Source organism: Gallinula chloropus, assembly GCF_964237585.1.
Source record: "Gallinula chloropus genome assembly, chromosome: 10".
Lineage (NCBI taxonomy): Eukaryota > Metazoa > Chordata > Aves > Gruiformes > Rallidae > Gallinula > Gallinula chloropus.
Genome location: NC_140095.1, coordinates 9,239,293 through 9,309,560, shown reverse-complemented (window position 1 = coordinate 9,309,560; position 70,268 = coordinate 9,239,293). Strand labels below are relative to the sequence as shown.

General features: G+C 51.3%; 1 protein-coding gene across 1 annotated transcript; it reads left to right on the top strand.

Annotated features, from left to right (window-relative positions):
* Positions 1–20,056: 20,056 nt before the first annotated feature.
* Positions 20,057–63,273, top strand: PDLIM4 (PDZ and LIM domain 4). The gene is made up of 7 exons (XM_084268868.1): positions 20,057–20,196; positions 33,985–34,136; positions 41,554–41,638; positions 56,577–56,755; positions 59,051–59,208; positions 61,919–62,039; positions 62,923–63,273. The coding sequence occupies exons 1-7, from the start codon at positions 20,104–20,106 to the stop codon at positions 63,125–63,127; spliced, it is 993 nt and encodes a 330-aa protein (XP_084124994.1). The 5' UTR covers positions 20,057–20,103; the 3' UTR covers positions 63,128–63,273.
* The last annotated feature ends 6,995 nt before the right edge of the window (positions 63,274–70,268 follow it).

Here is a 70,268-nt window from a genome sequence, read left to right as displayed (position 1 = left end):
GCTCCCTCCTGCGCAGCCCCGGACGATAAGGCTGACTCAGCCGGCTGAGGTCTTGCTCAGCGCCGCCGTCACGGGCCTCCGGCTCAAAGCTGAGGGAGTCGTGGCGTGATCACCCCACCCTGCCTTGGGAAAATCGCTCCTCCGTGCTAGCTCAAGCTCTTTATTCCTCCTCCTCTATTGATACGACGTTTGGCTGCGCGTTTCGGTGACACATCGCAGATGTGTCAGCCAGCAGAAGACTGGATTCCCACCAGCTTTGAAGAAACAGTGATTTTTGAGCGTCCTCCATGGGGGCTGTTGGGAACCCACTTCTCACCTGGAGTTGTCTGTGCTGGGGCAGTGGCTGAACTGGAGCATCTGCTGCCTTGGGTTTGTGCAGGTGGAAATGCCCCAAGGAAGAGTGGATGGGAGCCGGCTCCTCGCCACAGCCTCACTGCCAAGCTGCAGAACTCCATAGTTTGGTTCTAATCCAATTGGACCAGCGATAATATTAGCACAGGGTGGATGGATCCCAGTGGATGCTGGTGGGAAGGGGCTTTGGGGCTGGAGACGGGTGTGATGCTGAGCTCCATTCGGGGAACAAGCCCTGCATTTTTTAAGCACCTCCATCAGCAGCAGGGAGCTCGGCAGAGTCCTGCTGCCTGCGGGACACGCGTGGGGCGGATTGACCTGCCTCTCCTCCTTGGCCTGGCGTTTTTACAGCTGCAGATGTGCTCGCTAACCACAGCAGTGCTCAGCTCCTCTGTGAACCCCCGCTCATTCCTAAATAAAGGCAACCTAGTGATAAGACTGAAAGATGAGAAGCTGTTACATCGAACATCTGGGCACAGACTGCAGAAGGTCTCCTGCGTTCCAGTGTAAGATGTTTATGTGGGCTGAAGGCGAAAGGAGCCTTTCATTTCCTGGTGAAGTATTTTATTCGCTGAAAGTCACAGAGAGAGAGAGAAAGGGCAATACACAGTCCCATTTATTAATGCAAGTCCATGAAAAATCACGTACAATACGAGATTATATTATGAGACAGTCGTAAGAGGGAACGATTTACAGTTAAAGGTCAAAAGAAATAAAAGACTAACCCAGAGAGCAGCTCTTGGCCTTTCACGTCTCATTCTTCTGCGATGTCACTGTTTAAAGGCAGAACTCTGGGCATCCTCCACCACAGGCAGCTTTCCCCCATCCCATGTGCCGTGTTTCTGGTCTGAGCTCCTGTTCCCATGGCAACGAAACTCAACAACATTATTGGTATTTTCCATACGATCATGCGATTTCCCCTCCGCCCTCAGCTCGGGGTGAAGGAGCGCTGAAATCCGTGGAGAAGGGCTGTAAACCAGGCATGTGTGGTGGTGCTCAGCTCTGGTGTCACAGCTCCGTTGGAAGTCAGTCCTTTAACAGCATCAGGTTCTCCAGGTATTCTCCAGACACCCGCCTTGGGATAGTTACGTGGTTCAAGCTACTCCCACCACCGTGGGGATCTTTGCAGGTGGGTTGATATTTGTCACACCCTCAGCACAGGACTGGGACCCGCAGGATGAAGCCCAGAGAGGTGATAGTAAAGCTCTGATTTACACACAGACATCTGTCAATGCCTCTTTTGCTCCTTAAATAAAGGCAGATTTATTTTAAACAAAAAACACAAGGGGGGAAAGTCTAATTTCAAACCTCAGTTACAACCCACCAACACTGTGAGATCATGCCAACACTGTGAGATCACACCAACACTGTGAGATCACACCAAGTGGAACTGTCAAAGGAAAGTAATTTCTTCCAGGCTCTGCCCTGGAAAAGGATCAGAGTGCACAACTCTAGGCACACTGGCTGGTTCCTTCACTTGTCTCCTCTAAAGCTCTCAGAATATGCTCCAGCATGGTGCTGTGCATCCACCACCCAGGGCTGGTGATTCTGTGTGCTCTCTCTACATGTCCCTGCTGAGCCAGGACGAATTTGCTCAGACGAATTTGCAGCCTCTTTCAGCTTCGGGTCTTTTCCAGCTCTGATAAACAGGCTGCCTGCCCTTGGCAGAAGCCAAGGCAGCGCCTATTGCATTGCCTTTTGATAAGGGCATTCAAGGCTGGAGGATTTTTCTTTCACAAGAGACAGATTGTTCCATGTGGGACCTACCTGTGGACGAATGTCAGCAGCCTACAGCCAGACAAACCCCCTCCTGAGCTCCTGTGCTTCTGAGGACTCAGTCCAGACATCTACCCCAAAGGATCCGTGGATGACCCTTATATCAGTCCAGAGAAAAGTCAGCGAGTGGCCAAAATTCAGCCTCTGGTCTGACAACTCTCTCCATCCAAGAGGATTATTTTCTACTTTTCCTTGGGGGTTTCATAGGGGATGAGTCACTTTTCCTTTAATCTCCCTCCTTGGAGTGCGTGGATGTACATCTGCCATCCCAGCCACAGTGGGGGTAACACAGAGGTCAGAGGGACAAACAGCGGTGAGGTTTTACGAGCACCCTCCCTCCCAAAAACAATCCCCTCTTTGTAGCCAGGAAATAAAAATCATGCAAAATCCATCAAATTGCTTGCGTAATTAAGACATTATCATAAAAAAAAAATACCCTATGTTGACTTTCCTTCCCCCTTCCTTTCTAAAAGCCTGTGGAGCAGGATTCCTGGTTTTCCATGGCCTCCTGACCTGGTGCCAGGCAGCAGAGAGCAGCTGAGGCCATACTTTGTGAAATAACCCCAAACCCCACAGACTTGGCAGTAAATACACAAGGTGTTATGGTCATTTCCATACAATGAGTGGATGTCACTCTGGGCCAGTCTGGTTTCATTGGGCTTAAAGTGTTCGTGGCAAGGCTCTGCTAGGGTAATTAGTCCCGTTCACAATCACGTTAGCCATTCAGCCCTTGCTAACACCATTATTACACTAAATTATCAGAGGAGCTGGCAGTCCCTGCTCACATCTGCTGTCTGCCTTGGAGACCAGAAACGCAGCCCCAGCGCTTCTGATTTTGTGTTGAGTGTGTTTTTGTGCATCGTCCTGACTTCACTAAGGAGAAATTTGGAAAACAAGGTAGGGGGCAGCCCCAGGGAGAGCCACTGGGAATCACCAGGGTGTGGAGCCGAGACAGGGGAGCCGTCACCCTGCTCCTGCTGAGGATAAAGGTGAAGATGAGGACATGGATGAGGACAAGGATAAAGATGAGGATGAGGACAGGGGTGAGGATGAGGATGAGGATGAGGACAAAGATTAAGACAAGGATGAGAATGAGGATGAGGATGAGGAGGAAGCCCTGAGTCCTGCAGGGAGAGGGAGGAGGAGGAGGCAGGCCAAAGGGCTGTGCTCTGTCCCAGCTCCTGCACCACCACCCTGCACTCAGCACAACCAGGAGCAGCCCGGCTACACGGAGCTGTTAGTACAAGGGATGATGTCTGCAGAGGAGCCAGTACCCAAACACCATCGGGAGGAGGGATGCTGGACAAGGGCACATCTCCCTGCTTCCCACAGCAAGCAGCTGTGTCTCTGCTGTCCCCAGCCTGCCCCATCTCCATCCAAGCACCCAGCGGGCTCCTTTTAGGAACCTGCTTGTTTTCCACACAGGCATCCTCATGGATGGTGGTGCTTGGCCAGGCCTGTCCTCTCTGCCACGTCAGAGTTTCTGGGTTAAATGGCTTCATGTGAGAACCCAGACGCCGTGCTGCCTTTGCCAGTAAAAACCCACATTTAAGAACCGCCGCTGATTTCCCCAAATAAATAGTTAGTGATGAGTCAATCAACGCATGGGGCCAGGAGCTTAGCTGAGACAAATTGGCAGAGCTTCGTTAGCGGAGGAGCTCTCCAGACTTTAAAGCAAACAGAGTCTGAGCGAGATGCTCACCATGGCTGCACGAGGGGCTGATTCAAACTGCACTTCCCAGACGTTCGCTGCTCCCCAAGGGCTGGGGCACCACTGGCTCCAGCTTCTTGGACTTGTTGTCCCAAGCCAGGAGTCACAGCTGCAACCACCGTGAAGGTGGTGATGGGAATTTGGGGTCTCTGGCTGAAACACCCCCATGTGTTTTGTACCGGGGCACGGCGACGTGAACAGCTGGAAGGGAGGGAGAGGGCAGCAGCTGAAAATAAACCCTGTTTAGCCAGGATGAGCACAGCCCAATAACAATGAAGTGATGTAAACCCAAGGCATATCTTCAGCATTTAATTAACGTGATTCCATATAAACAACCCCAGTGGTATCCCTGGCTTGCCTTCTGCTGTAACAGCAGGCACTGCCTCACAAAACTCCACAGCCAGGATTTGTATGGGACGTTGCAGCTGCTGTCCTGTAGAAAAGGGGCAAAAAATTGTAGGATGTGTTCAAGGAATAAATAAAAACAAATCCTATGGAGCTCAGAGCCTGTTTGAAAACTGAAATACAGCTAATGTTACCGCTTCTCTTTGTCGAGTTCCTAAATGAGGTAAGAACCCAGAACACCGTGGTTTATTCTGGGGGCAGAGTCCAAATCAAAGAGCCTGTTTCAGAGGGGTTTTATGCCCTGAGCAGCAGCAGCTATCACAATAGCAGCGATCTAAGATGCTGCTCCATCTCTGCAGATCTCTGGGTGTTTTCCAGTGAAGCCAGAGATGGTCTCGGGTCCCAATACCCAGGACTGTGCTGGTTGCCAACCCTGGCTGCGTGGATGCTCAGCACCTGACTCAGGGCTGTCCCCCTCTGTCGCTTTAATAACTCCAGGAGCGTGGATTACTTCTATTGTCTGAGATGGGGGGTCTGAGGGGAGGTTGGTTTTCTTTAGGTGTGGAATTGGCTGATGCTCAGCACAGGAGAAGCTGTCTCATGTGTCCCTCATGCAAATATTTGATCAACAATTAGCTGATTTATAAGTTAGCAGGTTTATAAACTGATCGCAGAGAGAATATATCCTTCAAAGTCTCAATTAATAATGTCTCACAAGACATTATCTGTGGCACTAACTGGAAATGTGCGTTGGATTTCAGCTGCTGCACATTCTTCCTGACAGTCGCTGTGGTAAGGACGAGCTGATACACCCAAGCAGAAAGTCCATTGGCTTTAATGAAACATTTATTGGAATTAATTAGAAACCCAGATTCTGTAGAGCATTGCTGCTGCCCTGAATTCAATTACAGCTGTACAGTCAGTAGTCAAATTAATTAAGATCAGATGAGTTCAAGTCAAGATACACAAGATACACCAAGAGCTGTGGGAAGCTGTTTTCTTAACCAGATCAAATTGCTTTTCTTCCGCCTTGTTGTTAACACCAGCATCACACCAACTGTGTAGACCAGCACATGTGCACTCCTGAGCACCCAGTCCCAGAGCTGAAAAGCAAAAAACCCAAAGCTAAGAAAAATACTCCTTACAGGTTTATCCTTGGCAATCGCAGGGAGTGGAACACACAATTTCTTCACGTTCAGAAACCAACAGGTTTCCTTGGGGTTATCCCAAAGCGAACTCCAGTTAGGGCCTCAACTCAGCCAGGCAAGCTAAAGATGGCTTGCCACTAACTTTGGTGGGAACCAGAGATTTGTGGAGAAAGCATTGGCACATCTGTAACAGCTCAGGAATTCTGTACTGCCACCTTTAGGGTGTAATCCCTTCGTTAAATGCTGAATATAGGACTGTGTGTTAGTTATCATCTGTGAAGAGAAGCAGGGGCTCCTAATGTGACTTCCAGACTCTGAAGGAAAGGAAGACCCAGTGCAGCCCGTAAGCTCTGGCAAGCAGACTTTACATGGAAAATCTCCATCGCAGCATCCTCCATTCTCCACGTGCTTTGGAAATACCCAACTGGGAGAGCAGAGAGTGCCAGGGGAGAGGAGCTGGGGACATCTCTGGTGTGACACCCCCAAGGTGCACCTACAGCCAGTGGACTGGGGATGGGAGAGGCTCAAAGGGACACCAGGGGCTCTGGGCAGCCACCAGCCAGGAGCCACCAAACTGCCCTGTGCCTCAAACGCTCCCCATAGCTTGGCCGTTGGATGCAGGTGGGCAATGCTACTGAAACAGGAACTATTGCCCCCAAACCTTCTCTTGGCACTAGGAGGCCAAGCCCACGGTACCCTACTTGCATCCACAACATGATGCTTTTTCGCTGGGACCATGTTTTATGGCAAAGGTGTGTTGTGTTTCTGGAGGAGATGAAGCACGACACAGCAAAGCAAATGCATCTGCAGTGACTCCAAAAGCTTGCATGCATTTACACGTCCAGCTGGGCTGCAGGGTGGAGTATGGGGCAGCTCTAGATGAAAATGACCCATGGAAATTAGGACTAAACATGTGCTGTGGCATAACAGTGACACGTTTGGGGATAGCGATGGGTCTTGGTGCCTGTACGAGGTGCACTGTGCTGGGAAGTGTGAGTTACATTTGCAGGGGGTAGATGCTGCATGAACCCAGCATCACCCAGAGGTTAATGCTCTGTGGTGAGGTGGGATGGGGCTGGGGGTCCAGCTGAGCCCAGGAGACGGTACTGGGGGGAGCAGGGCTGGCCTCCTTGATGGTATCTGCTCCGTGGTGGTCTTGTGGGGGAATCCACTTACAGGTAATGGGAAACAAATGGGGTGGTTTTGTATGTCACATAATGCTGGGCTATGAAAAGCTAAACAAAGGCAAGAACTTCATTATGTTCTGAAACATCCCTCTCTCATTAGAAACCAAATACATTTTGTCTTCTGTGACTCTACAGCGAATGCCTGGGAAATATCACCAGCAATCCATCCCTTCTGCTGGCCCACTCCGAAACGCCGCACTGACGGCAAGGCTCATGTGGGCTGGATCAGAGCCAACACACAAAATGTTTGGGGGCCCCTTCGTGCACTCAGCACAACTAAATCCCATTTAGGCTCCAGCCTCACGCAGAAACTTCCCTCTCAGGCACCTCCAATGAGCCAGAAAGGTCCTTCCTACAGCTCAAAATTATTGGGGGGGCATCTGGGCATGACATATCACCTGGAACTCGTGTCTGTTTGCATCCACCCTCCTAAAGTGTCCTGTTGCTCTCAGTGTGTGGGTCAGCCAAGGAGGGACCACGTATCCAACAAGGAAAACCTGGGTTTTAACACTATGTGTGTGCCCATGCACAACAAAACACAGCAACCATTTGTTACATCCCCGAGGCTACGCTGACTCACAGCAGGTGAGGACCTGACCCTAGATATTGTATAGATCTATAGGGAAATGGTTTCTTTTCTCAAGAGTGTTTAGCATCTATAACTGGGAGCTGCAAACCTTCCATGCTGGGAGGATCTAGGAAATTGTTGGGCTGAGTATTCAAGGCATACAGCTTTGCACTTTTGTTCTCCCACCGCGATGGGTGCCAGCAGCCAAAGCTTCAGGCACCTGCATTTCCTACTGACACACTGCCAGGAATGCAGAGGAAGTGCCTGGGAAGGGCGATGGAAGAGAACCAGAATTCCCCACCAGCTAACAAGCCTCAAATGAACCTTCAAAGGAAATTACTTTAGTTTTTCACATAGAAAACTTTAGGTGAATGTGATTTGCCTGCCTATGAGAGGAAAAAACAGGAGACAGGAAAAATCCCTTTGAGAATACTTGATAGCAGAGTTACACAAGCCTGGGGGTGCGAGCTGGGAGAAGCAGAGACCTCCAGCTGCAGAGAAGCTATGGCCAAAGCAGCAAGATGCTGGGATGTGAGAGGAGGGACATGCAAAGGGCTGAAGCCTGAAAGGTCCTGGCCACTGAAAGCCATGCCCCCCAGCTCCAACTGGTAACGCCTCCTTGCCCCCTCGCACACCAACACCTCTCCTAAATAAAGATATTTATCACTTACAGCAGCCACTCTGGCTTTAAACCCTTTAATTGTGAAAATATCAGCACCACAACAAGAGTTAAGAGTTTTCTCAGTATAAGGATGGGAAAATAGACGAGGCAGACTGTGAGCTGGTGTGAAGCAGTAGAGATGAATCCACTTGGACACAGCCACGCAGACCGACCCCAGCCAGAGATCCAGCCGTGCCGATCAGCCGCCCACGAGGAGGATTATATAAAGAGAAAGCCTTTTAAAAACAGGAACAATAAATCTGCCACCTGGGTATCATTTGTGGATTTTGGTGATTTCTTTAGGTCATGACATATTCTGCCTCAAATGAAGCAGCCGTAAAGTAGCATAATATTCTGCCTGACCTGAAATAACTCCATAAATGGAGATAAATTAACGAGCGCTCAGTTCAGACCAGAATCAAGCTTTGTGGTTTGTTTGGGCTTCTGCACCCTGCCTGCTCCATCGCTTGGGTGCGATTTCACTGTGGAAAGGCTGTCCCCACTGTCTGGCCTCAAGCTGATGTTCAGACCTAATGGGCTGTGAGGTTTTGTCCCTTTTTAGCATTTTACAGTGGGAAATCTGATGAGCTCACAGGAACCTGACATCATTGCAGAGGAGAAGGCTCCGTCCAGGACTAAAAATATCATGTTTGGTTGTCCAAAAGGCAAGAAAAAGAGTGCTTCCCTAAGCATCTTGTAACTCTTCAGCTGGACACGGCTGTAACGCCTCTTACTCATTAATTCTGTCTTTGTAGTCACAGAATTAAAGACATAATAGTCTGCCTCACTTGTTCAGTGAAGAATATTTTCCTGACAGCACTGTCCAAACTTCTTTTGCCAAGTTCAGCAGAGGTTTCCACTGTTTCCTTTGTGAAATCCCTTACAGGATCAGAAACTCTTAGGGAGTTTTTTCCCTGGTATCTGTTGTCATCAGCTGGATCTCATCCTTTCCCAACAGCACGGAAACAGCGTGCAGAGCGCAGGGGTCTGCAGGAACAGTGGGATGGAGGCTGCGTGCTGGATGGGGACACACTGCCAACACATCATTTCCAAATGAGTCATCAGCAGTTGATGCTCAGTGACTGAGAGATGATGTGAAGAAATCCAGGAACCCAGCTCTGTGCCTGCTCCATCCCAGCTGCAGTTTAGGAATGGTCAAGACGCTCGAGGTTTCTGTGGCATTTCAGGAGGACTGCACATCTCTCCTTCTTCAGCTTGTTAGACCCTGGCTGACTTGGAAAGGGGATCTAACTGCAGAGCTGGCCCTGCTCTGCAAAATAACTGTCTGACAGCAAAATCTTCCTCTAAACAAGCCTTTGCGATGAGCATCCATTGGGGATGAGTGGAGCAGGGCCAGGACCAGCCAGTCCTGGGCAGGGTTCACCATCTATCACCCATCCTGCAGCACTCCCTGTTTCACCACAAAACACATCCCAAAGTGATGGGCAAATCTGCTGCCAAAACCCAGCCCACACGCACGTTTCTGACTACAAGAGAAATGGGGGGAGGAAAATGTGTTGCCCAAAGTAGCCTCTTTCTTTGGCTGTAAATTCAACCCATTGCACTAATGCTACACAAGAAATCCCAGGAGATTATACCTCTGGGGAAGAGGATTTGGGAAATACTCACCTGACAGCCACCTGAGGGGTGTGAAGAAGTTGGCTGTGATGTCCTGGAGGGATACTCTCTGTGGCTGTGGTGTGGCTGGGATGTGTCTCCCATGGGAGCCAGCTGGAGGGACCATGCGTGGGAGCGCCCAGGAGACTGGGTAAGGGACTAGAGCTGTGCTGGGCAGCCCGAGGACTAACTCAGCAATTTCACTTCCTTTGCAAAGTACAGTATAAAGAAATCTTCTTCCGTCCAGAATTACTTTTCCCAGCCTCTTTTAGGTACACCTATTACAGAAATTCTCCAAAAGCAAAACTTGGAAAAACACCTGGGGATCCATAAACTAAAAAACCCCCTTGAACACATGCTTAAACTATTCATGCTTCTCCTGAGACACTCTGACCAGGCACAACCTACTCCACATCCATGAAAACAGAGAAGTAAATATCAGCCTGTGCCAAGTATTGTGTCTCTCCCAGCAGTGACCCTGATTGCTGGAAAAGCAGTGCTGGAGTTAGGAGAGTGAAAGAAGCAGCGAATGGCTCTTGGGGTGAGCTAAAGAAGAACAATGCAACTTGGGCCTGATGAGTTTTTCAGGCAAACAGGCAATGCCCCGGTGCTGAGCAGCTGTGCAGCAGGGCTGCCACCCCGAGAGCAGCCACCGGCCACGCTCAGCAGAACCATCCATAGGTCAGTGTCTGCTGCTGACACAAAATAACCAGCTTTAGAGCACCATTAAGGTTTAAAAACAACCAAAAACCTGTATTAAATCTTCAAAGAGGCGCAGAGGAATTAAAAAGGCTGAACAGCTCATCCTTCCTGTACGTTTTATGAGCCCCCGGAATTGCTACGATGTGTTTGATCTTGTGATGCCTCACCTTGGGTTCCTAAACACCCATGAACACACTGTATTCCTTGGCAACAGAGTGTTTGTATGATTTTGTATGATATCATCAAAAGTTGCAATCGTTTCATTTTGGTGGGATACTGTTAACTTCTCCTTCTAGCTCTTGGTGTATCCAGATGGACCAAGGGGGCAAGGGTGGGACAGAAGAGGACCCTCAGTCCCTTTCCTAAGCAAGCCAGAAAGCAGCTGAGGAACATAAGTTGCTGCATGCATTAAAAAAACCAGCATGACCTGACTCTCTAGTAGGTGGAATTGCAGATTATCCTACTGCCCACTAAACGCTTGGGATAACGGCCCTTGAGCGGCATTCCCACCATCCCTGGTGGGAGCTTTCCTGCTGATGTGGTTGAATATTGGATCAAAGTTCTCAGTGCTTGTAGAGAGCTTTTTGTACAGTATCACCTAACAGCGTTGCAGGTTCTTAAATAAAGTTTATTTTCTATAAACCCACAGGGAAAATTCTCCTCCAAATCATGCTACACTGTTCTCTTCCCCCAGATGAGTTGCCCAGATGCAGCTGAAGGCAGAACGTTGGCCCAGCCAATGCAGTTCCCGAGTTTCTCTCCATTTCCTTGCACAGCAGTAAACATCAGACCTGTTTCTCTGAGTAATGACAAACCCTTCAAAATACTTTCAAAGCTTGTTCCAGGCTCAGCTTTTCCACCTCCCAGTAAAGCTTGGAATGAGGGGAAAAAGAAATCAAATTGCCATTTGTGCAGAGCGGGTTGGGTCAAGGAATGGGAAGGTGACTCACACGATGCTCTGAAGGGATCAAAGGAGCATCTTCAGTGGTAGCAGCTTATTAGCCACATAATTATGTGGCAAGAACCTAATGATAGCAGAGGAAAGGGATGGACAAAGGTGTGCTTGACCTTCTCTGAAGAAGACTGATGTCGATGTGCTCGCCCTCTGACTGCAACCATCACGTCTCAACCTAGACCATGTCCACCTTAACTGTCACTTCAGACCCCGGTAAAAACGCCCTGTGATGAAACCTGTTAGAACTAATCTTGTTTGACCGAAACCTATTCATGCAACCAGCCAAGCAGGTACGGGAAGGGTACTGAGGAACCGGAGGGGATAACTTCATCGCCCACGCAGCTCCAGCTGAAAAGGATGGGCACCTACACCCCAAAACGACAAACACAGGGGAAATCCACACAGCTCAGACCTGAGGGGGCAGGTAGGGAGCTATAGGCGGGTGGCTGTTACGGCCTGACAGATGAAAGGAGCCGTGATGGATGGTGTTGTAGCAACAGTCACTGCAAAAGCAGAAAAGGAAACAAAAGAAACAGGATGCGGCAGTCTGAGGAGGTTGATGTGTTACATTCCTGAAAGACTTTATGAATTCCTACTTCTGTGCTAGGATAGAAATATTGGGAATTACCCCTGGGGTTTGCCCACTCAGTAAAGGTCCTGCCTGGATTCAGGTTTGCTGAAGTTGTGCTGTTACATCGGTGCCATCTGGCTCCTGGGAACAGAGGGTATACTAAGAGAGAAATAAGACAATAAATGAGGTAAATCAAAATGCCAATCTTGAGCTGTTATGGCAATCTTGAAAATCATGTTTGCAAGTTATTTGGCTGCTTTTGGTCTCTCTTGGTGCCCAGGAGATTCACTGCCAGAAACAGCAGGATTCAGACACTGCAGCATCTTAATTCTGGTAGTAAGAGGAAGGCTTAGTGCCCAAAAACCATCAGGGCTGAGCTAGAGTCCTTGACATCAGTAGGGGATTTTCATTTGGTGTTACAGTTGCTGAGTTTCTTCATTTAATGCTCCTGGATGATGAATGCTTATTCTTCTCTCTAGCCTGAGCACCTCATAGTGTTTCACCTCAAAGTTCAAGCAAAATATTTTTCAAAAGATTTTTGGAAAAATCCTCCTCCAGCAACCTGATGAACTCAGGAAATTGGGAGAGTTTGAATTGTTAAACACACCTCTCACATCCAGGATAAACACATAAAGAAATCGCTTTGCCTTTTCCATTTAACTCCAGGGGATGTTCCCTTCAGCCAGCCCCACAGCAATAAGAAGTGATGTTGTGGTTCACTGTGATGCTTGTGCCTCTATAGATAACTCCTGCAGAAGTCCTGTAGATGATGAAGATGAGCCTGAGTGGATGGAGCAAGCATCTATGCTAGGAACAGAGCTGAACTGCGTGCCGTACGCCCTGTTCTCTTCATGCCGGCATCCGTGGCACTCAGCCTCAGAAACAGTTAGTCTGCTGTACTTATCTCTGACAATAAAAGGCAAACTTTCCCTGACCTGCCTAAATTGGGAACGTTCAGCTCAATTTTCTCCAGTTGCCTGCATTCAGGAGCAGTACAACACCCAAAGAAGGAAGGATCACTGCACCAGGGGCAAGACATAGGGTGGTAAATGCTGAAACCCCAAAGGAAGGTCGGGGACCCTCTCTGATGACTAGGTACAACTGCTTGTTTTCTGCTGTAGAAAATAACAACATACCAAATTTTGCTTGCAGAATATCCCACCAGCTGACATCTGTCACGATTTCCCAAGAAGAAAACACAAAAGCTCAGTGTTTAGCTGCTCGCTGAAGTGACTCACATTGTAACAGAGGTTTTGACTTTGTTCTTCCAGGCACTGTTTCTGATGGGAAAATCAATCAGTTTAATCCCATAATGGGAACAATTAGCCTTCCTGAAAAAGCAGATCTCTTGTAATCTCATCTTCTGCTTAGGTTTATTACGCCAATATGCCTTATTTTCTCAGCTGCTGCTCATCGGTCACACTGCCGTGTTGCAGAGAGCTTACAGCTCATGTGGAGGAAGAGCCAGGCTGAATCCTGCCCTTGCTGTCAGTGCCAGGGCAGCAGCTGAGGCCATCTCGCACCCCTAGGCAAACAGACCAGCTCCTTGCCTCTGGGTAATACCCTCATGGTCTCACAGCTGAGATGAAGAGGAACGGAGCATCTCCTCCAGTGCGGCAGCTGGAGGTGGCAGGGCAGGGGGACAGCAGCAGGGTCCCTGTCTTACTGCTTCACGCTGTTCAGGTTCATCATTGGGTTAGGCTAAATCTAGGGATTAAAGGCTGGGAGTAAGATTAGACCTGAGCTAACAGGCACTTGTTCAGCTGTTTTTCTGCTGATTGAGATGGAGAATGGGACCAAGAATGAGGTGAACGTGGGCTCAATTCATTTTTCAGAAGAACTGCTAGGGAATACTAAAAAAAAAATAAGTGTTTTGTTTGCAAACTGAGTGACAAAACAGTGTGAGCTCTCCATGAGCCCAGACCTTGTCCTTCCCTACAGCCTTCCTTGAGGTTGCCTGTTTTGATAACAAGAGTGGGCTGCTGCTGCGCTCTAAGATGAGCTGACCACGCTGTGTCATTGCTGCCTGGTAAATGGGGAAATCCATCCTCTGGCTCTTATCTCCTGTTTAGTCTGCAGTGGCTGTGAGGTGGGGTTATCCCTGCTGTCCAGCGGGTTGCAAAACCCTGGCTGGATGAAGTGCTGGTAGTCTGATGAGTGAGGCTTAGAACAGCACGTAACGATTGTCTCATTCATGTTTGCCAGAACACAGGAATAAACTGGGCTTTGGGTCAGGCCCCGCTGCTTTTTACCCTCTGAATGTATTTGACAAAGCCAAAGGATTGTGCCCCTGTACTGGTGAGGCTGCACCTCGAGTGCTGGGTCCAGTTCTGGGCTCCTCACCATAAGAGGGACATTGAGGTCCTGAGCCTGTCCAGAGAAGGGCAACCAGGCTGGGGAAGGGGCTGAAGGGCAAATCCTCTGAGGAGTGGCTGAGGGAGCTGGGAGTGTTCAGCCTGGGGAAGAGGAAGCTGAGGGGAGACCTCTCCCCACCTCCACTGACCTGCCAGGAGGGTGCAGAGAGGTGGGCGATGGTCTCTTCAGCCAGGGGACAGGAGATGGGACAAGGGGCAATGGGCTCAAACTGCCCCAGGGCAGGGTCAATCAGCTGGGAGGGAAAAGTTCTTCCCTGGCAGAGCTGTGGGGCTGTGGCACAGGCTGCCCAGGGAGGGGGCTGAGTCCCCACCCCTGGGTGTGTTTAACAGATGGGGAGATGAGGTGCTCAGGGATCTGGGTCAGCACAGGACAGGAACAGTTGGACTCGATGATCTTAAAGGTATTTCCCAACCTTGTGATTCTGTGTGATTTACCTTGGTCCTTACTGTGAGTCTGGTTCTGCTGCAGGGTGTTTAAGAGAGTCAAAGGCAGAACCGACCATGCACAGCACAGCTTGTTGCAGGGAGTTTTCTCTCCATAGCAATCCCAGTCAGAAAGTCAGAAAGCCTCAGGAGGCAGCAGCCTGCTCCCCCGAAGGTGATTACAGAAGAAATTCTACCGTAGCAATGAGATTTCTTTCATTATCCCAGTCCTTTCTATCCCAGCTGGGTTTTTCTCCATGGGACGCTTAGATCCAGGAGATAAAACTTTGCAGAAACGATTTAGACAAGCAAATGAATTCAGTCGAACTCCCAATGACAGCTCCCAACACTTGGGCATCCGCCAAGGAACTTTCAAAAGCCAAAATAATAGCTCAGATCTGAGAGATCCTGCAAAGCCTATAAATTAAGTAATCCTTTGGAAACCTGCAGTTAAATCTGCCATTGGGTTGAGATTTGCCTGGACATCATCCAAATAATGAGTTTCCAAATGAACTGTTTCCACAGGATGTTGGGAGCTTTGGGATATTTTGGATTTTTTTAAAAAACTATTAAGTAAAGAAATAAACTGAAACCATTGAGAATGTGTCCTACCTGAATCCCATCAGGGTGGGAAGGCACCAGAAAGGATTTATTTAGGCAGCGGAAATGGAAATGAAGATGGAACTGTCGGGGACTACTGATTAATGGAGAAGAGGTTATACTCTGAAAGAAAAGAGGTTACACTCTGAGAAACGCTGACTACTGGGAGGGAGAATTGCACAGATGCCACGAAACATTGCTTGGAGTCTTTACTCCCACAAGAATTTTGAATTCATGTGAACAGGATCACTTCCAGGAACCATCTCCAGTCACAAATTCTAGGCAGGACAGCCAGCCTTGGAACCTACAGCTGAGCATTCACAGGGTTCAGACACAAACCATGAACTGCTGAATCTGAAGCTCATCCCACAAGCTAAGAGCTAGTTTGGTAGTTGTAGCTACTTCTAAAGGTCAAATGTCTGCATTGGCCAGTTCAGGAATGGTCTAAAGGTCTATTGGTTGTTCCACTGCAGCCAAGGAGTTATCTTGGGTTCCCACCTTCATTTAAAAATGAAACGTGGATGCTTTAATAGAGTAAAAAGTGGAAAAAAACCCAAACCCACATATATGTACAGAGGGGCAATAAAAATGTTCTCTTACCTTAACGACAGAAGAATTTAAATTCTCAGGTGATAAAATCAACCAGAGTTTGGAATTTCACATTTGCTACATTAGGCACCAGCCCAATAAAAGCTCTTTCTGAGTTCTTTCTTTGTTTTCTGGGACCTCTGGGTGAATAAGCTGCCCAGGAGTATTTCTGAGCTCCATGACTGGTACTTCAAAAAGGACTTTTCATCACACAGGAGCTGGGTGCTTTGGGGAGCAACCTGGGGAGATGCACTTTGTGGTGAATGAAGGAAGGATGTCTTTGGGCTGGTGACTCAAGAGTCCCCTCTGATGCTTGGCTGCCTTGCTCCAGGTCCCCTCTGGCTTGTCACGCCATGCCCAACTCCAGCTCTTGGTGGTGCCTTGACAAGCCAGAATCTAAACTCAATAGCCTTGGTGACTATTAAGCAGGCATCCTCTATTGCATCTGTATCAATCTACTCAGCATTATTACATTTCATTGAATGGGTGGTCTGGCTCAGGGGGATGTCCAGGAGAAGGACCAGGGGAGGGGGACAGGCAATGTGTGGACTCAACTGAGACCCAGCTGCTGATAAAGGTCATCTCTGCATTATGCAGGAGTGTGAGGAGAGGCATCTTGTCATATATGTATTGCAGACCTCCCTCCATCCAGCAGCAGGTGAATGCAACAGACGTTCAGCTCATATTTTTCTGTATGGAGTAGCCACCTGCCATATGAGCCCTTATTAAAGCTTCTCACAGTTCAAGAATTGCTACTAGTACCAAATTATCACCTTCCCACGCTTCCCATGGCCTTTTAATCTCTGCCTTGGGCCAAAAAACGTGTGACTGTTATTTCCATCTTCTTCAGATGTCATTCCACCAAGGTGCAGGATTAGCAGTTCCAAATGTGCCCTGTTCCAGAGGGTCTGAAAATAATTCAAAATTAATCTGAATCATCTGTAACCGGTGGATGAGTGAGAACTGGAACTCCCAGCACCTCCCCAGTTACAGGGCACATACTCCTGGTGAACAGTTGGTTGTGTGATGAGATGGATTCGGGCTGGGAACGGAGAGGCAGCTGATGGAGCCACTGCACAATAGCAGTGCCAGCAGTCATGCTGGGGACCCTGCAAGCCTCCGTGGGGTTGCAGCTTTAGGGGAGTCAGAGGTGTCACATGGATGTCACAAAGCTGCTTCACAACCCCGCAAGGACTGGAGCAGAAAGTGCCCAATGACACACTGAGCAGCGTGTCGGGCTGAGGCAGGGTGCTCGGCTGCCGGCTGGGGCGAAACCACAACAGCCACCAAGAGAGATGCCCCTGCTGTAGCAGCCACCTTGCATGGGTGGAGATTTTTAAGCCTCCACATCAAAGAAACCTCCATCTAGAGAGCAGCTGGTCTCTAAACTCTGAAAAACAATGAAGCACTAACTTCATGAGCCATTTGCAGATCTCTCCAACGAATTCACTGAACTTACAAGGTCCATCAGGTATTTTTTTTCACAGACTAAAAACCCTTCACTATCACTGCCTGGTAGTCAGATCGTGTCTATCAAGCAATTTATTAATGACTGATTTCTAAGAAGAAGGAAAACACAGAATAAAAGTATCCTAATGACCAGTATATCAACTTATCACCCTTAAACTGCTGTGGAAATATCAGAGGGTCTTGTTTCTATTCGCACTTTACTCAGGCTGCTGCTGTGGAGGACTCAGGATTAACTTCAGCCTCTTGCTCCTTGTAGAGCGAGAGCATCTCCTGACCTGGAGGAGAACTATCAAGCCATAAAGCTCTTTCTGTGGGCAGATGTTCAAAACCAGCATCAGGAGGTCATCATTGGAGCCCATCTAGACACTGGGAGGATGACAAATGGAAAACCTGGAATGCTTGTTCAAAACGGGCCACAAAGCTGGATATCCGTAGTTTACCCAGTCGGTCTGTGATAACAAAGAAAGGAAACTGAGAATGTCACCAGCAGCAAAGGAGAGCCAGAATGGAATATTCAGAAAAGAAACAAAGAGGTGATAAGGCTTTAGCGTGGAAAAATACTGGAAACAAACACCAAGGAAAATATCGGGGGGGAAAGAGATAAAGCAAAGTGATGAGATTGAATTCATGAACGCGTTTGACCTCTCTTTTGAATAATGCATGGTCTCTGTCAGAGCTCACTGTAGGGTTTCAACACTCAGCAGAAGAATGAAGATGTTGGAGATGCTGTATTTTGGCTGGTGTTATGGTTTGCTCCCCCACCAAGGGTCACATCATCTTCAGTTGGTCCTGCTGATTTCTGTTCCAGAAGCAGAACTCCAGATAGTTTTGGGGAAATGTCTTAAAATGGAACTTAAAAATCCTCAAGTTGCCAAGGGCAAAAAAAAAAAAATAAAAGAAGAACTTTATGAGCCCACTTTGGGCAATGGGAACAAGGGCATGAGCGGGTCCTTTGCAGGCTGCCAAACTGGCTCTGCTCAGAGAAAGTGCCTGTGACAAGGTGTGAGGGGAAATGAGGCACCTGTGAGACACGGAATTCTTCAGCTTTCCCCAGTTTTCCTGGGGAAAAAACCCATCTATGGTTGATAAAGAGGAGCCAGGTTAGTTCCTGATGCAGCTGTGAAACCCAGGGGGCTGCTCTACATGGAGGCACCTTCCATCAGGAGCAACCCGACTGCAGATCCTGTTACTCAGAGTAAAACTGCCCCAACTTCAGCTCAGTTTAATGCAGTTTGGAACATGCAGACCCACAAGTTCACACCAATTTGGCAAACTCCAGTTGTATTTCACTTGGGGTGAAGTTTATGACAAGCTGTAAGTGACACATCAGGCAGCCAAGGCTGAGCCTTCAAAAGGCCTTGAAGGGAACGTGCCTCGGAGCCAGCAGCTTTCCTCTCAGCTTTGGAAATGAATACTTTAATAGCGGGGATTTCTGTGTTTTGATCATCCACTTCCCATGCCAGCAAATTACTTTGCAACCCCTGACAGACTGCTGCACGGCAGAGCCTGCCACTCACAGCCCCAGAGCGATTTAGAAACCACCCGCTAACGCAGCCCTGACGAATGCCAGTGGAAAATGTTTGACTCCACAAAACTGGAGTCTCCTTTTTTCCTCCCCCCTCCTTTTCCTTTTGACTCCACAAAACTGGAGTCTCCCTTCTTTTTCTTCCCCCCTCTTCCCTTCTGTTTTTACTGTCACTATTTTCCAGCAAACTTAGTTTCTTTTGCAGAAAAGATTTTGTCTCTTTTCCCTCCTAAGAGGAAGACACCGGTGCCAACACGTCTTTAACTCAGCTCTTTGGGAAAGCGCTCCTCGTCCTCCAGCTCGCTGCAAGGCAAATTTCGGGGTTGGCCTGGGTGGTTTTCTCTAACAACAAGCAAGGGAACCTCAGGCCAGCCCTCTCCCAGACTTCTGCAAGCTGGGTGATATCATGCAGGAATGAGGAGGTATGATTCATCGCCCCGTCGCACAGACACAAGTCAGCGTTTTAGAGCCTCCCTCGGTGGGGGCAGGCACTGGTGGGGAACAAAGGGTACAGGCAAAAGCTCTGCTGGTACCAGCTGCAGCTGAACCCCTCCTCTGCCTGTACCTTTCCAGCAGAGCAAACAGAGTTTATTGTGTTCCTAAAGCAGCATGCTCGCTGTACTCATGTCGTTAAACCGCAGGGCTGCAGCACAGCTCGGTGTTTAAAAGTCTCAGCTCCCACTCCCAGCCCAGACCAAAACCCCCTGGAGAACAGGGGCACGGCAGTGAGACGGCCACACCATCCTTCCACAAAGCCTTCCCAGTAGATAGGACACAAATCAAGCTCCACAGAAGCAGGGTGACGATTAGGTACTTGATGCAACCGGGCTTTTCAAACAATGAATCCTTTGTTAGGTTCTTTTCTCAAGTGGGATATTCCGGCCCAGCCCTTCCCAGGAGGAGAGGGAGCTTTGCAGGAGTTTTGAGATTCACTCCCAGCTTTGCTGGGGAGCTGCTGCCCACCCATCCCACCCCCAGGCCATCACATTAAACACCCTCTACGGAGTGGACATCTGATGGTCACCGATTCGGCTGTGCCAGCAGGAAGCAGGGATGCTCTGAGGTGCCTGACACCCTCCAAAGCCCCAGTGCTGCCTTGGCCGAGCGATTCCCAAACCACTTCAATCCCAACCTGATTATTTCCTTGAAATTTTCCCGCTTTTTATTATTTTTTTCCCCTGCTTGCGACAAATCCAACAGTTACCGACCTATTGCATCATTTTCCCTTCCACTCCCGAGGATGACGGCGCAGTAAGTGGAACTTTTGACCTCACCAAACACAGATGCCCAACTTCACCGCTGGTCAAAACCTTCAGCGAGAAGCTAAAGCTTCCCCCCCGCCCACTCCCCCACCCCTCCCGACGATGGGGACGGGTCGATCCCGCCTCCCAGTCACGCCCCCCGAGGAGGCGGGATCGCCCCGTCCCGGCGCTTAGGAGCCGCGCGAAGTGGATCGCTCCGTGACCGCGGGTGGGAGCCGGAGCCGCCGCCGGAGCAGCCCCGCGGGCAGGGAGCGCTGACACCGCCGCTATGTCCCACTCGGTGGTCCTGCGTGGTCCCTCGCCCTGGGGCTTTCGTTTGGTGGGGGGAAAAGACTTCAGCGCCCCGCTGACCATCTCCAGGGTGAGCCGGGGGAAGGGGAGTGGGGGGCCGGGACGCACCGGAGGGACCGGCCGCAGGTGATGGGCGAGGAGCGGGGCAGCTCCGGAGGGGATGGGGCCGGCTCCGTGGTACCCGGCTGCGACGGGCCGCAGCGTTTCAGGTCTTTTAAACTTATATATTATTATATCTACACCCATATACAGGCCGGTGAGCGTTCCCCTCGGAGCGCAGGGTGGTTCCAGCCGCTCCGCGCTGGGTTTGTGCGGGGCAGGGAGCGTTTTCCCCGCTGTGTTTCTTGGGGTGTTAATTCCTAAAGCTTCGCTCTCAAAGTTCAGAGCGCTCAGCGCTGCTCGGGGCTTGGACCTGCGCCCTGGATCGAGTTCACAGGCTGCTGGGGTTTTTTAGAGAGGCGCGGGTAAAGTTAGCGAGAAGTTCCTCAGCGCCGGCTGTTGCGTTATGGGGTCCCTGTGGGCTGGTAGTAATTACTGTGTAAGTGTACTCACACTCGGGTTTAACCTCACAAAGATGTATTCTGGAAACTTCTTTGCTAAGACACGGCAGCTAGCATGAATTGGGCTTTGTGCGTGGATATATGTGAAAACAAACCATCCCCTGTAAGGGAAGGAGCCTGGAGAAGTGATGGGCTGTGTGATGGATGAGGTGCCCGAGCTGGGCACGTTCCTGCTGGGCATCGGTGTTTCCATCGCCATCGGGCTGTCCTGGGACGCCGCTCTGCCTTCCTGCGGCGGGTTGGGGCTGTGGAGCATTGCTGGGCTTTCCTGGGCAGCTGAACAAACGCTGAGGGTATTGAAAGGCTTTGAAAGGAGCTATACCTTAAAAATACTGTCCTAACACGTATGAGCTGTTTGCTGTCGTCTTTTTAAGCTGCCAGAGCTGTGACAGAAGAGGGGGGGAAACATGTACCCTGAGTTTTAAAGAAGTAACCATGGAAGAGAGCATTGTTTGGCGTGGGTTGCTTTGTATCTGGGTTCAGACCTGCCTGTTACACTGCTTCGTGCCTGATTTTACTTCAGACTGTCCCTTATTCCAGCCAGGGCTTTTTTGGAGGAGCAGCAGGAGGAGACGGATGGAGAGGAGAGAAAGGCTGGGGCGGTGTGGGGAGCAGCGGCTGGCAGGGCTGGCCGTGCTGCCAGGGTGCCTGGGCTGCTGGGGAGGCACTTGGCTTTTGGGGTTCAGCTTCCACCTCCTGCACACAGGAAAGTCTTCTTTTCACCCCTGGTGAGGTGGGATGTATGGCAGCAGAGCACTGAATTGTGCCTTGGGGACTGAAAAAATGTGTTACTGGTGTGAAGATGAGCATCTTAATTTGGGAGGGAGGAGGGAGCCTGTTTTCCTGTTACTTTGAAAAAAAATTGGGTTTATCAATAAACAAGAGAAACCAGAGTCTGCTTTTGCCTAGGCAGGTGCCTTGACAGACTCCTTGTCTGGATTAGCAAACCTGGGAGATGTGAGGTTAATTGCCATCGGGCCAGTCTTGCTTTGGGTCCCAAGGAGCTGTGATGTGAGCAGCAGTCGGGGTGTTATTTCATGTTGCTCCTTCAAATTGGGTCCTCTTTTAATCCTGCTCCCATAGAAGAGCGGGGTGATGCTCTGATGTGCTGTATGATAACAGCTGCTCCTGGAGGGCGATAAACAGCTTGCTGGGAACATAAATGTAGCTATGGGGTGCTCTGCTTGGGCTCTGGGCTCTTAACACGAGGACTGACGTCACTGGCTTTGCAAACAATCAGTAAATCTGTTCTGTGAGGCTTGCAACCTGGGCGGGGGGCTGGGGGCTCCCCGGCCCTGTGGAGAGGGGTTGCTGCGGGAGGCTGGGAGGCTTTTGGCTGACTTCTGCTTCTTTCAAAGTGCTTTTTTATTAAAAAAGAAAATCTATTTGTTTTATATTAACATGCTATTAAATTACAAACATATTTTGAGAAGCAGAAATCCTGCCGGGAGGCAGGACCAGACACAGGGACTCCTGCGTCCAGCTGTGAGCTGGGAATGCTGGGCTGTTCTGGCCCTGAGGGGTGTGTGGGGTAGCTGCACCCCAAGTTTGTGCCTGAGGGGGAGCTGGGGAATGATGTGCCATGGGGTGTTTGGGCTGTACAGCTCTGCAACCATCCTACCTGGACTGGTTATGTTGGGAATTCATAGGCTGCTGTTCGGGGTTCACAGCATCCAAAAGCCACCCACATTCAACTCCGGGTGCCAGAGGCTGGCTGGCTACTTCCAAACCAGAAGTTCATCTGTGTGGGGGCTGAAAAAAAAACATTATCCAGTCATTAGGAGGTTGGTTTTCCCTACTCTTTGCTAAGCTACTACAGGAAACAATTTCGCCTCGGCCCTCCGACTAGGTGTAACAGTGCAGTGGTGCCTTGCTGCCCCAGGGGGTGCCTTGCTGCCAGCTGGTGGAACCCAAAAGGCTGCAGCTGCTTCTCCAAAGCCTGCCTGAGCATTGTTGCTCTGGGTTAAGTGAAGGCAGGTCCTCAATGCTCTATCTGTGGGACTTGAAGCTGAAGTGTCACTGCAAGAGGTGTAAAGATGAAGCAGTGGGTGGGACCGGAGCTGACCCGGAGGGAGAGCATCAGGCAGGGAGAGCTGCCAGTGTGGGGCAGGAAGGGAAGCTGAGGGTAGTCCCCAGGTGCAGCTTGTGACAGTCAAGGGATAAACCTGAAAAAAATGTGGATTTGGCAGCAAGGAAAACAGCAATTGCACCATCCTGCTTTGAAAAGGGACTTGTCTCACTGGCCAGTACCTGCTTTTGCCTTCAGCCCCCTGTGAGGTCACTGCACAGGCTCAGGTGCAGCTGGTGGTGCTGAGCCCATCCCTCACAGCTGCTTCAAATACACTTGGGAAATCAAGGAACCCATTTGCTTTTCCCACAAGCAGAGGTCACTTCCCTCTTGGTTTGATCAGTCTTAAATGACAAGTGGTGAGGATCCACCTGCCTGAGGGACTGGGAGCAGCTGGTCTGAGTGCTGCCCTGAGGAGACCTGGGCTTGGCAGGGGGTGTTCAGTTCTTCAGCATTAAAGTTAAGGAAGGGGAAATGCAGATTCAGAAGGGTGGGCTTAGGGCATCTTTCCCATGTGGGCACACAAAGCTCTTGGTGTGCTGCCCACCCTTTTTTCCCCCCATTTTTTTCTTGTGGTTTCTGGGTGAACAAGATGAGCAGGGATGGAGTTTGCTGGGGCTGGTTTGGAAACGTTGCAGCCCTGTGGGTGCTACAGCAGCTTCGCCTGGGGGTCCTGGTGCTGGTGCACCCTCAGCATGGTGCTGGGCAGGGGACCACAGGCCCAAACCTGTGCTCTGGCCTCAAGTTGTGCTGATGATCTTATACATCATGTAACCCGTGATGGTTCCTCCTCGCCATATTTATAGGGGTGGGGGGGAAGGACCTAAAACATGTGCTTAGAGTTGGACTTAATACCTTGATAGAAAGTGCTTTTAAGACTTAACCGAGTCTCCAGTAGCTGCCACAGGCTTTTCCTTAGTTGAGCAGGCTAAGAACTGGATGCTCTTTGCCGTTGTTGGAACCTACTGCAAGGGGCAACTTTGTCTCTGACCACCAACCACAGCTCGGGGACAGAAACAGAGTAACTTGCTCAGCTGCCCTCAGTGTTGTGCTTGTAACCACATCAGTGAGGGCTGCGGTTCCGTGTGGGACAACAGTTGATCCAGCCCTTTGCCTGGGATTAAAAGCTAATCAGTCATTAGCTAACGAAGAGCTGAATGCATACAGTCACTTGAACTGGCTTGTCCGGCTCCTGCAGGGTCAGTGTTGTCATTCACCCAGCTCCAAGTGCTTGCAGCTTTTACAGGCACAGACAAATTACTGGCTAAACAGAGAATTTTTTTTAAAAAAAAAAAATCCTGGCATTGGTCCATTTGTGCAAGTTTTTAATGCAGTTTTTCCTTTATCTGCTGGTTTTGACATCAGATAACCCACCAGAAATGCATCTTGCAGTGCTGGCGTGCAGCTGTAACCCAAGGAGGGTGGGAAATAATCAGCCTGCAATCCATTCCCCAGGTAGTGTTTGAGTTAAGGGTGACTTTTAAACCTTTTGTGTTAGAGCAAATACGTGTCCTCTTAAAGGTTAGGATCCTGGAGGGGGGAATTCTGCCAAGGGAGGGATTCCAGTACGAGTGGTCTCGGGGACTCGGGGCAGCCGGCAGTGCCCGAGCGCGTTGCTGTGATCCCGTCTGAATGCAGGGAGTACTTACTCAGGGGAGTAATCTCAGGGCTGGTCTGAGGCTTGCTGTGTGCTCCAGGTCAGGGATGGCAGAGCACCAAGGGCTCTGCAGTGCTGGGGGGTCTGGGGTTAGTTACCCCCAGAGCTCTGTGTACATTGGTGGGGAAGGCAAGAGCCAGAGGTGCCAGCAAAGGGAACAGGGCTGTTTTTCTTTGCTTTCTATAAGCTTTCCCCAGCTTTTACATCTCACTTGCATGTGTTTGTGTGTTCATTACATGACATAATGCTCAGAGCTGCCACATAGACCGAAGTAGCTGCTCTGTCTTGATGAAGCCTAAAAGTATGGGCCCTCATCTGATTCCCTCTGGCCTGCAGCAGTTCTATTCCCTGCACAGAACAGGGAAATAAAAGTTCCTTATGCCATAATACTTCACATGGGATGAATTTAAGTGGGAAGAAATAGTTCTGCCTGTCGTTCTTCTTTGTTCTCATCATCCTCCCAAAGGTTCCTGCTTCCAAGGGCTGCAGGGGAGATGAGGAGATGAGGGCTGCACGTGGGATTCAGTGGTTAATCTGAACTACAGGTAAGGACTGCCCATGGTCTGCAGCAGGCGTCCTCACTGCCAAAGCTGCTCCATCACCAAGGCTTTATTTAATAACCAAAAGAGAATAAAGGCTTGTGCTGGTGCAGGGAGACGGTAATGGGAGAATATGCTGGAATGAAAGCCTAATGCTAATTACTGTAATCAAGCATGCTGATAATCCAGAGTGGGAAAGCAGGCGGAAAGAGTGATTCACGTAGGGCCATTCATGCAAGGTCTGACCTTGGGCTGAGTTTAGCCAAATAAACCCAGCACACCCTTGAAAACACTTGGAGCCTCTGCCAGGTTGAACAATGCAGAATGGGCTCCATGTGACAGGGAGTGGGGGGTGTTACATTTGGGGGGGTTGCAGGGCTGGGGCTCTTTTTTTTTTAGGTTTTTTCTTTGAAATGATGGTGATTATGACAGTTTTATGACTTCTTGAAGATTGAAATTGCCTGATGGGACAGGGCTGCAGAGTTCTTTGGGAAAAGTTCAGAGTTCCTTGGGATGTGTGACTGTATCCCACTTGACACAGGGGTAACAGAGACTAAAGTTAGATTTACTCACCTGGCTCCACGTAAGAAGCATTGAAGGGGAAATATCTGGAGGAATTCTTTCTTCCTTAAACTTCTCATTTAATCCTGGTCCTGCTGGGCATAGACCAATAAAGTTAATATGGATATGGATTGTGCAGGGTCAGTGCAGGTTACTGCCATTTTTCTGTTGGCATTGTTGGGGTGTATCTATTTGTGGCTTGGGAGCAAATGGGTATTGCAGGAGTCACACAGCAAATCCTGGAAGCCACTTCCAGCAAGGCCTGGAAATACTTTTGAATGCAGTATTTCTGAATTGGTTGTGTAATTGAATTTATTGTTTGGTGTCTGAGCTGCTTTCAGAAAGCACCAAGTGATGGTGGGACACCCAGACAGGCCCTTAGTGAACATGGGTTTGGTTTTTAAGCCATCTGTGACCACAGGTGCTGGAGTGTGAAGGAAAACAACAGATCTCTCCAGATCTGGTAGTGTTGATAAAACAAGGTAACCCAAACATGTTCAGACACTGCTGTGCACCAGAGCAAACCGTGGTGTGTCTGGCTGGAGCTTGGTGCTGCGGTGGGTTATATGGAGCTGATAACACCGCGCTCGCCCTGAGCCCTGGGAGATAAGGTTGTGTTTGCTTTCCACTTCAGGGCTTGCACAGGAACCTCAAGTGAAAGGCAGGATTTTATGGGGCTACTTGGAGTGATTGCGAAGATGTTGAGCCATAGTGTGGTGTTCAAGGAGCTTTAGTAGCCAACAGAGACCTAAAATAACCCCAGCACTCTTACCAGAGAGAACACAGTGGTATGTAGAACATATCATAATAATAAATTAAAATTGCTGTGCAAGAGTATTTCAGCCACTGAATTTCCCAAGCATCATAAAGATGCATCAGAGCCCCCACCACACTCAATCCTTCTCGTCCTTCAAATTCACACCCCTCAAACCTTACGTAGTTGTGTGGGTTGATAGTGTGTTACGTGTGGATGAAATCATACAGTACGAGCTTCAGAAAGCAGAATATACCAGGTTCAAGGAGTTTATTTGAATTAATTATTCTTCATTATCAGATGTGGGCAAGGGACAGCCAGAAGAGAAACTTTCTTGAGCAGTGAAGGCCAGGGCTGTTCAGGAACGGGCTCTGTGGAGTTGATGCTCAGCTGGGAGGTTTCCAGCACACTGAGCATCTCCGATGGACACAAATGTTAGTGATTCTCAGCCTCCTCTTTGTACAGACCTCCACCTTTGGGCTGGACTGGGATCTATACCATGAATCTGACTCTAAATTTGGCTGTAGATCCATCAATACTTGGTTTCAAAAGGATTTTCAAGTGTCTTGCCTTTTATAATGCTGGTGCTCTGGCTCTTTCCCTTTTATGCCCTTAGGTTTCATCTTGTTTTCCTCAGCAGTTAAATGAGAATTCATGTTGCATAAACAGTGCTGAGCAGCACACCCCAACGAGGGCTCGATACCTCAGACTTCTGTGTAAACCATTAGGAAAAATGCAAATACATTGGTGAGGAGTGTATGTCAGTTTGAGGCACGGTGCTTTGGAAAGCTGCAGAGAATCCCTGGAAGGAATGCTCAAAGGGTTCGGGGAATTTATCTTCATTTAGTTAGTCATTTAGCTCTTGGCTCTTCCTGTTCTAAAAGGGATTGCTACCGTAAGAGCCCCGGCTGTCTCGTGGCAGCTTCCTGAGGGGAGGACAGGCCGGCTTTGTTCAGAAGCTGAGAGGTTTGTCACACTATCACACAAGGCTGTAATCAGACCCTTTTGATCACACTCGCAGAACAGAAAATTCCCCCGGACCTGACTGTAACAAACTGCCGGTGATTGAAGGGGAGAGCAGTGTGGTGTGCGTAGGTCTGTGTTCCACAGCATCCTTTAACCCCTTGCACCCTGAGGAGAAGGTGTCACTGGCTGGTGGGATGTGTTGGGTGACATTAGTGCTCTGCTTTGTTCTAGAGATGGGTTGGAGAGAAAGCAGCCCTGAGCGTGTCGGTGTGATTGGCCTGAGTCCCGTGTGTTAATTCAAGTGAAAACTAAGGGGAGAACAGATCACAGAAGATCACAGAGCTGTAGGGGTTGGAAGGGACCTCCAGAGCTCATCAGGTCCAACCCCCTGCCAAAGCAGGGTCCCTAGGACAGGTCACACAGGTCGGTGTCCAGATGGGGCTGGAATCTCTCCAGAGAAGGAGACTCCACACCCCCTGGGCAGCCTGTCCCAGGGCTCCCTCACCAGGAGGAAGTTCTTCCCCAGATTGGTGCGGAACTCCCTGTGCTCATGAATAAATACTAATAAATATTCAAGTTCTTCATATGGGCAGCAAGGAAGAACCACATCCCTCATCCTTGGGTCCTGATGCAGGTGATGTCACAGCAGCAGGTTTAGGGAAAAGAGTTTTTTTTTTAAATTAAGTTAATATAAGAAGGGCTACAAAGCAGGTGAAGGGTTTGGAAGACAAATCTTAGGAGGGGCGGCTGAGGGAGCTGGGACTGTTTAGTCTGGAGAAAAGGAGACTGAGGGGAGACCTTATAGCTCTCTACAGCTACCTAAAAGGTGGTTGTAGTGAGGTGGGGGTCAGTCTCTTCTCCCTGGTAGCCAGTGACAGGGTAAGAGGAAACGGCCTGAAGTTGTGTCAGGGAAAGGTTAGGTTGGATATCAGGAAGAACTTCTGTACTGAAAGGGTTGTCAGATGTTGGACCAGGCTGCCCAGGGAGGTATTTCACTTCCATCCCTGGAGGTCTTCAGAAGAATAAATGTTGTACTTGCTGACATGGTCTCATGTTGGACCTAGTAGTGCTGCATAGATGGTTGGACTCGATGACCATGAAGGTCCTTTCCAACTGAAGCTATTCTATAAGAAATTAACCTTTCATTAAAGCACCAACTGCTTCAGCTCGTGGTGTTGTCCCAACTCTAGAGACCACAGGAGCACAGCCAGCGTGAGCAGAGCCATCCCTGCGTGGGTGGTGGGATGCCGACAGTGAGCCCTCGGGGGTTGGCTCTGTGCTGGCTGGTCTCACATCCCTGGCACACCTCTGTGCTTCATCCCTAGGGCAGAGTGTAACACCGAGTGTGTCCCAAGCAAGTGCCTCTTGATGCAGATAATCTCGCTGACTAAATGAGGTTGCGCAGCCTCCAATGCTGACTGGCTTAGGACAACACTTGCCTTCATGTGTTATTTTATTGGCCCGATGTCAGGCACTAGCACTCAATAAACCCTTACAAGGCTCTGGGGACCTGATAAGATAGCTGCTGCTGGCTTTGGGGGTTTCCCAGCCTCTTCCATATCATCAGAGTATCTGCTTGGCTGGGGAGGGGGCTGCTTCTTGCCCCATGGGGTGAGAGAAGAGAGTTGGGTGAGGGGGAATAATTGGGGAAAGGGATTTAAAAATACTGCCTTGTAATTGTGCAGATACAGTTCAGTGGTTGATGACTTGGCAGAAGGAACTACTGAGTCCCAGGGTGTTGGTCTGGTGCTACAGTCTATGGGTTGTATTGTCATCCTCGATGCTGCAGCCGAGCTTCCTGCAGAGACAGAGGAGGCTGAGGATAGCAAGAGAAGGGCTGTTTCCTGGGGTCTCTGTATTGAAAACGTTCCTTTTCCTGCTGGAATAATATAAAGGGATCCAGACCTATTGTATCTTTTGAAGCACAGTGCTACGTGGAGGAACTGTAGAGGTGTCATGGATGAGACTTGTCCTGAGGGGATTTCAGAGAAGGGGAAAGTACCCAAAGTTTTGGCTCTGTGCTGGAGCGGGGTCCCACGGGAGACACATCATGTGGGGACACGCTGCTCTCTGGAGTCTTGGCAGCTGAGAGCAGCTTGCTGGGGGGCACCCACTCTGCAACCCTCCATGTGCCCGGCTGTCCCGGTACCGTTACTGGTGCTGGGGTTTGTTTCTCTTGGTGTTTTCTGGTTATAAATGTTCTTGGGCATCTGCATTTTTTATATATATTAATTTTTGAGAAACAAGTCGCAGCTGCTTGTTTTGGGGAGGGGTTGAGTGCAGAGCATTGTTCTCTCTGGGCTTGATTTCATTCTGGGCTGCGTTTACGCTGCGAGCACAGACGCTGTGCTGTGCGTGCGCCTCGGGCAGAGAACATGCGAATGTGCTTCTATGGGCATAAAAGGAGCTGTGAGAACACCAGTGCCAGGGCAATCCCCAGCACTCCCACTGCTCCTGCTCGCAAGTCGGGCTCAGTTTGCTCCCTCTGAAGATGTGGCAGTGGTTGCGTGGTGGGTGGGGGGTGTTCTGCTAACCTGATCCCACCCAGCGCTGTAAATCGTCTCATAGGGAGCTCGCCCAGCCCACTCCATCCTGCCTGGGTCCCAGGTGATGCCTGACCTGTTACTCTGAGTTGCTTCGATTTGCTCCTGGAAAAACATTCAGCTTTCCTCAGCACATCCTCTGAAGAGTGGCTGAGGGAGCTGGGGGTGTTCAGTCTGGAGAAGAGGAGGCCGAGGGGAGACCTTCTCCCCACCTCCCCTGCCCTGCCAGGAGGGTGCAGAGAGGTGGGTGATGGTCTCTTCAGCCAAGGGACAGGAGATGGGACAAGGGGCAATGGGCTCAAGCTGCCCCAGAGCAGGGTCAGCTCAGCTGGGAGGGAAAAGTTCTTCCCTGGCAGAGTTGTGGGGCTGTGGCACAGGCTGCCCAGGGAGGGGGCTGAGTCCCCACCCCTGGGTGTGTTTAACAGAGGGGAGTTGAGGTCCTCATGGATCTGGGTCAGCACAGGACAGGGACGGTTGGACTCGATGATTTTAAAGGTCTTTTCCAACCTGGTGATTCTGTGATTCTCTTGGGTATGATCCCAGACTAGGCCTAAAAACCTGCTGAGCACCAGCACTGGCCCAAGGGAAGGGGCTGGGTGGCACCTGGGCATGGGAAGGTGCAGAGACAAGGTCCTCTCCTGCTGTGGAGGTGACTAGGGTGTCTTGTGCAGCTTCACCCCAAGTCTCTAGCAACTGGCCTTGATGTTGGTGGGAAAGTACCTACAAGTGCAGGGCAGCAGTAACTGGCAGCGTAAGCTAACCAACAGTAGGGAATTGGCGTCAGAGCTGCTCCCTCAGCGTGTAAAGCTGTGGCTTTAGAGCTCAGGGCTTCTCAAGGAGGCAGCAGCACTCTTGTCTAGTTGACAAACCTTCAGGTTTACCTTCAGTGAAAATATTTACGTTGCTGTAAGCCCGTGGTGTTTGCTGTGGGTTTGGCTCTCAGCTTGTGCACTTGACGACTCCGAATGTGTATCGAGGTCGGTGTCACCCTGCGGCACAAACAGCGCCCTGGGAGCTGGGTGTGTTGCAGGGAGGAACAACCTGGGAGCTGCCAACAGTGTGAGGGCTCGGACCACCCTGTCCCCTGTGTGAATCTCCTCCAACATTGTGCTCTGGCCCTGAAACACCAGTGACTGTGTGAGACCCTGAAGCCCTGGGCCTTAGCAGGGTGTGAGGGGCTGGGCTGGCTCCTCACGGGTGTGGGATTGTTCTTCACAAGCTCTTTGCTGCAGGAGCAGCAGACAAACAGCCGCGTCCTGGCAGGCGCCCAGCGTGGGTGAGGTGTGGCACAGGCAGCAGGCCCCATGGCTTGGAGCCTGTGCTGGGCCCCTGAGTGTAGGATGGGGCTCTGCCTGAGGGCACTTGGCCTTCCCTGTGGGAAGGGGGAGACCTGACGTGCTCTGGTCCCAGGGAGAACTCTTGGGCCATCTGAGTTACGTATCCACCCATCTGCTCTTGGTCTGGGTTCTCTCCTTCTTGGTCCTAAATCGGTTTGTTCTCCGCACTGGTGGAAGACTTAAACAAGCAAAAAAGAATCTTATCACTGTTTTTAAGTTTATCCTGTCCTCAAGCTGCAGGTCCTTATGCCTGTGGGCAGTATGTGTGGCTGGAGTTGTATCGCTCAGGGCTGTAGCCCTGGAGAACAGCCTGATACTCAAAGCAGGGTTTATCCCCTCAACAGAAATCCCCATCCTTGTTTATCATAGCGGGGGCTGCCTGGAGGAGAGGCCCAGATCCTCCTGCTCCTTCCTCCTGTGTTTCTCATTTCCACATAACAGCACATCTTCCTTCTGGATGCTTCTCTCTGCACAGACTCTGCTACAGAAATGACTGTGTTAAAAACTGCAGCCTTGTCCTTCTGGAGCTCCTGGGTTTGCAGTAGGCTGTCTGCATGGAGCAGAGTGGGTAGGACCCTTGCTCAAAGACCCAAACACATCCCTGACCCGTAAGTGGGCTCTGTTCACATCTGGTATCAATGGCTTGGCACAGCTGTGAGGTAGGAGAGCTTGCTTTGAGGTATTTTAAACATTATTCCCTGAAACACAAACTTTGGACCTCACAGCCATCACAATACTGGCTCCCCAGCTGCTGTAGCACTGATGCTGTATCTCCGACTAATGACTTCTTGGAGCACAGCTCCATTTCACACCCTCAGCCCCCTCCATGGCTAGCAGAGCGCTAACATGAAGATCCTGCCAAAATAATGTGAAGCAAACCAGAATCTAAACTAGGAAACAGCTAAAAGACCCATTTATGAGCAGCTTATTCTCCATGGATGCTACAATCTGGTTAAAATCAGCTTGGGGAGAAAAATCCATCAGGCTTCTAGACAGCATTGGATAGAGGAGAAGAAAATACAGCTGTCCTGGGTCAAACTGGAGGTCTGTTAGTCCAAAAGCCTGCTAGCAGCCAGGGCTGCAGGGGGATAACAGCTGGCAAGGGCATGGTGATGCTTCCTTGGAGGTGCTGGTTGACTTTCTGGTGGGTCGGGCAGCTTCTGTGGCTGGAGCAGGAGCCTGATGCTCCTGATACTATTTCGTCGTCTTGCACGGGGCCCAAAAACCCCACAGGATAAATGCATGCCAGGGGAAAAATAAACCTGCCCTGTGTCAGAGCTCTGCAGCTAATGTGCTCAGAAATACCTCCTGTTGTTTGCTCTGAGCTGAGTCACGGCGGAGATGGAGGCTGGGCGGGTGTTTTCAGAGCGAACTGGCCTGGCTGAAGCTATTGAAGAGCAAATGGCACATGCTGATTTACTCTGACAACAAAACAAAAGCCTTAATTCAGGCTGCTGGTTCTGCTTAAACGTGAAAAAGTGGCTGGGAGCTCCTCAAACACCTTCTTGTTGGTGTTTCGGGGGTGTCTGTGGTGCAGCAGGTCGGTGTGGTGCTGGGTGCCGCCTGCCTCTTACCAGCTGTTTCACCAGCCTCATCCTGTGAGCAGCCCCAGCAAGATGCACAGCAGGCGTTGGTGTAAAGGCTAAACCCTCGCCAGTTTTCCTTCTAAAACATGACTGGAAGCAAAGCAGATGAAGAAGGAAGCAGGGGGGCATGCACACTTGGCTTCCTGCCCATGTAACAACGGCTCGTGGTGGTCAGAGAGGGATTGTGGGCACCATGGGGCAGATGGCCGGGCGTTTGGCCAGCGTCTGGTTGCCACCACACACCCGTGTCCAAAGGGAGATGGAAGATAGAGCAGTGATCCCAATTCCTGGATCTTTTGAGCAGGGTGTGATGAAGCAGACACCTGGTTGCCTGAAAAGGGGGTTTGTACTCGCGTTAATCAAGGCTAAACCGAATCAAAGCGCATTCACCCTCCAAAAGCAGTGAAATATGAGTGGCCAGAGCCAGACTCACTGTGCTTTCTCCCTTGATAAACCACGGGGTTGGTTGGTGGAGCGTTAGCAGATGCTCTGAAGGACTGAAGAGGAAATTGGAGGGCAAGCACATAGCTATTAAGAGTTTAAACAGGCAGGTTTACCTGTCCTGCCTGTGCCTCACAGCGTTTTGTACTACTGCAAAAATTAAAACCACATTTGGGCTGATGTAAACGAAATGGTAATTCCTCAGGAAGCTTTTTTATGAGCTGCTGGGTTGGTCTTAGTGCTGACCACAAACAGTACCTGGACCTGTCATTAGTTCCTCAGGAAAGAGGTTACAGGTTTTATAAGGTTCTGGCATTCCTACAAAGCCAGGAGGAAAGAGCTGTGGGGGCTTAACGAGCTGTGTGATAGTCCAGGAGATGAGCTGTTCAAATGATGTTCAGGAAAAACTGATGTCAAATGTAACCTCTCTGCAGGAAGCAATTAGGATGACCGGGCTCATCTTCTAATTACATAGCTAGCCAGGGTACGTGGGATTGACTCTCCCAGCACGGCTTAAGGCTGGTGAGCCCGAGCAGTGTGAAGCATCCCTCTTGAAAGGGAGTATTGTGTTATTTCAAACCAGAGAGCAGGCTGCAGAGAGGACCTGGTCATGCACTGCTGGAGGTTGACAGAAAGCTTTTATTTAGGAGAGCATTGTTGTAGGACATGGCCCTTGGAGAACTGGGGCTTACCCCAGGTTCTGACATCCAGCTGTTGGTAGATTCCACTGGTGTAGGTCTTCTCCCAGAATAACCACTCCCTTCATCTGCTGCTTGTTCTGAGAAACTGGACTTTTCTTGAAGCTGAGCATTGTTCTAAGTAACCCTTTTATTGTTCCCTGCCTAGATTAACCCTGGCAGCAAAGCAGCCATGGCCAACCTGTGCCCAGGAGACCTTATTCTGGCAATTAACGGCGAGAGCACGGAGAACATGACACACCTAGAAGCCCAAAACAAGATCAAAGCATGTGTGGACCAGCTCTTGCTCTCCGTGAACAGGTGGGTTCCATGTCCTCCTGCTTGGCTTGGCTCTTCTGCAGAAGGTTTGTGTCTGGCCCTGGAGCAGACCTGCCCTGGGTTCCAGGTCTTGGTGCATCCCTGGGGTCTGTGTAACTGTTTGGAGTTTTTAAAACCAGAGGCACAAGATTATTTTTGGAAGATGACTGATCCAATGAGTGGGTCCAGCTCATTTATAGAGGTCTGGATTCTTGCTTGCACCTCGCAGGGCTCGTGCAGGCTGCACACTGGGTTGGATCCCTCCAGCCAGTGGAGGTTTTATGGACTCAAGACTTGTACAGGGATCGGAATCTCGTCTGGGTGAAGCATCCTGTTTCACCAACATCCACCTGTCACTGCTAAACCCCTGTTCAACAAACACATCAGAAGATCCTGCCAAATACACTTTTTCGGAATATTCCAGAGCAAAATGAAGCCTTAGGGTTGTTTGGGGTTTTTTTTTTCCTTTACATCAGAATTAATTCCGTAGCTGATGGTTCCTAATAGAAATCACAAGTTATCCAGTCAAAGGGAGTGCTCCTTATAAGGCTCACAAATGACTTACATTATCTGCAGTAGGTTTAAAGAAGTTTATACAACTTCCCACTTCAGATTAAAAAGGCATTTCCTGCTATGAAGAGCTGTCATGTATGGTTTATGCTTCTCTTGAAAACAAGTAGTTTCTGACTGGAAGCCTGGGCAGCGGAGAAGGAGCGCTGCCATAAATGGGGCAAGGCCTCGTTGGTTCCTCAGGGATCCTCAGATGTTGCTGTCCAAGCCACCCGGCTGAAGCAGAGTCCCCTGAGCTCAGCCCATGCCATGCCAAGTCAGTTGTATCTCCATGAAGTGCATCTCCTCTCCCAAGAGGTGACTTATTGCATGGACACAGGCTGTGTCACACTGGTAATGGCTCCACTGTGTCGTGAGGGGAGCAGACAGACATCCCACAGCAGTGCTTGTGTGTGCCTTGGGGGGGTTAAGGAGGATCTATCTGCTCAGCTTGCTCGAGATACAGAAGTGATTGTGAGCAACCTCGTGGTGGTCAGGAAGCTGCTATGAGGAAGATTCCCGGCAGCAGGAGGTTGGGTTTGCCCAGCTGCGCCTACTGGGACAGATAATTTTAACTGTGAGACTTCGTGGTGTGTCCAGGGGAGTGGTGGGTTCTCACTAGCAGGTCTTGCTGGTGATGGCCAGCAGCCTTCCCATGGTCCAGGGCTCGTGGGTGAGGCAACTTAGGTTTTGCTAGGCAAGAGGAGGATTGCAGTGGTTTCATCAGGCCTCAGAGCCATCACAAATGATGATTGTAAAGGCTCTCCTGTCTTAGTCAGGAAAAAGTAAATGCTCAGGCTTCTGTGAGAAGGGGACAGACAGGAGCTGGTGATGGTGAGGAGCTGCTTCAGCATGGGGAGGCTTCTCTCAGGGAGGAGATCACACTGTTGGGTTGGGTAGGTGGCTCCTCAGAGAGCAGACACACCTCGACTGGGCCCGAAGGAGCCCCTGGCTGTGGCCTTCCTCTTGAGAGGAAAAACTGACTAGTTTATTTCTTGCACAGCAAGGGAAGCAGCCCCGTAACGCTCGGAGGGCTATTTTTAGTTTGGCCCAAAGTGAGTGCTTGGTGACATGGTTCTTGGAGCTCTCTCCTGTTTCCTGAGTGACCTGTCGGATCCAGATGACTCTGCCCAGCCGTGAAGTCATGGCTGGAACCATGGCCAGTGCTCCCTCCTCGGTGTGGGCAGACCCCTGCGCCAGGAGGAGCAGGGTGACCTTGTGCTAGTGAGAGCTGCGTCCTGGGGCAGTGATGGGGGGACTTGGCTGGTTTGTGAGCATGTCCAGCAACCACTGTTTGTAACAGGTAGGGATCACCACCCTGGGCTCTGCTGTGAGGCTGAGTTCCTGGAAAGCCTCCGAGCTGTGGGTCAGTGTCTTCTCCCTCAGGCAGAGGCATGCTCCCTGGGCAGTGCCCTCTCCATGTGCTGCCTTCAGCACACTACAGCTTGCAAACCAGCGCATGGATTGGGGTTTTTAAATAAGTGTGGGTGTCTGAAATATGTTAGAGATAACGAGCTTGTTTGTGTGTCTTCAGTGAAGGTGTTTGGGATTTGATGTTCATTCTCAACAGAGGGGCCCTCCTGCCAGGTGTGTGCACTGAAGGGGCAGGGAGCTGGGCAGCCAGCCTGGCACCAAAGGGCTTCCAGTCCTCTGGTGCCTTCTGGACTTCTTCCATCCCTTGCCCTTCCTCTATGAACCACTGACATCAGGGGTCAACAGGACGTGGAACAAGGTTGGGTTTGTTCTCAGGGTCAGCGGGTGCCCTGTGACTAAAAAGTTCAGTAGGAAAGTGGGAGGGGTGGGGGAAGACAAGAAGGGGGAGTTGCTGTGCAGTCTGAATGTGTGTCCTGAGACCAACATTGGCCGGTCTGGGAGGTGTTGGGGGTGCAGAGACCCCATTGAATCTGATGGGACACCGTGCCTGTTATCCTCACTATAACATTTGCTTCATTAAGGCATTTGGGAAGCAAGAGCCAGGAGGATTGACTGTTCATGGAGAGTACGACCAGCTGGAGTGTAAAACATCCCCATGCAGTGCAGGCAGCATCCCTCCCTGGAGGGAACTACTGCAGCTGGTGGGATTCCTGTTGGGAGGCAACCTTTGCCCACAGCCATGGTGTGAAGCTGGCAGACCTAGACCAGCTCAGCCGTGCAGCCTGCCCTGCTCTCCCTTATTCTCTTACCTCATTTAAAGAAATCCTTCCCAGCTCCCTGGAATGTTGACATCTCTCGTGGTTATGCCCTAGCCCTGGTTACTAGGGGAAGGCTTGTTACTTCAGATTGGGTTATGTCTCAAAACAGCCATAAACTAGGCTGGAGAACAGAGGCTTGAGCATCCGAAGGACCTTCGGCGCTGGACAGACCTCGTGGCATCACCGAGGCCGCTCCTGGTGACTCACTGCTGGAAAGTCCTTGGCAGCATTGTCCAGACCTGCCTGTCTGTGCCAGAGGGGGAAGGCAAGCCCAAAAGCTTTCTCTGAAGTTTTTGTCGTCTGCCAGCTGGGAGCATGAAGCTGCATCCTTCCTGTGGGAGCTGGCCCCGAGCCCACACTGGGAGAACTGCTGGGAAGGGGACGCTGCAGCTTTTCAGGTGTGGTGGGGGCTGTGGCTCCGTGTCCCTGCAGCCCAGCAGCAGGCTTGGTGCCTGTGAGGCTGCCGCTGCTCCCAGGCTGCACTGACATGGATTTCTTTTTTTAAAAAAAAATCTCTACTTGGTCCTTTATCAAGGACTTCAAGTGCTCTTGGGATGGTTCTCCCTCTCCCTTTGCACCCCTGTTCTCTAATGCTTTTCTTAGCTAGACCTCTGTCATCTGCAGCACCCCCTGAAGTTAATGGGTGTTTTGTGTCCCCAGCTTCATCAGGTCATGTTTTACCCCAAGATCTTCAGGCAGTGGTACCAAGGAAACCGAAGCATCACAGCAGCCTTTTCACTCCGAAATGAAGTGGAGGACAATCCTCATCAGCTCACGAAAGGAATCCATGTCCCTGATGCTCCTGCAGCTGTGGAAGCCCCTGGCTGGCTCCAGGGACCCAGGCAGCTGGCTTGTTCCACAGAGCCCTGGCAAAGCAAGGGTTGAGGGGCTGTGATGGAAGCGAGCGCGGCTGGGAAGCCCCACATTCCTTGGCAGATGTCAGTGGTGTGCAACATTGTGCTTGCTGATGGGGTTGTTCTCGTTTACTTGGGACTGTGTGACCATGGAAAGCAGCAGCCTGAGGGCAGTGCTGTGGTGAGGCTCACAGGGGCTTATCTGCAGAGAACCAACACAACTGACACACCGGTACTGCTGAGTCTGCTTGGAGAAGTTGAGCATGGAGGTTTTCTCTTCATTCCTGCTCTCTGTACAGCAGTGGTGGCTCTCTGGAGGTTCTTGTGAGACAGCCCAGTGATGAGTCTGCTGGACGTGTGGCCCAAAAGTCCCTGGAACCTCACGTAGCTGATGTTCTTCTGAGTCCCCTCTCCCGCCTCCCCCCAGCTCATGGAGGTTTTGTCAGGGTCTGTTTGCTGCACAGGCACGCTGCTGGAAGGTGGGAAGGGTGACAATGATGTTCTCAAGTTTCCAGTAAAAGTACAACTGAAAAAGTGAATCACAGCTTCCCCTCTGCAGCTCCTCAAGGACTAATAGCGAGGAAAGCCGGCAGCTTTCCAGAGGCTGGATACACAGCGATGGCTTCAGCTGAGAGGAATGAAGGAGGAGAGATCCCACAGCTTCTCCTTCACGTACCCTGGTTGAGCTGGGCCCATTGGGGTGCTGAGCTGAGCTCTCAGCTGCTGTGAGGCCTTGCAAAGCAGGTGAAGACCCCATGCCAGGCTGCAGGGGTCTTACAGTTACACCATTTTACAGTTATTGCAGCATGATCTGCAAGTCTGGGGACATAAAAGCATCAGCTCTACCTTCTCCTAGACTCAGTTCAGCTCCAGAAAGACTAATGGTCGTATTGGTGATAAAACCAGTGGTGATGGACACGATGTGCCAAGGTTTAGGAGATGAGAATGAACCTGGAGTCACCCCTGCCCACAGAAGGGCCCACAGGGATTGGGGTGAAATACGGCAGTGGGGTTGTTGGGGAGGATTGAGCAGTTGACACCCGCTCAGTCAGACCTGTGTGGCCACGCAATAGCCCGGCAGCAGCATCCCGGCCCAGCCTGGCGCTTGCCCAAGTGCTCAATGTTAGTTTATAAGGGGCTGGAGAAATTAGAAATGCAATAAGAGTGGGGAATTCTTGCCTCCTAAAAGCAGCTCCGCAGAGGCAGAGAGCGAGGCTTGCAGATCGTTACCAGGTGAAAAAACATCTTGGTAAAATACACAAGCATGTGCAAGTAATCTTTGGAGAAGGACATGGAGTCTTTTGGAAAGCAAATTGTGGGATAAAAGGTGTCTGCAGCTCTGTTTTGTTAGTTGTGTGTTGTTAGTGGGGCTGTTTCCCACGCAGCCCCGCGTTGAAGGCCTCGCAGTCACCCGGCTCGGGTTGTTTCTCTGTCCTAGCAGCCTTTGGAACGGAGCAGCACGGTGTCAGTGCAGGGTAATGGTTTCCACATAGCTGACCTTAATCCTCTACAACACATCTGAAAACGCTTTTCCTGTCCCTGAGCTGTAAATTAAACGACTCAGAACATTTGAGCGCGAGGCCTGGTCTCTCGCCCATCGCCTTAGGAAAGCGCGGTGAGTTTTTTGGTGTTGCCCAGGGACAAAGCTCTGGCTGGGGGGAGCCTGAACCCACTGCCAGGGTGGCTTGGGGGGCAGGGGAAGTCGGGACTGTGCTTAATTTCAGGGTAGTTTAAGCAGAGACCATGGCTCAGGTGAGGCAGGCCTTGCTCAGGCCATCACTGGAAGCTGTACCAGGCTGGCTGGCGTATGCCAAGAGCTGCTGGTAGCTCTGAAGAGCTGATGGTGAAGCCTTAAGTTTAACCATTAAAAGCACTGACGGTGATGGGGCTTCCTACGTGCTAACCCACGTCTGACCATGTCTTTCATTAAGTGTCAAGGCACCTATAGTCATGTCTTGAAAATTAGCTGCTTTCTGATGCAGCTGGTGTGATATTTATCCCAGGGCCATGGGGAACTGGGATGCTCCAGCCAGAAGGTGCTGGCAGTGCTGGTGACCGAATGCTGTAGGTTCACACGGAGCCGGTTCACAGCTATTGCTCTTACTTTCTGCTATCAGAGCTGCTTTCTGACTCTCATTTCATATTCCCTGGCAAACTGAAGCCTTCAAGGATCCTTTAGGCTGTGTTTGGCATGTGGGCTCTAGAGCTGGGTGATGAGAATTTCGCAATGGCCCCATCTCTGCAGCAATGAGGATTTATAATTATAGTCTCTGCCCATGTAATTGGGTATTTTCATTGTTCTGGGTCTCCAGCTGAAATTGCTAATGTAGAAGCAATACACACAGCACTGCGTTGTGGCGGAGAGGGAGTCGTGATTGCTGGAACACTGCTGTTCCTAGGAAGGATGGTTTCCTTTGTCCCACCAAAACCAGTTGGAAAGATCAGCTTAAAAAGAAAAGCCCCAGCCTAAAAACTCAAATTATTGTGGTAAAAATTATTAACCAGTGCAAGACACTCAGCTATGGGAGACAGGAGGGTTTTCCCTCTTGAAAGAGCTATGAAGGAAATAGCAAGTAGTGATTTGGAACCAAAAAAAGCTTAAATCCTCAGGGGATGGATCCAAAGTGTGTTAAAGCTGGTGGGAGTCCCTGCTTTTGATAGGTTTTTGGATCAGCCCATGAACTTGGCAAAGCAAGTTTGTATGCTGCCAGCTTCAGAGGCAAAATACTGAAGGGAAAAAAAAAATCCCCTTGAGGATTCCTGGGCTCAAACAGTGCTCCTTATCCTTATCCAAACTCAGGCTCTGCTGATGATTAAACTGAAGCTGAAGGTAGCAAAGGGCAGAGTCCAGTGAAGGATGCTTGGGTGCAGCGAGGGGTCTGTGCCTATTAGAACACGACCTGTTCGTGCCCTAATGCCTCTGTGGGGAAGAGATGGTCGGATACATGGTTGGTCTGAGGGCAGTGGAAGTGTCCTGCTCTGTCTGGGCAGGACTAAGGATGCTCTGGAGGCTGGAAACAGCATTTTTAGGACACTTTTTATCCAGCACTTGCATTGAAAGGGTGAAGGTGATTCATTCAGGGTTACGTAAGGCTTGTGGCTGAAAGGTGTTTCTGGACATTAGGAAGCACTACTTCTCGGAAAGGGTAGTCAGGCACTGGAATGCACTGCCCAGGGAGGTGGTGGAGTCACCGACCCTGGGGGTGTTCAAGGAAAGACTGGATATTGTATTGAGGGACATGGTTTAGTGGGAGCTAGTAGTAATAGGTGAATGGTTGGACTGGATGATCTTTTAGGTCTTTTCCAACCTTGATAATTCTGTGATTCTGTGATTCCTGCTGTGCTCTAGTATACAGGCTTGCCAGGGAACAGGGGAAATAATAATTAATAAAGGAATATATATAAATATACATAATCAGAATACACTTCAGGCTTTGGGACCAGAAAAAAAGGGGCAAACCAGGAATATGTAAAACAAGAACCACTCTGAGCCTGACTACTGGCTACTTGAGCTGAAATAACGTTTGTATCTTAAACCCTGCACAGAGCTGGAGCCTGTAGCTCAAGGGTTTGAGCTTTGTGGCTTTAATAACATGGAACTGGCATCTTCTCTGTTTATCCCTGTGCTATTTCCAAGGTTAATTTTGGACAGACAGATGTGTATGCTCATTCCCTGACAGGCCTTTATACTTTATTTGTGTTTAGGCTTTGGGTTTGATTAGGTTTTTAACTTGGTTTTTTGAAGAAGACTGGGGTTTTTATTGGTTGGGGGTTTTTGAGTTGGTTAAGCAATTTAATTTGAGTTTATTTAACTTCCTATTGCAGAGCTGAAGGGAAGACCTGGTCAGCCCCTCTTCTGGAAGATGGCAAGGCTCAGGCATACCGGATCAACATAGAGCCTGATCCACAGGTATGGCACCAGCAGCCCGCGCACAGGCTGCTCTCCCAGCTCCCTCTTCCATGGAGAGGACATCCATATATGGAAAGCCCTCTGCTCTCCTGCAGCCCTTCCAGAGGTGAAGGAGTTCCTGTGTGTGGTTTTAGACTTTCCCAGGCAGGTCTGGATGTGCTTTCCCAGGGCTGGAAAAGCCCAGGCTGCTGCGGGGAGCCAGATCCCTGAGCTGATCTGGCTGAAACCCGGCTCTGTCGCTGCCCTCTGCCCAAGCTAGGCTTAGCTGGGTCAGCTTGCCAGTGCCATGAGGGAGCTGGGCAGCACTGGGGAGGGTGGGGGGCAGCACCCAGCTCCCCCTCAAGGCCAGTGTCCAAGCCTGTGGTCAGCATTGGTGCAGCCATCCGAGCGGTGCTGCCCGGTGCCTGCCCTTCCCGGAGCACAGCACGCCCGGGGTCTGTCTGCACCTGCCTTGGCCGACGTGCCTCTGTCTCTGCTGCTTCCAAAATCCACCGCGCCCTCCTGATCCCATGGCAGTGATTCACTCCACGTGGTGGTGGGTGATTATTTCTTTCATGGTCTCTTTTTTCCTGTCTCACTCCTTTCTCTCCCTTCTCTCTGTTTTGCAGCTTGTCTCTTCCCTGTGTCTTCAGCTCTTTCCCCCAGACCCTCCTGCCAGTGCTCTGCCTGCCCTGCCTTCCTGCACCTTCCCACCCCACCATCTCTGAGAGCGAGGGCCAGGGCAGCTCTGCCTCCAGCAGCAGCTGGGAGGTAGATGGAGCTGAGCAGATCTCCATCTTCTGTACCCATCTCTTGACTAATAGCTTGTTAACAAGGTCAAACACGCCTCCTCTTCTCCTCAAAGGGAAAAGGAATGATGTCTCACTTCTCCTGCCTCTGAGTGACTTGACTGTTGGGAATTTGGATGTGCTGCCATGATACCTGCTCAGGAGGAGGGGATGGGGCAGGGGGGAGCTCCTGCTGTCTTACGAGGGTGGAAGAGGGCAGTATGATGCTATGAGGAGTGGTGCTGTCTTCCTTCCCTTCAGCAAGGAGCTGAGAGAGCACTGGCAGCAAAGCCTCCACCAAACAATGAGGACAGGGGTGAGGTTCTCCAAACCCCACGAAGACTGGACCTCTGTGGTGATGCGGTGAGGCTGTTGGCCATTGCAGGGTCTGGAATTTGCCAATATCCCTCATTCCTGCCTGGGGACAGCAGGGTTTGCATCTGTGGGCACTGCAGAACAGCAGCACCCCCAAACCCACCCCGGTATCGTACACAAGTGGCTTGTGGGTCAGTCTGTCTGTCTTCCCTGCACTGCCTGATGGAGCAGGGTGATCAGTGTGCTTGGGCTTTGAGTTCTGGCCATGTTTGCTTCGTTAATCAATTACAGCAATCTTTTCTGACAGATACTTTTTCTTAATGGACTTTGATGTGCCCAAAACCTTATGAATAATATCAAATGAGGACCAAATGTGCAGTGGTCCCACTGCCAGAATCAACATTTCTGAGGTTTAATGTGGATTGCATTTGAATCTGACTATTAATATATGGCACACATGGATCTTTTTTAAAATTAGACAGTTACATAGAATATAATAAGGGGAGTAGGGATGGATTTTCCTGAATCCAGACCTACACTGAAAATGTCCTAAATCTGGGTAGGACTTGCTGCATAAAATTAGTGTTTTGTTGCAAGGCAGAGATGTACAAACAAGGAGGAGGAGGTAAACCCAGCAGGTTACTGCTCTTGCTCTTTCTTAATGGCCATATCTCCATGTTGTCTTGCTTCCTGGCCTCCCAGAGAGGAGGCAAAGGAGGTACCACAAGGAGGTGCCACACATGCATTGGACTATTCTTGCTGTGGTTGCACCCTGGATCTGATGGTTGACTCTTCTTCCCCCTCCAAACCATGTGTGCCTTGAGTGGGGTTCATGCTGGTGTGTCGGGACACATGCCAGAAGCTGTCCTAACCCCGGTGTTACTGTGGGCAGCCTCTGGCTTAGGTGATGCTGAGGGTGATCGCTTCAGACCCTTGGAGTGGGCATCCCCATCCCCTGGGAGCAGGGATCCTGGTGATGGCTGGAGTCCCCTGTGGAGTGATGTTTGAGCCTGTAGTAGTTCAGGCCCCATAGCAAAGGCACTTACTTGATTGTGGGAAAGAAAAGACTTGTAAAGTAATAGCTTGGCTCAAACTGCAACCTTTAGGTGCACTTCCTCGCATCTGGAAAAAAGCAGTCTGCTGGAACTCTGCCCTGGAATCACAGGAACAGTTTTGGGGTTGTCCTCAGAAGGGGGTTGAGCCTTATCCCAAGCACCCTTTCCAGGGGCACGGAGCATGTGTCTCCTTCTTTCAAGTTTTGCTCTATCAACGATGACATGAGCCTGGGCAAAGGGTTCTTGAAAGTCTTTTGACTTGTGACTTCAGTGATTCCTGCTGGACTAAATCAGTGCAGTTTCTGAGAAGGCATGTACCCTGCAGCTGTGCTTAGTTCATTGAGCTGCAGCCTTTGTCTGGAAGGCCTTGAGACTCATGGTTATCTTCTGTGCCAGAGACCTCGGAAGTTATGGACCAGGTTCAGGGTCAGCTCAGATGGGAGGGAGAAGTTCTTCCCTGAAAGAGTTGGGGGGCTGTGGCACAGGCTGCCCAGGGAGGGGGCTGAGTCCCCACCCCTGGGTGTGTTTAACAGAGGGGAGATGAGGTGCTCAGGGATCTGGGTCAGCACAGGACAGGAATGGTTGGATCCAATGATCTTAAAGGTCTTTTCCAACCTAGTCATCCTGTGACCATCTGTTAAGCTCTCCTCTCTAAATCTGGTGTGGTTTGTCCATTAAGCTTTGTGGAAACCCCCATGTGCAAACCACAGATGTAATCAATCCTCCTTATTAAAACTCTGATTAATGCCATGACTGCAGGGAATGCACGTGGCTTCTTCCCTTGCAACAGAAGCAGCTGGGAGAGGAGAGAGCTGCTTGTCCATGATGGGCAGAAGTGACACTGAGTGGGATGTTAACCAGTCCCCTTTGTGAAATGATATGTTTCCTATTGGAAATAGGCTTGTGCTCTACAGCCTGTCCTTAACAGCAAGGGTCTGTAGAGGAGGTGGCAGAGTCAGAGACATTCAAACCTGCACCTAAATAATGGAGAACTGTGTCTGTGGGTGATGGTGACACCCCTGGCAATGCTGAGGGGCAGCTCTGTGCCTTCCAGGCACCAGCACCATCCCAGGAAGTCAGGATTCCCATTATGCCAATGTGACATCACTGCTGACATATTGGGATCTCTGGTCACCTGGTGCTGGTGTTGCCATGGGCACCATCCCCAGCTGCCCCTCCCTGGCAGAGGGGGACAGCAGGGCCCCAGTCCCTCGGCTGTGGGAAGTCCAACTGTCTTTGGCTTTTTGTAGTGTGAGCTCACTGGTCAAAATACTGGTGCTAATAGGAGAGGATGTTTGTTTGGTGACAGTTCCTGTGTCAGAAGGGACAGCTTTCTAGCTGGGGGGCTGAGAACTGTGGGGCAGAGCCCCCCTGTGCTAACAGGCAGCAGGCAAGTGTCTGAGAGGGAATCACAGCAGGAATGAAACTGGCAACGTGGAGCTGAAGCTGGAATGGGATGGGAGCCCTCCCGAACCTGGATGCTTGGCTAAAACAAGTGACCTGGGAGGTTTCCTCTGCTGCCCAGAGAGGGAGAGGCACTTCCCGTGGGCAATTGTCCGCCCCATCCTGCTCATCCGCCCTATCCCCAAGGGAATGGCATCCTGGTGCCTCCCAGCTGGCAGAACAGTGCCCGCATCGCCCTTGGGGAGGGATGGGGATGGGGAGTCCGTGCTGCTGGATGTGTCCCACAGGCAGCTTGGGCTCTGCAGCATCATTCCTGGGAGCTTTTAATACCTTCCCTGCCCTCAGAAAGAGCCTCTTCATGATAGTATCCATATACTGTACTGCTGATCGTGCATGGTCCTAATTAAAAACATTTTAAAAATTAAATACCTCATGTGTGGGCTTCAGGTGGGAGTCTGAGCCTGTGGTGTCCCAGCTCTGGGCACCTGGGGACAGCAGTGGTGGCTCACAGAGCAGGGAGCATGGTACTGTGTTAACTTGTCCCTTAGCACTGATTTAAACAGCTTTTAAAAATGTCTTAAGTATTCTCTTATTGATATTTTTTGTCTCAGTGGATTATCAGGACTGCCTTTCCTTAAGGATGGGTGACTTCTCATTTGATTAATTGGCTCCTTGTGTTGCTTTAAGATCCCCACGTGTCGATGCTGTGCAGGAAACTTCCTTACCCACATTTGCAAAAGCAAATGGCAGTGACTGACCTCACTTCTGTGAGCTGGGGGGGTTGAAGCTGCCTCCCTGGAGAAGTGGGATTTCCTTTCCCAAGGTGACCAGCCTCCCATGGTTGGCATGGCAGGATGGGCTGTGGCTGCTGCTGGGGAGGTTCTTGGTGGGACCCTCAGCTCCACCAGCCAGCCACCCCTCACACAGGCAGCGCCAGGCGGCAGAAGGAAGGGAAAACAGCCTTGTGCTTTGGGGAAAACAAAGGGTGAGATAATGCCCTGGCACAGGACTGGGCTCCCATCCCACAGGAGCTCCCAGCATGTCGAGGGCTGATTTAATACCAGGGACATGCTGGATCCTGACGGATGGCGCAAGGCGGCGTTTCAGTGCGGCTCTCGGGGCTTTACACACCCGCTGAGCGGAGGTGCTGGGTGAAGGGGCTGCACACAAGTTGGTGGGCACTCATGTCCTTCTTGTTTTCCTCTGATATAATACTGAATCCTCTGAAAGCAAAGGGGTTTTGTCAGTACCACATAAAGCCTCAGACTGCTGTAGCTGTAGATTTTACGTGAAATCCTTTCTCTCTCCTCCATAAGTCAGTATCTTTGGGACGTGAGCATCAATAATCCCGGTATGGTTTTTTCCCCCTTTCATATTCTTGAGGTAAAGGGGAAAAAAATGAGAATGGAAGCTTCGAACTGGTGTTTTTGTCTGTCCAGGAGCTTGACTAGTTCATGTTGAAGGTAAATAGGAGCTGTGCTGAGTTAGTACCAAGGTGGGTTGATTTAGGACGAACCAGAAAATGCTGTTGGATGGGGAGTGAACACAGATGTGTACTGTGTTATTTACCTGATAGCATCGGTTTCAGTGCCGGCTCTGCTCCCTCCTCCTGCACCCAGCATCCTCCTGCATGATGCTGGGTGTGGGAGGGATGCTCACTGTGGTCCCCCCAGGCTCCTCTCAGCCAGTCAGGAGGTACAGGGCAGACAAGCTGCCCCACAGCAGGGGAAGGGGATGGGGTGAGGACCAGGAGCGGTTCCTGAAAGAGATGTTTGGATAAGCTGTGCTAAGCTTGTAGTATTTGTGTAGTAGGCAGCTTAGCTTGTTGCCAGTGATGTTTTTTTCTCTCAATTAGCTGCTGGTGGTGGTTATGGAAAGAAAATTAGAAAGCATGATATGGGAGCACTTGAAAACACCTGAAAACACAACAATTCCCCTGCCTTGGGAGTAGGGAGGAGAGACAGCAGTAGCAAAGGGTGAGATAGAGACATTGCCTGTTAGATTGAAGCTCACCAGGTTTGTTCCTTAACCCAGAAACCAGATGGTCAGAAACGTGGCATGGAGTGATGCCAGTGACAGGACAAGGGGCAGCGGGTGCAAGCTGGAGCAGAGGGAGCTCCATGGGAATGTCAGGAGGAACTTTTTCGCTATGAGGGTGATGGAGCCCTGGGACAGGCTGCCCAGAGAGGTTGGGGAGTCTCCTCTGGAGACATTCAAACCCACCTGGACGTGTTCCTGTGGGATGTAGTCTGGGTGATCCTGCTCTGGGAGGGGGGTGGCACTGGGTGAGCTTTCAAGGTCCCTTCCAGCTCCTGATGTTCCGTGACTCTGAGTGGTGGCTTGGTCCAGTGGCAACACAGTGGGAACGGCTCCATCCTCCCTGGGAGGAGCAGGAGCAGGCAGGAGGCTGGCATGGATACTTGGTGTGATGGTTTAGGGTCTTCCTCTCTGTAGTGGGGGTTACTGTCTGTCAGTGGGGGGCTTGATCCAACACACCCAGCAGCCCGTGCTTGGTGGGGGCAGCCTGAGGCTGGGCACTGCCAGGAGCCATTGGCCGGATGTGATGCTCTCCTGCCTGCTCCAAGGCTGGAAAGGTGATGCTGGGAAGCAGAGAGAAAATCCTTCCTAGGGTTCAGGCTGCTGTGGAGCTTAGCTGTGGCTTGACAGTCACCCAGCAGGAGCACACTGCTGGTGCTGCTGGAATGTTGGGGAGGGAATGTTGGGGCTCCTCTGCTACTCAGGGTTGTTGTACTGTGAATGCTCCCCGAGGGTTCGCTGATGTCAGTTTGCTGTTGATGGCCATTAGGTTTTCCTGCAGGGATGAAAGTTAAATACCACTTACAGGGCACACAGAAATTCCCTTTACACTTCGGCTTCTTCACCTACTCTCACATCTTCTGAAGTTGCTTAGTGTGGATGTTGTGGCTCTGTTCTCACGTGAAGCTGTGCTTGTCGCAGGGCTGTGGGAGCTGCAGAGACTCCGGCCCAGCCTGGGCTGTAGCTCAGGTTTGTTAGTTACTGCTGTGTGATTATTCTCCTGTCTAAACACATTTAGCGTCTCCTGCAGAAGGGCTTTGTCTGCAGCACTTCGCCTGAGGGTGTTTTGAGAAGGCAGCCGGTCTGTCCTGTATCCTGTGCCCTCCCATTCAGCCCCCGGGATCCCCACCTATCCTGTGCCTTTCTTTAATGGCAGTGGTAATAAAACCGCTAGCTGGTACAAAGCCCTCCTCTGTCTGCTTGTTAAACACCCTCTTGCCCCCTGATATTAAAAACCTGCCCCCTGCACTGGAGCAGGCAAGATAAATGGAAACACATTTTAATCATTCCTGCTGGATTTTCTGTGGCTGTGGGTTTTTAAGAGACCCTCAAGGAGCCAGGTAGCTTGAGGGATAAAGTCCTGGCACTGCAGCTCACATCCCTCTTGAGCTCTTTAAGTGGCAGGAGATGCTATGGCTTCTCCTTGGGTGGGGGCGGGGGGGGGTGAAGCTGTGTCAACAGCCATCAGACCCTCACTGGTGGCTGTCAGCGCGACCAGCATAACAGAAAGCTGTCTGTACATCCCTCTCTTCAATACCCATCTTTGGTACTCATCTTCACCCAGCTTGTGAAGTCATTGGGAAACTTACTCTTACAGCATGAAGCACAGCTGCATTTAACAGGTGGGTCTTGGGTAACCCAGTTTTCTGGGGTTTCTTTCCTCCTTAAACTTGTCGATTCAGCATCTCCTCCACCCAGGCAGAGGGCTGTTCGCCCTTGAAGGATGATCTGTGTCACTTAATTCTCCATCCCTGTGAGAGATTGTCCCTGTGTGCTGTCCTCAAGCTGCACATCACACAGCACAGAAGGTGGGCATGTGCAAATATAGACGTTGAATGTTTCTTACCCTAAAACCACTTTTTAAAAATAATACTTACTAAAAGCACTTCTTTAAAATAACACCTCATTTTATACCCCAGAGCCGCTTCTCCTGAGCGTGCTCCTTCAGCAAAGCGGGGGTGTCTTCCTCCTGGAAGTCAAAATATTCCCAACTATCACTTAAAGTTGTTCAGAAAATCCCCTGTCTGTGCCAGTGTGTTTTGGGTAACTGTTGTCACGGCTGCTGTCACCCCATCAGAAGTGACAAATTCAGCTTTTCACCTCATGGGTGCTGTCACCCCCCATCCAGCACTCACAGTGGGATGAGCAGCATCCTGGCGTGGGTGCTGGCAGCTTTGTGGTGCCCAGCACGAAGACAGTGGGTGCTTTTGGTCAAGCCCCAGCTCTCAGTCATGTGTTTATGGAATTACTTCTGAAAACCAAAGCTGGACTGGGGTAGGTAAAGGCACGTCCATGTGTTGCCTGTGGAAATGGGGTGTTGTGACTGGACACTGGGAGACCCTGGGGTTGACCTCAGGCTGTTATAACAACAGATAAATAGAAAGCACCAGAGGCTTTTACCTCACACTCTCTCTGGCAGAGTTTTGGTAGAAATTGCATGACAGAATACAGAAAAAAGGGCTTTAAGATGAGCCTGACACCCAGGCTGAGACCACGGAGCGGAGCAAGCCCAAAGCAGCGCTCACAGGAGCCATATCTGCCAGCCTGGACACAGCCCATGGGTGCTTTTCAGCACGTCTGAGACTCAGCACAAGTTTGTGGGGCTCATTTGGAGCCCCTGTCCTCAGATCTTGCCTGCTGCAGACTAAGAGCCGTGGCTTCTCAGGGTGCAGACCATCCTGGGGACGTGGGTGGGTTGGTTCTCATCGTCCGTGGCCTTTTAACTAACAGACCATCTGGCTTTAAGGGTTCAGCCTCTCACTTAGATCTGAGAAATGAATTTGGTGTTTTGCTGAGGCTGTGAAAGGAAAAGCTAACTGGATAAAGCTTTTCTTTGCAGCACACTGCCAGAGGAGCCTGGCAGAGCATCTACAAACAACCCCCGCGCTCCGTTCCTCCAGCTGCAGCACACCGTGCTGGCCTTTTTGCTTTTCTTATCTGTGAGCCTTCTGAGCTGAGCTAAAATAGCCAGATGGGACTTACTGCAGCTTTTTAAAGTCAGACTGGAGTCTGCTTAGCCTGTAAAACCAGCATCTCAACAGGATACCTGAGGTCAGAGGGGAATCTGCATCCCGATGTGGGTAGCACTGAAGCTTCATCCTTGTCCCCCAGCTCTGGGGACAGCCTTTGCTGTAAGGATTTGCCATGGGACTTCTTTTGAGGCAGCGAGCTGGAGAGTCACTGCTGTGGGCAGTGGCTGTGGTGTAAATCTGTTGTTTGCATTCACATGGAAGCGGTGCCGTCCGTCCCGTGGAGCCTCTCCAAGGGGTAATAATACGATTTCCATTGCTGGGACTTCTGAGCCAATTTTGGCAGAGACAAAGCACTGTCTGTGCTGCTGGAAAGCTGGGGGGAGGAGAGGAAGGGGTCGCAGTTGTCTTCTGCAGGGAGGCTGAATTTCAGGCTCAAGGGTGTTGGGAGATGCTGGAATGTGTCCTGGTGTCAGGATGGGCTGTGAGGTGTTCTCAGGCTTAATTCTTTGTCACATTTGCATGAAAGGGGACTTATGGCAGTGAAAGCAGTAAAATTCCACCCATAGAAAGCCAGGAGGGATCAGAACCCGGTCATCAAAGTCCAACCAGTCCCCTTGGGTCAGAAGAAAAGGCACAGGCCACAGGCAGAAATTGCACCTTTGCTTTCTAAAATAAATCCTTTCCAGGTCCAAGCTGGGGCAGACAGGGAGTCCATCACCAGCTGTCTGGACATTGGGCACCCAGCACGATGGGGACAGGTCTCAGCCTTGCAGGAGCTGTGATGGGTTTGCTTGGAGCAGACCTTCCTTTGGGTGTAGCTCTTGAGGCAGATGGTCTCCTAATAGAGATGTGCAAGCATTGACTCACTCTTACTCTCTTCTCCTCCACGTTAGGCAGCTGAGGGGTCCATGCCAGGGACACATCCTTTAGCCAGACACTGCAGGTGGTTGGAGAAAGGCTGGCTGGCTCTGCAGAGCATGGCTGGGCTCCATCACGGAGCGAGGGAGAGGGAAGTCAAGCACCAGTGAGGAGATGGAGCTCTTGGGCCCATCCTGCCAGAGAATGGACACAAGAAAGCAAGTGTGCTTGCAGGAGACACCTCTTCCAGGTGACCCCACAGCTGAAGGATGCTTTGACCTCCATGTGTAGCTGTGCTCCAGCCCCCAACTCCAGCCATGGGTGTAGGTGTTACATGGAAGCTGTAGGAGCTGAGGTTGGCCTCTCAAATTACCAGTCTTCCCTTTTAATCTCTGCCTGATGGTGTGGAAAATGAGATTAATTATTTTGTTTGTTCTTCTGGCCTTTTTGAGGGCTTAATTAAAACCACTGGGAAGTGAATGAACTTTCAATGCTTTGAATCAGACCTTGGAGTCTGATGTTCTCTAAAGCTGTGTCTGGAACCTGTGGTCTCTGGAGTTCAAGACTTGTATTTTAAAAAGTCTGGCAGGATAAATGGGGCATTTTGCAAAATGCAAAAGAAAAAAGTCCTGTTTGTTGTTTCTTTGTTTCCTTAAAAGTGGGAGAACTTGATGCAGCAAAATGTTCAGCCTTGAGGAAGGTGAGGCTGGATGTATTTTACCAAAGTCCATCAGCATATGATCACAAGTTCCCAAAACTCTCAAAAAATTTGGTTTAGCATATTCTGTGAGTGTGAAGGGCAGTGAAGTCCTGCAACCCTGCACAACAGCCCTGAAGAGGCAGCTGGCACCGAGGCAGTGAGCGTGGGGACTTCAGCTTGCCAAGAGATGGGTTGGGCTTAAATCCATGAGTTAAACTCTTCCCAGCTTCACATCCCAGCGCTGTTCAGTGGGCAGTTGATGCTATGCACTCACTGTGGTGTGTTTTAAAGATCTGAGGAAACTTCTGCTTTTTGTTGACTCCATCAAAGGTGATTTCAAAGCCTGAGAAACTCTCTCCCAAGGAGAGATTGATTCTAATTCTCAAAACCTTCTTTAATTCTGGGTTGGACACATTTTTTCCTCTTTATGGGCATGCTGCTTTTAGGAGTGATTAGAGAAGTATTTAATTTCTGCATTTCCTGCCCAATTACAGGTTTGGCTAAAAAGCCCAAGGGACAAAAGCATCTCCAGCATCAGGGCACAGCAGTAACGAGCAGGCAAAGCCTGGCTTGGTATTTGTTGCCTGCAGAACGGCCCAGCTCTGCACAGCGAAGCCACTGAGTGTCTTTGTGTTTCTGTTGACACCTTCAACTTGCTTCTCTCGATTGCCCCCTACATGTTTCCTGAAATGGGACCTGAAATGTCCTGTGAAAAGCATTTGTGCTCCATTCCTCTGCGGATGGTGCACAGCGCTCTGCGCCCAGACATCGCGCTGAAGCTGAACCAAATGCCTTCAGCTGAGTGAGGGGGACAGAGTCTGGAGCAGAGGGGCTTGTGAGAAACTGAGTAAGTGCTTGGAGAAGAAGGAAGGGGGGAAAAAAAGCCCTCCCTGTTTCTGGAAAAAAGTTTCTGGCTCTTTGAGGATTTCCCAGGGTTAAATCCCAGCAACCTGTCATTCACCATCCTTTCCTGAAATGTAAAAGGGAAACTGTTCCTGTCATGCTCTGGATGCTGCGTTGCATGGTGGGGATAAAAGCCAGGCACCCAAAAACCAGTTACATTTCTCTTTTTCTCCTGTCTTGATAAGCAGTGGCACCCAAAAATGTGCTGGTGACTCTGTACACAGGGTGATGCCGCTCGGTGCAGGGAAAGTTGATGGCATCTGGCTGCGAGTGATGGAGAGTCAGTGGGAAGAGGTGCAGTAGCTCAGGCCCAACGGCCAACCTGACATATCTCATGGGTGCTTCCATCCTTCTGGCAGCTCGAGGCCAGGCACTGCTCGCTGATGCCCTTGCCATGGCTGTGTACCCACAGCTGTGTACCCACAGCTGTGTACCCATGGCTGCCCTCACTTCCCCCCAAGAGAAACGCTCCCAGCACTCTGTGTCACATCCCCCAGCTGCTGGAAATAAGTCCTTGGGATATAAATACTGCTTGGTAAGGGCAGCCCTTCTCATGTGTTACCAGGTAAAGCATGGGCTGTGTGCACACAGTGCTGATAAACATGTGAGGAGGAAGAGGAGGAGAGTGTGTTCTGGCCAGGCTGTGCAAGGGCTGGTCGAGGCACTCGCTGGCTTTGCTGCACATCATCTTTTTTTGTTTGCTGAAGTTCTTTCCCCTCCAAATAATCCCTTTTCCTCAGCTCATGCCTGAGAAGGGACAGCCTGGAGACCTCCAGCAAGGCGGTGACCGGAGAACGTCAGTCTGGCTGGACATCCCACTGCCCTCCCATACTATAGCCACATGCAGAACCACCCCAAAACCCACCTGCTCCTGGGAACTGGGACTTCAAAGACCTCCTTGCTAGCTCTGCTTTGTGTTTATCCGGTGTGGGACAGCTGTGTGAGGTGTTTGCCAGGCGTGGGGAGGTTTGGGCTCCAGGAGCTCCAAATGCTGCGTGTCCAGAGGTTGGTTACGCTTTGGAATCGAGGGTCCTAGAAGGCAAGTGTGAGAAAACAGGCTGTGAGTTTCTGGTCTGTGGGCTGAAGGAGTTCTCCTCAGTGAAACTTCCCAGGCCAGCTCCTGGAGAAGGGTTTGCAAGCCCTCTGAATTTAAGCAAAGCTGTAAAAAGCAGGAAGGGAAGCCAGCAGAGGGAAGCAAATTAGGTCCCCAGGGGTGGGGGAAATTCTTTCTGATCTTGAATGGGAGAACTGGGAAGAAACCCATCTGGTTCTAGGCTTCTGAGAATGAATCCATGAGTGCCTTGCACAACGCGAAGCCTTTGAGAGGTCTCCTGGGAAAACGCTGAAGCAGCCTTTGAGATGAGCAAAAGGAGACCGAGCCCAGGCCCAGGAACAGCTTTTAGTGCATCAGGGAAGATGTGGAGAGGAGAAGCCCAGACTGAGGAGGGAGGCAGGGACTGGTGTGCTCTGAGGGGTGAATTCCCTCCGTGTGTTTCCCACAAAGCCATCAGCTGCCCTTGGCATGAAGCACAGCTCTCCAAAGCCTGCAGAGGAAAAGCTTGAGGAGCATCCACTGCTTCACCTCCATCAACTTGGTCTGGTAGGTGCCGTTAACCCCAGTGGATGCTCCTGGGTCACTCATGGCTTTATAACACATCTGTGGAGACTTGGGGTGAGCTACCACCACCACGAGCATCCTCCTCCCACAGGGGTGGGCAGCTGGTGCCATCCAAGGACACCAGGCAGCACGGGGAGGGCTCAGAAACACCCTGTTTCCAGCACCAGCACCCAGACTGTAACTTTGAGCTTCACAGCAACCTTTGCTCTTGATGTACAAATTGCTGAGCTGAACGGGACCGAGGGGCTGGTGCTTTACAAGCAACTTGGGGTTACAGCAAGTCCATGGAGATTATGGTCTGTAGACCCCGTGACAGAGGAGGTTCTCACTGCAGGAACAGCCACCAGCCCTGTGTTCCCTGGTGAAGAGCCTGGATATCCTGGCTGTGGAGGAACCCACAGGGTGAGCAGGGAGAAGAGCAGAAGACCCTGCCCTGTCCTCTGCATGCAGAGGCTCCACTGAGTGTGTGTCTGGCCTGTGATGTGCAGATAATTAATGATAATGGCTTTTTAAAAACAGAACTCTGTAGCTCACAACAGCCTGCCAGCCAGCACTTGCTTTTCTCCCCAAAATGGTTACAATGCATCTTTTCCTCTCTGTGTCACAGTTAAAAGTGGGTTTTTTTCTCTATTTCCCTTGAAATAATAATGTAAATCTGAGAATTGCAAAACCACAGCCTGGTTGTAATTATATTTTTTTAAAAGAATATTAATTGGGGAACAGTTAAAATGATATTATTCCTGGCAGTGAAATTCCTTTTTTTAATGGACAATGTGAAGTTCTTACGTTGGAAGCAGCTTTCCCCACGTGTGGGTGCCTCTTGGTGTGGAGGGAGCAGTGAGGGCTCAGGGCAGCTGCCGGTGCTTTCGAGGTGCCAGAAGCTGCAGTTGTTCAGCTGGGGGCTGAAAAACCCCCTCAGAGGCGCCATGTGGTCCTTAATTACGCCTGGTTTTTATCAATGGGAGTTCTGCCTTAGGAAGAACGGAGGGATTGGACTTTCAGGGCCCTTTTTTCCAGCAGGATCTGTTTTCTATTTCTCATAGCTGCTCGTTTTTATGAGGCTTGGGAGCACCAGCCTTCTCTGCTCTGCACCAGTGACAAGCATTCGGTTCCAATTAGTATTTATTGGATTATTTTAGTCAAAAGTAAGCTTTGTATTAGAGCTCTGCAGTATGGGCTTTGTTATTTGTTCACAGGATGGTGTTTTCTTCTTCTCCCTGCTTGCTTTTGCATCAGCTTCAGTCAACTGAGAAACTGGAGCAAGGCAGCATCGCTGAGACAGATTAAACCAGATTAAACAGATTACTGCCTCTTAGACAAGTGTCTGTGTCTGCCATGGGTGCAGGCATGTTTCTGGCTCACGTGGCTGGAAATAGCCACAGCTGGCACGTGTCTGTCCAGCTTTCCACTGCTGGAATCAGCCTCTCTCTGGGGAGGGGGCCACTGGTCCCACCCAGGCTGGGCGTTAGTGGGTAAAGACTGGCTTAAGTGGCTCCTGGCAAGATTAGCAGTATGTACTGTTAGGTTTCTGGGTGTGCACGGGGTGACTAACAAAGCTTTGGAAAAACACCTAGGTAATGGTTTATGTGGCTAAAATAATATGGAAAACTTGTGCTTTAATGGCACCTGAGTTCCTGACTTGGGGTCACGGGGCAGAGAGATTTCTGTAGCTTGCCTGGGGGTTTAAAAGCAAAGGAAAACAGGGATACTGAGCTAAAGCCTTCATGGACACGTTCCTTGCACTGCAAATTACTGTGGGCTTATTTGGGGAGGAAACCTCCCTGAATGGGCACAGAGCTTTGTGGGTGAGGGTAGCTGCTGGTGTGGGTTCGATGCACCCTCAGCCTCCCATCCTGCCCAGCCCGTGTGTGCTGGGTTTTATCCAGCTCACTAAGGTACATCAGTGGTTGTCCTAAAGTCTGGAGTGGAAAGTTGCTCTGGAAGTGCTCTCAGTGTGATGTAACACGAACAGAGCAGCATCCCCACAGCCCTTTTGTTTCTGCAGAGACAACAAACATGCCTTTGCAGGAGGGTAAGTGCAGAATACTCAGCAGTGGCTCACAGTGGAGGAGCAGGCGAGTTGGTCTGGTGGGAGACCAAGGGAAGCTGCACAGATTCCACAAGGTTTAACTGGGGGTCAAGCCAGAGTTTTCCTTTTCCTGATGTGTATCTCTGCTTTCCACAGCACATATAAAATATTGCTGCTGCAAGCTGCACGTCCCAGCGCAGCCTCTCCATCTGCGTCGTACCAAGAACTATAAATCTCAGGGCTGGTTTTATTTTTTTCCCTGCTTTTTCTTCTTTTCCAGGACAATGGGCCTGCCCAGAGCAGGAGGCCGATGCCCCACGGGGCGGGTGGCAGCCCCATGGACAACAAGCAGATGCTGAACGTGCAGCATCACCACCCGACCCGGCTCTACGCCAACAGCGGCTCCGAGTCGGCTCTGCCAGGCCAGCTGAGTGGGCTCCACATCTCTCCTGCCCAGAGGTAGGGTAAGAGCTGGGCTTATGCTGTTGGTCATGCAAACTCGGTGTCGGGGGTCAGTGGTGACGCTCCTGGAGATGCTGGGTGCAGCTCCTGCTCTGTTAGTTCAGGGTGAAAGGGGGGAAAGAAAAGAGGAAAGAAGGAAACAAAACCAAACCAAAGGGTTGGAGATGTGAAATTTTGAACTGAATTTAAGCTTGTGGTGCTGAAGCAATGCTCAGATGGTTATCTCTGTGAAGGTGCTGGCTTTCCACATGTCGCTAAGACCCTTCTGTGGCCAGTGGGGGTACATAGGTTATGGCATCAGATCTGGTCCCCAGGCTGGGATTAATGCCAGCCAGCAGCACAGAGGTCAGCCTCTTGGCTTGATAAAGTTTTATATCCAAGGCAGGATGGAGGGTTGTGTCATCCTCAGAGTCAGGATCCCACCGCCACGGACCCAGCAGCAAACGCTCAGCCTGGGAGCTGGAGGCATCCACAGAGCAAATTAACTGGGGTGTTTATAAATGTGAGATCTGCTTAATGCAGCTGTCAGGGAGGCTGGGAATAAATAACACTCACAGGGAAGAGAGAAGGGGGTTGTGTAGCCAAGAACGGTTCAGGCGGGCGACTCGGACTTTGAGACGAGCCAGGCTGTGGGCTGAGGGCTGCGATGCCTCCACGCAGCTTACACTGCTCCTGATTTATGTTCCTCCAGACTGGCAAAATACTCTGCATGGAATACAAAGAGCAGAGCTCCCTCTCAGCTCAGGAGCTCTGTGCCGAGCTCCCTCTCAGCTCGGGAGCTCTGTGTGGGCTCAAATTCGGTGATGCCGTGAGCCAGTTTGTCCCTGGGACAGTTAATGGAGTTGGAAAGAGGAGAACTGCACAAAGAAAATAGGGAGAACAAACTCTGGTGGTGCCTGAGCCAGGAGCAGGGAGATGAGCTCGGGTGTCTGAGCAGGATGGGGTCAGAAGGGCATTCTCCTCCAGTTTGGACTCTGTCAGGCTGGGCTGGTCAAAATGTGCCCTGTTTTTCATGGAAAACACGTGAATTGGTGGATGAGAGGGCTGTAGCTGGGCAGACAGGCACTCGGGACACGTGGGGAGAGTTTGGGCTGGCTGGGGGTCACAGGGATGGGGACTGAGCTGCCCTGGTCCCCAGCAGCAGCACTTCTGTCCCTGCATCACAGCCAGTGGAGTGGCCCCAGCACCACTCTGGTGGGACTTCCAAGTGGGTCACTCACAGGAAACAGAGCTGTGGCTTCTCCTGGACAGTGATTTTTTTTTTCCTTTTTCTTTGTTTGCAAGTGATTTCTTAATATTTTTTAATTTTTTTTTTCTTTTGAAAGTGGGTGTGAATATAATGCCAGTGCACAAACTGAGACACCAGCTAAAACACATTAAGCTGCTGGGGCTTCAGGGGTCTTGCTATTTTTATTGGCTTTCTAATGACCTTGGTGACCTTCTCCTCTAAAAGGAAAAGGAGCCCCTTCCCACAGAGCTGAGCTGTGCTTGGGGGCCTCAGCAGAGCAGAGCAGCTCCTGAATTGTCTCTGCTTAGGGGGATGCTTTAAGCTTGTACCCAAACTATTTGTGATCCCAAACTGCACTTTCCATGTTGTGACCTATTGAATGAAGTGGGATAAAGGTTGGAATCACTCCATCTTCTGTCATACCCCCCTCGTGCTGCACAGGAGCAGCCTTGGGTCTGGATGCTGAAGGGCTGAGTGTACTTTGGGGGTGGGGGCGGTAAATTCCAGGTGCTGAGCAGTGCTGGGTGGTTTTCTCATTAAAGCTGTGGTCTGTGTCTGGGAATGGGATCTTTAGATGCCATGACCTCTAGATCTGCTACCTCTGAAGGGTGCATTTGTGCACAGGGAGACATGCTGTCCTGACAGTGCCTTGCAGCAGTGCCCACCGATGCCCCAGTGGTGGCACAAGGGGTGGGTGGGTCCCCTGGGTGGGTGGGTGCCCTGGTAATCCATGAAACACATTGTTTTACCTCTTTTTTTTCCCAAAAAATTCCCTGTGTGGCAGAGGGATTTACAGCACTTGTAAGCAGCTGCTCTCTTTCCTGAAGGCATCTGGTATCTGGGCCAGCCCGAGCTGTGTTGCTCAACCCGAGTCCATCTGGGAACGGGTTGAACTTCCCTGGCTCCATGGCTGCTCCTGGGCCAGGTGTCCCTCCAGGCAAGGAAGCCCATGGGAACAGAAAAGTGTCTGGCTGTATCTGTGGGAACACAGAGGTTTCAGCCCTCCCTGGTGAGCTGGCAGTTGCTGTTTGTACTTCAGCCTTTCCCGCTTCCCTCCGGAACAGCCTCGACCCCTTGAAGCCCCTGGCCCGGAGCAGGAACGGGATTGACGTGGAGTCGGATGTCTACAAGATGCTTCAGGACTATGAGAAGCCGGTTGCAGAGCCCAAGCAGTCCGGATCCTTCCGGTACTTGCAGGGAATGCTGGAGGCTGGTGAGAACGGTAAGGAGCACCCAGCACCCAGGCCTCTACCCCTCCCTGTGCCCAGGGCTCACTCAGCCCCTCCGAGCCCCATCCCATGGCCACGCACCCACTGGGTTGCTGTTGTGGGATTAACCTCCTTCTCCTGCCCTCACTGAGGTCCAGGTGCTTAAGGAGCCTCTAAAGGACCTGTCAGTGATGGGCTCACAAACTCTTCTGCTCTGTCTTTTTACTGCACATCACCTGAGTGCTCAGCACTGCACGGGAGGGTCTGACCCTGTGAGAGGGCTTCACATCGGGGGTTCAGATGCTCAGGTCAGCATCTGGGGGCTTACCAAATTCCGTGGCTGTCCTGAGCACCGTGTGAAAGCAGGGTCTGCACACAGCTTCCACGTGGCAGCTGTTTTCCTGGGGTGTTTTAACCCATGGGAACCCCTGTAAGGAATCCATGCAGACATCAAAAGCCTCGGGTCCTCTGGTGGGGAGAATATCAAGGAGCATCATGGTTTTCTCCTCTGGTGGTTTGGGATTTTATTTCTTGAACGTGACTGTCCATGAGAATCCCTTCTTGATGGAGATACTGAGTAACAACTCACCCACCAGCATCTCTGTGCAGAGCTCTAGGCACAGGGAACGTAGAAGCTCCATGGGATCACTGTTGGAGAACCACAGGCCTGTTTAAGTAAATGGCATTTGCATACGGATGTGGGATGGTCCTGAGCAGCACAGAAACAGGGATCAGGAGCTCTTGGCTCACTTCTCAGGTCTGTCACAGCTTCCTGCCAGTGTCGTTAGTGGGGGAAGGAGCCAGCCCTGAGCATTAAATAATCAGACCCCCAAAGTATCCATTTCAGCTTCTCTTTATTTGCCTTTCAACCTCAAGTCCATTGGGGATTTCACATCCAAACTTTCAGGCTTCACTTTACAGACATCAGGGCACAACTCTTGGTTGTGCTTCCTGCCAGGAGCCTCGTGTTCCGACCCTGTGGATCCAGGAACTTGGCTTTTTATGGGAAAACACCCACTGCTGCAAATCTCATCAGGAAGCTGCAAGAGGCAGCGAGTCAGGCTGCTGCACTCTGGTTTCTGTGTGTGTGTGAGGATGGAGAAGGATGTTCTTTGGCTAGAAGGATGAGGCTTATTGCCTCACAAGAGGCAGCAGGGTCACAGGTTACTTCTGAGCATCGAGGGTTTCTACCCTTGTTCTTTTTCTCAGCACTATGTAGGGGTGTTGGCAAAGCAGGGGATGGGATCAGCCTTGGAAGTACTGGGCATAAATATTTACAGCCCCTTCAAGGCTGGCAGGAAAACTGGGCTGAATTACAAGTTCCAGATGTACCTTCAGGTCCCTCACCCAGAGAAGCCGTGAGCAGCTTCCTGGTGAGTTGCCTGCTCAGCCCCGGGTCTCCTCGTTAGGAAGAAGCAAATAGGAAGTGACTGTGTTAATCCTAATTAATAACGCTGCTGCCTTCCTCCCTTCTCTGTGCCAGGGAAAGGGAACACAACTGGAGCTTTTCTAGTTTGCTGCTGCCTCCTCTCATGTCCCACAGCCCTGGGGTGGGAGAAACCCAGCGCTGCCCTTCAGGAGGAGGGGAGAAAGAGAAGGGGGAGGGCTGGGGGAAGGGGAGGACAAGTTGGTGACAGAACAGTCCTGTCCCCAGCCCTTGGGACTGTCCCCAACAAGCCCCAGGTGTCTGCTGACCAGCAGTGTCTGGGTACCAGCCCACCACATGCTGGGAGAGGGGGCAGAGGGGGTGTGTGACCAGCTGTGGGCTCCGTCTCACTGGTGCCTTGGTCCTTATGATGCTGATGGTGTTTATTGTGTAGGGGATGAGAAAAGCATCTCTCCTGGCACAGAGCTCCATGATGCTCCAGCACGGCTGAAATCCCTGTCAGCATTCCTGCCAGGCTCCTCCACAGCTTCGACCTTTTCCCACTCCTTTTTCCTTAAGCCTAAAATGACTCAGTTTTGCCTGAGCCCACTGCACATTGTCCTTTCCAAGCCAAGATCTCTTCTCCACTGGCACTGGGTGTCTCAAGCCATGACCTGGTTTCTGTAGAAGATGTTTCTGCTGGAAGCCGTGTTTTCTCCAGCCTCACCAGCCCTGTCTTGTGCCTGAAAGGAGCTTCCAGGATCTGGCAGAGGTGGGAGGGATGACAGCAGCCTCTTCCCTGGGTTCCCTTGGCAGGGGAAGGGTGAGTGCTGTCAATGGTTAAGGCTGTGCAGTTAGAGCATCTCCATATATTGCAGTGAGCCTGTGGGCTGGTAAATAGAAGGAAGTGACCCATCGTTTGGGGAGAGGGGAAGCAGCTCTCTCTGCAGGGCTCATTTTGCTCAGAACTGGACCCAGCACTTGAGGTGCAGCCTCACCAATGCTTAGTACACCGGGTCTGGTGCTCTCATGATACAGGGATAGATCATCTGCTGGTGCTGCCAAGGGGTCTTGCCACCACCCCTGCTTCGTTAGGGTGAGCCAGGCTCAGCGCAGGGTCCCTGTGGACCTGGATGCTCTGTGAGGTTTTTGGTCTCATTATTTGCTTTTTAATTCCTTCCAAGCCAGCTGAGGGTTGTGTTGGGACAGGCTCCTCTGAAAAGGAAACAAAAGAAGTGGAAAATGTAAAAACAAAAGCCCTGAGGGGACAAACCTCCAGTCCTCCTGCTGCTTGGTGGTGTAACTTACGTCCTGTTGTAACTTACATTCTGCTCAAGTCTGTTTATAATTCTTGGCAGGTGAAAAACTCGACAAGCTGAGCAACCCCCGGAACATCAAGCCCCCAGTGCCAAAGCTCAGCGGCACCATGCCTGGGCTGCAGCTGCTCCCCGAGTGCACCCGCTGCGGGAACGGCATCGTGTAAGTGTCCCCGGAGCCCCGGGCTCCGTGGGGACGGTAACGCAGGGACGCGGTCGCACCGGGTCCCGCGGGGACGCAGGTTACAATCGGTAGCAGAATGCCTTGTGTTTATAGCCAGGCATCTGGGATCCCATTCTGGTTTTTATTGGTGGTGTATAAATGGGGGGCTGAGGTGGGGGTTGCCCCTTTTAAGGGAATCTTAAGGGTGGTGATGTGTAGGATGGTTTCTGCCCTGCGTATGGTAGTAACTGTGTGGAGACTAGGAGTAGCACAGCGGTGCCTGCACTCTTTGGCTGCCTTGCAGAGTGAGAAAAGCTTTGAGGGTCAAGTAGGAGAGGTCTGAGGGTTACTTCTGTTTGTTTGTTTGAAGAGTTACTCCCCAGTGGATGGATATGGGGTCTGGTTGCAGGGAATACAGGCGTCTTCCTGCTGCTTGGTGGAGTAATTTATGTCCTGGTGCAATTTGCGTTCTGCTCAAGCCGGATTTGCTGGCTTGGAGTCCCTGGCTTCGCAAACGCCTGTAACCGTGGCCTTGCTGGTGTGGTGAGCTCTGGAAGCTGTGGTGAGCTCTGGAAGCCATGGTGAGCTCCGGAAGGCACGTTGCCTGCATGCACAGGTGCTCAGAAGATACTGGTTCCCACTGTTTGGACCTGGGCTGAGCGTAGATATTTAAGTCCAAGCATCGCATTGAGCCGCAGAGCGATGCACAGAGGGGCTGCAAACAAAGGGGAACCAAGCATCCCTTCCCACAGAGCCAGGCCTGGAGCAGGCTGGCAGCTTTTGGGGGTGGTGGGGCTGCAGTGTTGGGGTGAGAACGCCCTTAACACGCCGCTTTCCTTCTCTTACGCCGTTGTACGCTCAGGGTGTCTCCATCTCTCCCCAGGGGCACAATCGTCAAGGCTCGGGACAAGCTCTACCACCCCGAGTGCTTCATGTGCGACGACTGCGGCCTGAACCTGAAGCAGAGAGGGTATTTCTTCATCGAAGAGCAGCTGTACTGCGAGACGCACGCCAAGGAGCGGGTTAAGCCCCCCGAGGGATATGACGTGGTGGCTGTTTATCCCAACGCGAAGGTCGAACTTGTCTAAGCCCCGGGCTGAGCTCTGGAGAGGTCGGGCGCCCACCCACGTCCTCCCCGCCGGCTGCGCAGCGTGGCTGTAATCAGCCCCCATTACCAAAGCCCAAGTTTCAAATGCCTTTCCCTAGATAAAACCGTTTACACTTGGGGTCTCTGGGGGGCGGTGTTGAAAGCAAAGCGAACAGGTTTTTCCCTTCTTCCTGACAGTCTGCTTTTTGGGTTGCTGTGTTGGGTTGTTAGTCTGGGCCATAACCTTACCCGAGATCTGTGTAAATATTGATTAATTCTCTACTTTGTTTCATATAAAATCAGTATTCCTTATTTTTTTTTTTTTTTGGAGGGTTTTTTGTGGTTTGCCCCCTCTCCTGACAAAGCAAGGCAGGAGTTCTAAAGCTGAAAGAAAATAAGGCACTTTAACCAGAGAAGCTGACTCCTTTATCTCCCAAATCTCCTGCCCTCTGGCTGCCCCTGTGATTCAAAACTGACCCCCTGAGGAATCTGGGATGTGGTACTGGAGGGTCGGGGTCCCCTGCTCAGCCCCACCCCAGCAGATGTCCCAGAGAAAGGTGGCCCCTTAAAACAGCAACTGCTGTGAAATTCCCTGGGTCGGGGCGGTGGGGTTTGAGGCTGATGTGGACCGATGGAAGTTCCCCCAGAGATCTCCGCACCAAGGCTCTTTTCATCCTTCCCCTCCCAGTTTGGTGTCCCTGTCACCAAGGATGCTGACATCACAGAGCTGCTGCACCTCTCCCAACCTCCCACCCCAAGGCTGTCCTCGCTTTGGCCACTCTGGCTCTTCTTTCCTGCTGTTTGCTGTGGTTTTTTAGTCTTTTATTTCTAGATCCCCAGACTGCTGCCAGGGGGGTGCTGATAAGACCCCTCCAGGCACTTAGGAAGTCACCGGAGCAGCAACGAGCCCCGCAGTGAGCCCTGGGTTTGGATTTATCCCTGTAGCCCAAGGCTGTGCTTTTAGCCAGGTCCATCATCTGCTGTATTTGACAGTAAAATGTTTTTGAGGATCCTGGGATGTTGCTTTGTTGGGGAAGTGTTGGTATTTTTTGTGTTTGTGCTTGGAGGAGAGAGAGTTGAGTCGCCCAGCTGCTGGGTGCCACAGTGGGTGGTGGTAGGAGCCATGTGGGTGGTACCACGAGCGTGGTTCTGCTCCACACCAGCCTCCTTCCTCCTTACCTGAGACAGAGAGGATGTGGGGGAGAAAAGAGAAATGTCTGTGCCTGTGGAAAAGGAAAATGAGAGATGGGGTGATGGGCAAAGCACTCCTTCCCCTTCTGGCTCTCCAAAATGGGAGCAGGGCTGGGAACACTGCTCCTTCCTACAGGCCCTGCACCCCAGAGGGAATAAGGACTTTAGGGTGTTACAGGCAGCCTGTAGACCTTTTCCTATGGTGCCTTAACAGGGGTCTAAGCAGCTCTCACCCTGTGCCCAGCAGCCTCCTGTCCCAGTGTACACCCGTCTGGGTACCGCCTCGCAGCCAGAGGAATGCTAGTCCTGTGCATCCCTGCCTGCAGCAGGACCCCCACCTCTCCCTCCTCCTGCCCTCAGCAGTTTTAATTATTAGAGTATATGAAACACACAGAAACTTTTATTGCAGGGCTGATTTTTCTACTATGTGGATAAAACGTGGGATCAGCTGAAAGGAAATACTCGGGATAACTGTAAATGAGCAGGGGGCTGAGCAGTCAGGTGGGAAGTGCTCCTGCCTGTTTGCTGGCCTCTGCTGGGAGCTCCCTGGTTTGCCACTGTCAGAAACACTTGTTCTGAAACCCTCTAGTGCCTGTAGCTTTGAAGTTCAGGCATTACCCAAGCCCAGGACTAAATCCAGCTCCGCCGAACAAAGGGAAACTCATGACACAAATGGCCCGGGGGGTCTTTTCCCATTTCCCATGCCAGCTGGAAGTGCTGGGCTTTTCTTTTCATTTGAATCCAGGTTCCCAGAACTCCTGTTTCTCCACGTGGGGGGGCCTCACAATAACCTTTCGTAGGAGGCATCGACTCATTTGCTCCCCCTAGGGAGCCTGAAGCTGGAGCTGCCCCATCCCAGGGCACATCTCTGCCTGGCTTGCAGCCCCCACGTATGGTTATGTGGGGTATGTAGGAGCTGTGAGAGCCGCCCTGTGTGTCGCTGGGTGCTGAACTCTGTAACAGGCGGGGAGGGAGCTGTTTGTATGACATACAAAATAAATCACATGGTTGGTTTTATGCCTCATGTTCTCTGCTCAGCCTTTGCCTGGGCCCTGGCTGCGTCTCTGGGGGCAGTGCCCCTAATTCTGGGGGGTCCCTTGGCATCCAGTGAGGGAGTTGCTAGATAACTTTAAAAAAACACCTTGGAGAGCTGCACTTCTCCTGGCATTGCCCACTGAGACCTGTTTGAGGTTCAGGCTGGGTTTTGGGGGATGCTGGGTGGGTGTTTTCACTGGTGAGACCAGCCTGAGACCCTGCATCCCGGGGGGCACAGAGGTGGGAAGGGCCAGCGTGTCTCTGCCCCATATGAGGACACCCACAGGCACCCAGCTCTGCATCCCACGAGGGGCCAGAGCTCTGCTGGCTCTGCCTGTGAGTAAGGCTGATGGATCTATTAACAGTGTTTGGGTTTATTATTTATGAACAGCCAGTTGGAGCAGAGGGATCTCCATGGGAATGTCAGGAGGAACTCTTTCCCTGTGAGGGTGCTAGAGCCCTGGGACAGGCTGCCCAGAGAGACTGGGGAGTCTCCTCTGGAGACATTCAAAACCGCCTGGATTTGTTCCTGTGGGATTCAGTCTGGGTGATCCTGCTTTGGCAGGGGAATGGGACTAGATGAGCTTTCAAGGTCCCTTCCAGCTCCTAATTCTGTGAATTGGGTGCATTAGCAGCGTTTAACCAGCCACAGTGCTGCTCTAAGGTACCTTCTCCTTCCTGATGGCCCAGGCTCTCACTGGGCCAGGGAGATGTCACCTCCCATCACCATGGGAGAGCTCCAGGCTGTAAAACACCCCTCTCCCCAAGGATAATCATGATACAGCCGTAAGCAAACCGCTCCTGAAAATCCCTTAGCAAGGCACCAGCTGTGGCACTGGTCGCTCACCATAAGCCAGCACAGGGAGCCCGGAGCTGCCATACCAGCGTGGCAGGGGCAGATCCAGTCCTGTAAGCCTTGTCCCACCCCACTGAACCACAGAAAGGCAGGGCTTGGAGGGTGAGCAGGCTCCCTGGGGGCAGCTGTGGGATGTTATGTAGCTAAATCCGGGTAGCTATGGTTCTAATGGGTGATGGGCATTGGCTTCAGTGGCACATGGATAGGTCAGGGGTCCTGTGAGCTAAGGGCCTCCCACAGATACTTAATCTAAAAGGTTTTTTTTGGAAAGCATTCCTGGATGGAAATTGTTGCTTGTTTGTGCCTAAAATATGAAAAAAGAGAGAGACAGCTTCTGAGGGGCTGCATGTGGCATGAAAGATTCTCATAGTTTGGGTCTGTGTAACTCCAGGTCTAACCTATGCCTGTATTCAAATAATTAAGATGCTTTTAGACCTCTGTCCAATTTTCTGTTCAGCTCAGATGTGAGGGAAAGTTCTTCCCTGGCAGAGTTGTGGGGCTGTGGCACAGGCTGCCCAGGGAGGAGCTGAGTCCCCACCCCTGGGGGTGTTTAACAGAGGGGAGATGAGGTGCTCAGGGATCTCATTTAGCACAGGACAGGGACGGTTGGACTTGATGATCTTAAAGGTCTTTTCCAGCCTGGGGACTCTGTGACTGTGGTTCTGTTCCCCCTGCATTCGAGGGATGCCGGATGTGTTCACACAGCACAGCCAGCCCCGAGCCCCCCTGTGCTGGGCACCACTGCCACGAGCTTCGGTCCCACGGCTGAGCTCTGCAGGACCAGCCCCAGGAGACAGACTGAAAGGGGGGGCACAGGGTGCCTGGGCATCCCTGGGGCCCCTCTGAGACCCCCGACTGTCCCCAGGGCAGCCCCAGCCATGCCACAGCCACCATCTGACCTACCCGACCCTGGGAGCTTCCTCCAGGCTCCTCATCACCTTGGGAAAGATGATGTGTAAGATCAAAGCTGATGAAGGGTACTGCTTATTAACTAAATGAGGTGGGATTGGGGCCAAACTGATTCAGGTTCTAATTGTTTAACTTTTTCTATGTATCATTATTAAAGTTTCCTACTTAGCCAGGCAGAATTCCAGCACCACCCTCCTTCCTCCTGCCACTTTTGTTGGGAGCTGTTTAATTTCTGCCTTTGTTACTGGGTGGCTGCCCCCAGGGACCTTCCACAAACCATCTCTGCTGGTCCAGTTTCAATGAGAGTAAAAGTCCTTGTGCCAGAGGAGGGGGCGGTAGGGAGGCTCTTTGGAAACATTCCCTCTCCTCCCTCTCTTCTGCTTTAATTCCTTCAGGGGAAAATAATCCTCACAGCACGCGCTGCCCCTGGCTGTAAGGGAACTTAGCAGCAAGTTAGTTTACCTCTCAAAATAGTTTCTCCCCAGGAAAACACCAGCTGCCAGAAGCACCCACAGAGCTCCCCCAGCCCCAGAGACGCCTCTTGCACTGGGGATGTTTAAATATTTGGAGTTTTGACGTGGTCCCAGAGCAGTTTCTTGGCACAGGGAGGGCTGGTGGGGAGGTGGGTGGGTAGTTCGTGGGCAGAGGGACACGGTCCTGCCGTGCAGAGGTGCTGCCCCAGCACACCCCAGGCTTTTCACTTTGTTGATGGGAACAGCTCCTCTTTTTTCCTGCAGAAATGCCTCGGTTCTTCACTCTGAAACCTGAGCAGTGTCAGGAGCCCAGGGGCAAGAGTCTGCCCTCCCCAAGCTGCCATCAAGGGACACCCAAGGGATGTAGTCACTGGAGGGTGTGGAGTCTCCTTCTCTGGAGAGATTCCAGCCCCGTCTGGACACCGACCTGTGTGCCCTGTCCTAGGGACCCTGCTTTGGCAGGGGGTTGGACCCCATGGGCTCTGGAGGTCCCTTCCAACCCCTACCATTCTCTGATGCTGTGATGGCCATGCTGGTGGCGGTGTCACACTGGTGAGTGTGATGTGACCACACACGAGCAGGAGCTGGGCGGCTCCACAGCTGCTGGGCACCTCACAGCATCACAGCAGCCTGACAGTGCCAATCCCCCATCCAGCCCCTGCACAAGCACAAAACCTTTGCACCAGAAGCAGCATCTCAGCTACTCAAAGATTCTCTCTCCTCCTTGCCCTGTGATAGAGGGACTCCTCCTCCGCTCTGCCAGCTCTGCAGCATCTGATTTCACTTTACTGGAACCTCTTGGACCTCATTTCCCCCACACCACTCTCCATCTAATAGCTGAAAGCGTGATTCAGAAGGCTGCAGTGACCTGCACTGATTGCTTTCAGAGGGGGCACGGGGGAGAAGGACGGCTGGCCCTTCCTCTGCGGAGAACTTGCTCTATCACTGCCCAAGCTGTTGATTCTGTCTGGTTTCCATCATCTCTGTGCCTGGGTTGAAGCATCCCTGATGTGAAGTGGGGTTTGCAGCCTGGGGAGCACCCAGGGAAGGCTGGCAGGAGCGTGGCATCACTCTGGGCTGCAGGCATTGCCCGCGGAGCTGCGCCTGGAACACGAGGCATTCCTATAGCCACTAATCCATGTAGATTCACCCTACCAAGGAGAACCCCATGGTGTTTTCATGTTGAACATGTGACATTTATAACACATTAAGGACTCATCTGCAGGGCAGATACACCTGAGTACATCACACACATCTACTGCTGACTTTTGAAGGGCTGAACCTGCATCTCACCACAGTCATTTGTGAGGTCTGCAAGTTATTCCTCTGCAAACACACTGTTGACTGAGTAATAATTAAGATTTTATAAATACTTAAGACAATAAGCACCTGATTCCCCATTTCCTCAGAGGAACAGGCCTGCATTCAGAGCTCTCAGCCCCAAGGCAGGGTAGGGCAGGCTGCTGCTGTGAGCCCCTGATCTGCTGGAGTCAGGCCAGCTCGTATCGCTGTGGGCAGGGCAGTTTTGGCTCTGTGGCAGCCCAGGTCTGGCACTGAGATGCCACCTCCGGCCTCTCTCCACGCAGGAGGTGACTCAGCCCTCCCCATGTGCCGCACCACCTGTGCTCCCCATCCCTTATCCCGCGGAGCAGCGGATCTCTGCCTGGCCCAGATAAATGCTGCCATCTGCTTCTCCTCCCCAGGCACTGCCGCAGCAACCGCTCCCCGGTCTGTGCCTCTGCCTTCCACGTAACTCTCCGACCATCTCAGCTGGAGAGACACTTCCCAGGCCTGCCCTCACCCACCACCAGCATCCCCAGCTCCACGCAGCCAAACCCTCGTGGTGCCAAGCATGCACCCTGCTGCACACCCCCAGGGTGCTGGGTCACCCAAGCAGTGTTTTAGCCACCCACCACCTTTCCCTGTGCCCCTCGAGTTATTCCAGAAGATGACAGTGCTGCTCAGGTTTCTGACAGGGCTTCACCAGCTGTCAACGTGCCAGAGTCCAGGCAAAGCCCAGAGTCATGTGCAAGGAGGTGATAGGTAACAGGGAAGTGGGATATAAAAAGCTCCTCTCCCAAGGCCAGAGCGGCTACAGGCTCCTTCAAAGCAGTGCCACTGACCTTGCCTGCCCAGCAGAGCCAGCACCAGCTGGGGGAACATCCCACACTGCAGACAATGAGAGATTCTCAGGGGCTGTGGGTGTGTTTGGTTTCTGGGGCTGTCCCTGTGGCTTGTCCCCCCCCCCCCCCCCCCCCAGCACAGAGGGGCCACATCGCCCCACATGATGAGTTGTTTGAGCCTGGAACGGGCTGCCCAGGGAGGGGCTGAGTCACCCCCCTGGGTGTGTTTCACAGAGGGGAGATGAGGTGCTCAGGGATCTGGGTCAGCACAGGACAGGGACGGTTGGACTCGATGGTCTTAAAGGGCTTTTCCAATCCGGTGATGCTGTCTGTGACTCTGTGCTCCCGGTGCCCGCCGCCGGGTGTTGCTGCTGGGAGCCCCCGCTGCCCCGGCTGCAGCCCCCCAGCTCGCCGCTCGACCCATCGCTGCTCCCGATCGCGGATGCCGAGCTGCCGGTCCCGGCGCGGCCCCTCCTACCCTGCAGGTCCCCGGGCCCGCCGCCGGGACCGGCTTCAAAGTAACTCCGCGAAACGTTCTCGGTGCAAACCCGGGAG

Bases quoted from the DNA above. Each gene is read 5' to 3' on its own strand.
- PDLIM4 (XM_084268868.1), top strand. From the start codon at position 20,104: ATGTCCCACTCGGTGGTCCTGCGTGGTCCCTCGCCCTGGGGCTTTCGT. The intron at 59,209-61,918 runs GTAAGGAGCACC...AATTCTTGGCAG, and splicing joins GCTGGAGGCTGGTGAGAACG to GTGAAAAACTCGACAAGCTG. The intron at 62,040-62,922 runs GTAAGTGTCCCC...ATCTCTCCCCAG, and splicing joins CGCTGCGGGAACGGCATCGT to GGGCACAATCGTCAAGGCTC.